Raw genomic sequence first — 69,060 nt, 5'->3', positions numbered from 1 at the left:
ACCTGCATAACTACAGTCCGTTTCTCTATCCGCAACCTGAGGACTCGCCTGATTTCCCGAGTTGGGAAACTGTGCTCGTGCCGACGTTTCGTAGCCCGTAGAGTCCGATCAAACCGACATTGTAGCACAGTGCAACAGGTTTCTACTCCATCTTCTCCTCATCAATCCAACAACCCAGCCATTTAATCTTTCCCTCTTCTTTTTCATAAATAATTCATAAAAATTATAATATTTAACCCCCCTTAAAAACACATCACTTAAAGTACAACCATATTACAGTTTTTTTTTAATTAAATATATAGAGCGAACAAACATTTGAAATCAAGTTTAAGTTCGACATAATTGAATTGTTGGTTAAAACTGTTGCGATTCCATTACATACGTGCGTAACTGACGGCTTGGCGAGGGATTATGACATGGTACCGTATATTTTACGATACATTTAACACGTTGACTGCCACGCTTGTTTTGGTGTGTCACCGATATGTAAATATTTAAACGCTGATTGAAGCAATTTAATAAACTGATAACAGAGAATCAGATGATACGGTATTTAGACGGTAACTCAGGGGCTATTTGACCCCACGAGTCTTCAAATACAACATAACAGTGAAGAACTAAATGACCCCTCATGGCTCACTTAAAAATTCTACTGAGGGGCTGAAACTACCCTCATGGCAGTCAACGTGTTAATACGGTCACCTCGTCTCTTTCATCAGCCGCCTCACTACATTGCGAGCTCAGCCTGATTAGAGTATCCTCGCTATCTAACTAGGGTGCAGAGTCTATCTACTGGAGCAAAGACGACCACCGCGAGCCGGCGACGACTGCGCTCTCTTTTGTTTCTGACGTCTTACGTTTACTTAGGTTATCCACCACCTTACATGTCTTATATCAAAAGATACTTTCACATATATCATTCAAATAATATTAAGTAGTATTTCTTTCTTTTTTTTTTTTTAATATATATTTTTCCCTCGACCAGTACTGTTATAAATAACTATTGAACAATATTTTACGTGTTTGTGTTACCTTTATAAACGATTACTGGACATTAGGATTATCCGTGTCAATCTTCTAATATCATATAATAGGGATTTTTTTGGGGGGTCTCAATAATTTCATTTTATTTTTGAAATTGAGTTTTAATCAGTTGTTTTTGTATATCTTCTAATTCTGAAATTTCTTACTTTAATTCTCCTCAAACATTATATTGTTCGTGTTTTGTTAAAAATAGCAATAACAACAATTTCTTAATAAAAAAACCCTATCTAAGAATAGAATTTTGTATCAATAAGTAAATTTTTCGTCTTATCTCAATTTTATATTTCATAATATATTTAATACAAAAAATATCAACAAGATTATCATGGACTTTTTTTGGCCTAATATCAAAAAATAAATATTTTATAACAAAGTGATCAAAATTCAAACAGTTTTCTTTGTCAATTTTTTTTTTTTTGATCATTCCGATATTTCGAATTTTTTTTTATTTTGTCGGTAAAATGAAAAAAGTCGTCAATATCATTATCGTTGACAAACCCTACTGTATTATAAGTACACTATTTCACACCTTTTTAACAATTTGGAATGGAAACTCAACTAATAAAAACTGACTGGGCAAAGCCGCTTCAGCCTTATAGGTAACTTCTCGTTGGGCGGTCGAACATTCTAGAATGTTGGACCGCCAAAATTATTTCAAATCATATTAACCATCATATCATATTAAAGCATATTTAATCAAAAAATTTTAAATGCTATCTTAAAATGTCAAGTTACATGTCATCGACATCATATTACAACGTATCTACGATTCTACACAACCTTATTTGGACGTCTATCCATTTTTGTTGAAGAGCCCCTTTCATCCTTCTTCCACCGCTCAATTCAGCAGTCATGATTTCTACTCTTTTTTTAAATTCCGTTAATGCAGTGTATACATTTGAATGCTCTTTCACTGCAAATAGGGTGGAACATTTATGCCAGTCTTCACTTAGATTATTGGTATTTTGTTCTACAACAAGACGATCATCGGCTGCTCTTTATCACATCACAGCTGTACACTGTAACGAGTATATTCTTCTGTCCTCTGGAGGACTGAAGAATATACACAAAAAATATTGGAACAACTTCTTGATTATCAACATTACTTCGTCACTCAAGAGTTCCTAAAACTAGAAAACTAGGATGAAAGTTGTTACAACGTTAAACCGTACTAAAAGCCGTACTTCTTGTTAGTTTTTATTTTACATCTGCAAGTTACGGTGAGTTGCAAAAACTACAATCTTCGTTTTCAGATCTGACAAACATCAGAAATTGTTTACCAGCAAAAGTATTTCGATTCTTTTCAATAAGAGTTCAAAATCATGGAGAAATCTTAGATTTGTGGGTAAATTTTGGCGACTCCCTCTTCTTATGTTTTTCGATAGATTATCTCGTGGGTAACTTTCAGTATATTACCAATTAAAGTAATAATCATAACAAAAATTAAATAAGAAGATTTACACTATAGTCATAATAAATAGTTAAACACACTTTACATAAATTTATTTATTTTCTAATTTATGTTTATTATACTTGAATTGTACATAGAATTTCTAAAGGAAGCATTACTTTAAGTAAATAGATTATTAAAAAGAACAAATAATTACCTAAGACAGTTGTTTATATCATATGAAAATCCATACAACTCAATAAAATTAATAATTATATAATTTTTTTTCAAATACTTATTTGGCAATACATGAAATTCATGTATTACTTACACTAAACTAATAAAAAAATTTATATATATATAAAACTTTTGTAGTTATGTTAACTCATAAAATATTTTATCTTTAAAAGTATAAATCATTTTTACAGTATCATTAACCATGAACAATATTTAAAATTAAATAATATATTTATAGTAAATACAGATATGTAAATCACATACAAAACTTAATGACAATATTTTCCATTATTAATTTTCCTTTCAGTGCTAAATAATTTTTATTATATTAATACTACACAATATTGATATTAAAATGACTTTCCACAACAAACATTAGTAATTAAAATGAAACCAAATTGAAATTTCCTTATAAAATTATATACCAAATAAGTAAATACAAGAGGTAAAATTCATAATAAAATATTATATTATGTATATTACAACATAACTCATTTACATCTAAAAAAAAAAAATCAAACATTTAAAATGTTTTTATTTGAAAATATTTTACAAACCCCCTTTTATTTTTAATAATCCTTCAATGTTGCCTTTCAGTAGCAGTAATTCTTTTTTAGTCTGTTCATCAAATGATATGTCCATACAAGCAGCACCAGTTCTTGGAAGAATGGATAATACCTAAATAAAAATTATGATTATAAATAATTCTTATTTAATAAAGTGTATAAAAAAACATACATTCCCATTGGCCAAGGGCACACTGACAGTTGCCATGTCATCTCTAGATACTGATGACACCATTAGAGGGCTTCCCGTCATGGAAAGAGCTACTTCACCTTGATTTGGACGACGCATCACTGATATTGGTTCGTTCATGTTTACTTTAGGAGTAACAGTTGCTGAAGTTGGTATTGGCGGCCGATTTACTGGCGTCTTATGGTAACATAAAAAATGATTTTAAAAATTAAAAAAAACATCAGAATCTATTAAATAATAAAAACAATGAAAACATGATAGAAGATTATATCACTTTAAAACAATAAAAGTAAATTTAAAAACAACAGAAAATTAAAAATTATACATGGATATTTGAAAAATTATTCATAAAATACATCTAAGAATTCTATTTTGTATCATTTGATAAAATTAAAAAATTATTTTATATTTAATTTATTAAAATATATTACTCAGCTCAAAAGTTGATGCCCAAAAATTCTAAACATTTACATTTTGCATTATAAAATTCTTTTTTTTTGCAAAATATAACTTAATATATTATGAATTACGAAAACACCAAAACTTATACTATAAAAATTAATTTTTACATTAAAATGTTGGTATTTAAAATAAATGTACATTCCTCAAAATTGTCGAGTATTTATAGATTTATTTAATAATAATTTTTTATGATCATATAAGAACATAAAAAAGTATTTCTAGGATATTTAGGAAAGTGTTCTGCACAAATATGCTAAATATAGAAACAGAAACTTTTAAAATCATTTAAATACAAATTTGTTATGTATTTAAGTAAGTAAATTTTATTTAAGTTAATACAGGTGACTTTTTATAAAATTTAAATAATTTTTTGAAATGATTTTTAAATATAAAACTCAATTCAAAAATAATTTTTAATTTTGCAACTGAAGTAACCAAGGGCACTTATATTTTACGTATTAAAAGTAGACCTTTGATATAAAACTCATAAAATACTACTATCTTGGAACAAAATATTTACAACATTTTTATTTTTAATATTTATACTAAATTAATTGGTTAATATTTTATTAAATATTTAAAGGATCATTTCTATTACTTTGTATCTTGATTCATTATTTTTTTCAGATAGAGGTGGCCTTTCTTCACCACGAGTTGTACGTGTTTTGGTTACTGTTCCATTTACTGCCGTTTGTTTTAATCTTGAGGCAGATGCTTAAAAATATTACATAAATAATTCAAAATTATTAATGTAAAATAAAATAAATTAATTATTATTTAAAACTATATACTAAAAAATTTAACTATAAGTATAGTAATTTATCAATTGAAACTCATTAATAAAATAGCTATCGAAAATTACCATTTTTAGTCTTAGAAGTTCCATTGGAAGCAGCAGATTTGGTAGTTGGTCTAGTAGAACGTTCAGATCCTTTTAAAATGTTTTTAGAAGATTCTACATTATTACATTCAGCAAGCTGTAAATTAATATTGTCATTGTGAAATTCTTAATATACAAATATACTTTATAGCAAGTCTTACATAATCATGTAGTTTTAATTCCAACTTGCCACTTAAATTCATTTGTAATAATAGAAATGAACTTTCTATTTGGTTTCTACAATTGTCATAGGCATTATAGAAACTATCTTCAATATTCTTTTCTGAAAAAAGTATTTTGAAATTAACACTAATTAATTAAACTTTTGTTTTTCCTGTATAAGGATCCAAAAGGATCACGAGCTTAACAATCCATGGACCCTAGTTAATTCGGGGGTGGCAACATGTACCACTGCTCTTAGCTGGTCATGACTTTGGTTAGTTGGTACTGGTAGGCCTAGGCATACCTGCTTGCTATCAGCGAATAGGCCCCCCTAATCCAGCCATACCAAATGAAAGAGTTGCTATCTTGTCACAGGGTATTTAGCCAAAAGGTAATGTGACCATTGGGATCCTCTATGGCACCTGACGCACAATAGAATATATAGTTTTATCACAGTATCGAGCTCTGCTGTGATAGACCTTAATTTTTCGACTACTCGTGGGAACTATATGGATAAAAACATAAAAGTACCACAAAATAACGAACTTGGATCCTACGGACAACCTGTCGGAACAAAAGTGTGAACTGGCGGATCTTTGCAGAAGAATTGTCGAATTTAAAAGCTGCAATGCAAACAACGGGACACTTGGTGAACCATTTACTAGCAAAGAGACAGTAACGTCAATAAATGCAGACCAGGAGTCACAAGATCAACAGGGAGCAGTAGCTGACAAAATCGAGGGTCTAAAACTTAGACCCTCGGACAATAGAATTCAATTCACTTTAATATACCTGCATCACAGTACAGTATAAAGTGGAAATCGCTACACGTAGAGAATAGAATATTAACCACCTGACTGAAAAAGGAGAATTTGTAATGTATACAGATGGATCCAAAATATCAGGAAAGGTAGGTACTGGCATTTGGAGTTTAAAGGCACGAATAAATGTCAGTATGTCATTGGGCTCAACACTCTCTGTTTTCCAAGCAGAGGTGATGGAGATAATGGTAGGGGCTCAAAACCTGCTGGTATACAACAATAGAAAGATAACTATCTTAAGTGACAGTCAAGCGGCTTTGAAACTTTAGAATCACTATTGAGGTTCAACAAAGTTACACAAGCGTGGGTACCAGAACACAATGGTGTCACTAGAAATGAAAATGCTGACTTTCTAGCCAGGAAAGGAGCAGACAACACCTATGTTGGACCAGAATCAGTGGTAGGACTCACTGAGCAATCGCTCAAAGCGCTAACCAAGAACTGGTGCAGAGAACAACACAGGAAAATCTGGAAGTACTTGGTAGTACCTAGACAATCTAAAATATTTAACAGGACCCCGTTCTACTGCTGGGTGATCTTAATAGCATGACTAGACACCAAATAAGCACTTTGACTGGTCTACTGACAGGACATGATCACTTGCTTAAACATCTTTACACAATGTGGGTAACGGAATCACCATTGTGCAGGAAGTGTGGAGTAGAAGGGAAGACTCATTTCACATTATGTGTGAATGTGCAGCCTTGTCCAAACTAAGATCAAATTACTTAAGTAAACCTTTTCCTAAAAAAGAAGATATTAAAAACCTAAGACCCAGAAAGATACTTAATTTCGCCAAAAAGACAGAACTCTTTGGTCATCCATAGGTGTGACTTGATGGTCTACCCTTGTACAATGATAGGTATAATGCAATAACACTTCGGTGATAACACTTGGGTGGGTAAACCGAATCAATACAATTCTGTATGAGGTGCACACAATGAACCAACAGGTCTGAGTGCATGGACATTATGTCCACCTCAATAATAACTAAAACTAAAAGTAAACTTTTGTTTTTCAAGACAATTAAACAATAAATAAATTTGTTTTAATAATAATACATTTCAATGTAAAATAATTATTTACTAACTTTCAAAATCAAACTCATCTAAAAGTTCTTTGACATTTTTTGGCTGATTCCCAACTGTCATGTTAACAGTCATATTTACATCAGATGATGTTCGTTTGACTGTTCTTCTCTTTGTACGTGGCATTTTTAACTAAAAATAAAAAATAAATGTTATACAATATGAATAAAAACTACCTTAAACAAGCAGAATAATCTTATTGAAATTGAAATATAAGAGGATATTTATTCAAAGTATCAAAAAAAAGATAAAGAATTTTTATATAAAGCTATCATATCTCAAATACAGTTTTATATGGGTAAACTAATATATTTAATAGAGATGTAGTTACTTAATTAAAGTATTTATTATTTTATTAAAGATCTGTCATAATATTTTAGTTACTTGATAGAAGTTCTGAAAGGATTCATTCAACTACAGTAAAGTTAATAATTAATACTACTAGTGTGTAATATATGAATATCAAATAAAATAAGTACTAATTAATTTATTAAAATATTAGATAAAATTATTTTATCTCAAATATTTTTGTAAAAAACGTTGGCGGGAAACTAGTTTTTTAATGTGAATTTCAAAATGAGAAAAAATAGCGAACAGCGCTATCTACAATATTAATGAATAATCTAAATAAATACAAAATGACAGTTGATGAAAAATGATAAAGAATTGTATTTACCAAGGTTAATTAATGAATTATTTACAATAAACAATTCAATGAAAAATTGGAATTAAAAGATTATAGCACTTAAAATTATAATAGATTAACTGCTTGGGCTCTGGATTTTAATACATTTTAAACTATGATTGTAATACGTAATGGAAAAATAATAGCTGCTTAGAATATAAAACATAAATACATAAAACACCTCGACTTGTGTAATAATATAATTTTAACGGTGAACTAATTTATTCATACACATAAACTTACGTTTTTTTTAAAATTACAAAACGTAACATAATAAATTTAAAAATATTAAGTATACTTACATTTTAATTATATATCCACTTGATCAGCAATATAACTTAAGAAAATAATTTAAAAATACAGAGTATTTTAAGTGTTACGCGTATGTAATTGCAAAAGTAAACAATACTTATCAGATATAGAATTAAAAATAATTGTCACATGCCGTCAGCTTTCACAGATTAAAAATTGTTACTGACGGTAAATAAATACAGACAGCATACCGTAACGTGACCACTCAATAACTGGCGAGTGTTGTAATCTTTGGAAGACGTTATCTACGCCGCTATCCTGTGGCCATACTGCATTGAGCATTACCACCTGAATGAGCGATAATTCCATATGAGATGATCTGCTACATTCTTAACATTTATATCATCTTTATTATAAAAAAATGATTTATAAAATTTTACACGAAGAAAATGTTGAAGTAATATAGTAATATACTCGAATAGCATATTTTTTACAAAGGTGGTATGACTTATGAAATTTTCAAAAATAATATTGTCTTGTTAAGTCTTAAACATTTAAATAATCAATGAAATAATAATGAATTTAAGTGACTAACAAAATTCATCATAGGCGAGTCTGCGAGTAGTACCAGAGTCATATCCGTAGGCCTTAGGTGTCAATTTTAATTATTATTTAGTCAGAATTCTCTCAAAACATGCAAATAAAATAAGATCTTATACATGCAACATATACATGAATCTAAAATCTCAATTAACAATTAATAAATTTTATAAATTATAAAATGAGATTTGAAGACTGAATATCTTTTGTGACTAGTTAAAATGATTCTTTTAAAATTTGCAAAGAATTTGTGCTCTTTCGAAGTTTTCATCCTAGGAAAAGTGACTTTAAAAATAATTTAGGAAGTAGTCTAACTTGAATTTACATTCCAAAAATTGGCTAGAGTATTTAATCATACTATTTTTACATTTCACGATCTTAAAATACTAATTATTAAATAGTTATAAGTAGAACAATAAATAAGTTCTTGTTATTTTTCATACAAAATTTTTTTTTTTGCCACAATTTCAAAATATATATTATTTGTTATTAAAAATTTAAGAATAAAATTAATTTTAATAGTTAAGGGATTCTAAATCCTTAACATTGTTAATTGTGTTATTGCATCAGGGATATGTTACTTGAACTAGATTTAAATAATTTAATTTAAAATTGTATACTCTAGTAATAAATACAATAATTAATAAACTATACATAAGAAAAAAAAGTAGTACTCAATCTACTCCAACTACTTTACATACTTAGTTTTACAAAAATTATTTTGTTTTATTTAAACTTTTATATGTAAATTAAAAAAATGTGTTGTTTATTCACTGTCTCATTAAAATGTAATGTTGAAAATGACTATGAAATTATAGCTTATGTAATAGTAGACATATACATTCCAATTAAAAATAAAAATTTGCTTATTTATTAAATATACATAGAAAGTATAAAACATAAGAATAGTTTGTTTAAACGTTTAATTAAGATCACTGTAATTTATTATAAAAATTCAATAGATTTAGCTTGTTCAGCAACCCTTATTACATATAACTTAATTTGTCAATAATTATTCTAGAATGAGAAATCATTAACTATAACAAATAATATAAATAATACCTGTGTTCCAAAACTACAGTTTTGACTCATTAAAGTAATTTCTAATGATTCAATAAGTTTATGGTTTATAAACAAAATTTGAAAATAAAAAACATCACATTTCTTTTTATACAAATTATAATAGACAAAAGAAATTTTTAAGACAAAATTATGTTAGTTCAGACTTGTTTAACTTTATTGCCCTCCTAAAACATTGCCTCTACCCCAGTTGTGACGCTGATAAGGTCCTCGATCTTCACCTTGTGGACGAGGTTGATTTACTGGTGCTGTTCTTGTGGGTGGTTGACCAAAAGTATGAATTGTTCTTTGATTTGGGAAAAACTTGTACCTGATAATAAAATTATTATGACTTTTTTCTTTTTATGTATTATATATATTTATATATTATAATAATAATACTAAGCTAGTAATACATTTTAATGATACACATCAACATTCAAGCAAATATATGAGAATAAAAGAAATATTAGAAGAAAATCCTTTTAATTTAAAAATAAATAAATTAAAAATAACATAACTCATAGGTTTTTATAGCTAACAGTTACTATCTACCTTCAATAATAAAAGAAAATATTACTACAAAGACTCTTTTAGGATTTTCATTGCATCAAAATTTTCAATGTTCATTTCTAATCTATATTATATAATCTTCCTTTATAAAACTTGCAACAAAGCATATTATAATAGTAAATAAAAACTTACAATATCTGAGGTGTTTGAATTAGTTGAGGTCCGCCCATTTCTTGTGGGTACTTAAACATGAGGAAAAAATATATGTGGCCAACAATAATGCCAACTAACTCTTGTAATCCACTAAAGAAAAATATATATTCAAAATACCATTTCGTTTTTAAGTAAATTAACTTACCCTCCAGATATAACAAAGTTAAATCCAAATAATACCCAAGGCAAATACATAGCTTTAAATCGAGTACCAAACCAAAAGCTTACTATAACATCTTTATTTAATTGACACCACACATAAAGCACACTTAAAACCATAGGATCCATTAATACCTATAATAAAATTATAATTTAAAAAGAAAATTAACTTTGTATACATAATAATAATAAATTACCATTATTTCAGCTAATAGACCTATAATAACACAACAAAGCCAGTTGAACAATAGCATAAAACAGTAATCAGCTGGTCTTCCTTCGAAGGAATCTGCAATATAAGATTAAGACATTTTTTTATATATCATTTATAAATACTGAAAATAGATTATCTTATGAATAATATTCACTTTTCATATATCTTATATTTTACCTGTTTCTAATCTCAATGAATAACTGTACAAAAAATAACAATTAACTAAGAAGTGGAATCCATTTCCAGGTGATAATGGATACATTAACAACGCTGTTATAGGCCTCCAAATCTAAAAATAATTTGATAAGGTTAAAAAATATATTTGAGTTAAAATAGAACCTCACATATGGTAAGGTCATATTTTAATATGTTTTTGACAAATATAAAAAATTTTCAGCTATGTAAAAATAAAAATATGTTTTTAATTCTGTTAAGAATTCAAATGTTTTTCTATATTTTGGACAAAACATCCAATATAATTGAACTTTAATAAACACAAATAACCTAAAACATCAATTTTTTTTTGCTTTATGAAAACGATGTGCTTTTCTAATGAGAGTAGGATTCTTAACCTTCAATACTATAAATTGAGTGGTTGAACCATCGCTACAGAAAAGGGTGGTGACTTTAGTTACATAATTGATATTTCACTCAACAAATATGTTTACAATCAACTACCTATGGCTGATTCTCAAACATGTAACATTATACTTTAAGTACTACCATATAACCAATTTGAACACACCATCCCTCTATTAACATCTAATTCTCTTTTATAAAGTTGATATGTCTGCAGATTAATCCAATAACATTGGATTAATCTGCAGACATTATCCCTGTTTCCATTAATTAAAAAAATTTTACAGTGAATTAATTAGTTGCTTACTTGAAATTTTTTTATAAATGGTTCGTATATAAGGACAAAATGATAAGGTGAAATTATTCCAAAACGCCCTGCCAATGTAAAAGCTGCAGTCAATGTAAGCCACCATTTTGTGAAAAATGGTAGAGATTTATACCAAGCTGAAATATCAGTCATCTGAAATAAAATGAATAACTATTATAAACTAATATAGATTTCAAATATGTCTTTTGTACAAAATTAGCATTATTTAAATATATTTAAATTTCAAACATAATAAAAGAAGTGTTTGCAAAACAAGAGTAGATTTACAATTGTTCAAGACATCATTATTATTTTATATAATATAAAACAAGGTTCAATGCTAATATTTGTCTGTAAATTTTTAAAAATACCCTTGTTTTTAAAACACTAGAAATAATTAATACGAGAAAATTACATAAGAAAATTTTAAGATAATAGTCATAAAATTCAAGTAGGATATTAATCAGTACAAGTTAATCTAAAAAAATAGCATGATAGATACTATATTTTCCTAACAAAAATAACACATTTATAAAACTTCAATAAAAAACAAACCAAACAAAAAAAAAACTATAATTATTTACCTTTTATTGACAATAAAATATATTAATTAAAAAATTTTATGAAGTTTTGTATAAAAACATATTTTAATAAAATTGTATCACATAAAATATTGATTTTTTTAATTCTCAAATTGTCAGTAAAACCAAAACAATAGCTTACCTTAAAATTAAATTTCAAAGAATAATAATTGCATATAACAATCTAATTCTTGGAATTTCAGGAAAAATACTAAATATTGAATTTTAATTTTTTCTGGTTTACTGGTTAATATTTCCTACAAGTTTATTATCATATTATAGATCATTGTCGTTGGCCTACGATAAAAATGTTGATAATATCCATGATACTAAAGAAGAACACGTCAGTGCTAATATTACTGTAAACCATCGAGTACAATACAATAGTATTCTTTATCTACGTCGATGCTGTAAACACTGTATTGACAAATATTATCGATGATAATGATAAGTAAAATTAACTGTAGTTTAAATGTTCCTTCGGCACTATTTAATGTTTTTTATAGTACAATAAGACATTTGGCACCCGAGTATTTTAATCGTATACTCGCCATCTCTTTAACTACCTCACCTTTATTTTATTTATATTATGGTATTTGGTAATCTTTAAACAAAGTTTGATATGACTTATGTGATCATTTTTTAAACAGAAGTCACCGATGATTTTACCAAATATGTGGAATGTTAATAGTGCCACTTGATACGGTCATGTTTCCACTGATAATGCATCGAAAGGATAGAACAAAAAATTCCAATAATAAGTACAATATCCCTATATTTTATTTGTTTATAAAAGCTCTACAAGAAATGGAAGCAATTACCTGTCGAGGTGCTAAAACTAAATACAGAATATAAATGAAGATAAAATAAAATGTTTAGGATGTACGATTTAAAAATAAATATACATTAATTTTGGGGGAGACATAAAACTTTAACGGTAATAAGGTTGTACTTAAAAATTGGTGTTAATCATATACTATAAAATAATATTTCTTTTAAAGGTATATTATCTAAATATCACTGTGACATNGGTTGTACTTAAAAATTGGTGTTAATCATATACTATAAAATAATATTTCTTTTAAAGGTATATTATCTAAATATCACTGTGACTAAATATCAATGTGAAGTGTATATATACATACTAACTAGTACTTGAACGTATTATCATTTAAATAATGTGATCCTTGATTCACGTCGACTGGTTTCAAATGAATTATTAAATTTCCTTAAAACTGCTATAAGTTTTCAAAAAATGAACAAATCAAAATATATATTTTTCATTATAAATACCTTATGTATTTCTCTTTCATTTGAAATAAATTTTTTGAAAATTGTCCTTTTATCTACGCCTACAAAAAGAGATTCTAAATATCAACTTTAAAAAAAACTTTACTTTTTCAACTTATATTTTGAAAATGTTACAGAAATACACGAGATTCAAATATATTTTAAAATAAAGCTACATTATGTACTATAAGTTCAAAAAAAATTTTATCTCCACGACTTATCTTCATGGTGAAAACGAACATTAAAGTAAAAGAAAAAAGAATGATTTTTGTATAAAAATTCTTCATTTTTCTAAAAAAAAATGTACTAGCATCTATTTTATCAGTAATATTACATAAGATAATTAAATCTGAATTTTGTTGTAAAAGTGTATGCAGGAGGTAACAATCTTATTACTCTACAGTTCTTCTATCATCCAAATATAACTATTTTTAAAAAGTAAGATATGTTAGGAATTGTAATTTTTTTAAATACATACTTATTATCTAGAAAGTATTGTTATATTAGCAAAATATTTTATTAATTTTACCAAGAAATTGAAATAATTATCATATAAATATTTCTTATCAACTTCCTTCAAATAGTTGAGTAGTTTATAAATTGCTGTATCAACAAAAATTAATTATAGTTGGTGCAATCTCATATTTTTTTCTTTCTTTATTTAATATTATATGAAATAAATTCTTTTATTAAATTGAAAATAATATACGATTGAGATAATCAAAATATATTATCTACTATATATTGTATAATTGTAGTATTGAATAATATTTTTATGGTAATTAGCATAAATATATATATTTGGAATGTTATGTGTATACATATACTTTAAATGTTAAAATGGATACAAAATAGTTATTTTAATACATAAAAATAATTAACTTATTGAATGCACAATAAAATGATGCTTCTGACTGTAAGAATATACTATTTTAATAATACATTATAAAAATAAATGTATACCTAAGAAAACTTTTAAAGTGATAAATTAATGAAAGTATCATCTATAAACAACAAAATAAAACTAATCAAATAAAAGAACAAAAACTATTTGAACATATTTTATGATAATAAAATAATGAAATTTAATAAAAGGTTATAGTTATAGTTAACCAATAACTTGTTTTTTTTTTTATCGTTTGTGCAGTATCAAAAGAATCAATCAAATATTTTTTATCTATTGCTTAGATGGTTGATGAATAGTTGGTTTTGGAGCATGATGTTGTCTAGGATCGTGACTTGGTAATGGTTTGTTATGAGTCTTTTGAACAGCTTGAGTAGGATAATCATTGTGATTATGTACTGGTACTACATTTTGTTTAGGAGGGCTGTAAATATAAATTATTGAAATAAGTTGGAAACTTCACATCATGAGAAGACTTTATTATTTTATTTACCTTGTAGAAACCTTAAGGACTGAATTGGCCACATCAGAAGCAGAACTCTTGGATTCTTTATCAGAATTACTTTTGTGTTGAACAATGCGCATACCACCAGCTTTCACTGAAAATTTAACATGTAACTTATTTGGTAAAATCAGTTATAAAACATATTTACCTGCTTGAGGATGTCCACCTTTAAGTTCAGTTTCGTTTTCCATTTTAATATAGTATGATATAACAGAAAATTAAAAAAAAGTTTACACGTGTACGCAGAACTTTACTGGACGGAATAGCTATGTAGTAGATTACGTTGCATCAATAGTTTTACGCAGCCGGTAACACTACGTACTCAGCAGAATAATATTAGTAAACATAATATTTATAATCTACTGCGAAGTGCGTCCGTACGTCACATGATAACATTAAAAACTATAGGTGCGCTCAACTTGTCCGCATCAAAATATAATATGATCTCCTGTATTGGTAAATTAATATTTATATAGATAAAGTTCGTCAGCCATTTTAGAATAGTGATAAATTTAAGTTACCATCATACCTATAACCCTTGTAAAATATATATTACTGCTGCTGCGACCTAGCGTGTCTGTGAATTTATTGTAGAACGTGTGTGCGAGCACGAAATCTACTACGCATCATAGAAATGCATACACCAATGAAGTATATTTTTTTATACTAAGAGATGTTAGACTAATATTTTCATTCGGCAGCAGCACCGATTTTAAAGAAGGAAATCATTATTTTGTGACGCTGAATATTACATTGTACTGTATTCGTCATATTAAAGAAGGTTAACGCCTAATAATATTTAAAAATCTTACAAATATTCACTAAATTACATTATTACCAGTCATCTCCCAAAGAAATACATGGATATACTTATTTCATTACGTAAACATAAAATCTAAAAAATATTGTGGAGACGTGTCTCTTTTTTCTATCACAGAGTAATCTAAAATTTTTATACCTGCGTAGGATGGTCTTTTAAACCCTTCCTGTACCTAGGGTTTTCATTAAATTTTTACGAAGCATACCAAAATAAAACTTATTGACTTTTATATTCTATTGAAATTTCATTACAATCAATATTTAAAATAAAATGTTATATTAGTTTGTAAGTACAGGGAAAATTTAGGAAAATGCCATTATTACGGTATTGTAATTTTAAGATATTTTTCTAAATTTCTAAAATTAAGTAAGTTTTTTTTTTCAATTTTTGGCCACAATACGTTCATCTAGATAAAAATCAGGTACTTTTAACGAATTAATCATAAAAATCGGTGTAATAAGAACTGAGAATTTTCATGATTAGATATAAAAAGAGGCAAAAAATCATGGTCACTACCTTCTCAGCTTTGTAACGAAGCTAAAATTATTAATTTATAAATATATTATTACTATACATAAAAGTCGATAGACGATATATTTATAATCAAATTATGAAAAAAATGTCTCTCAATTATAAAAATTAAATAGAAAATATATTTTAAATATTTATACTTAATACTACAAAGTTTCAATTTAATGCTATTATTTGTTATTAGTGTATAAAAAAAACCATAATTAATTTTTTCGATTATTGTTCCAAGAGGGGCAGGGTCAGATTAAAAGAATATTTTTCGTTTGACGTTTAAATATATTATAATATTATCTTATAACTGAATTTAATGTTATTCAATATTCAATCTTAATCATCATGTAATTTTTATGTTCAATGTTTTTCATATTGTTTTACGTTTTGATGTTATTGCATTTTTAAATTTAACGTTGAAAGAGTTCGAAACATAATTCACTACTATAAACAGCTTTTAATATAGTCAAATGAATATTTTTTTGTAAACAGATTTACTTTTGTTTTAAAGAATTGTTTTACGTTATAAGTTGTATTATGTTTATTGATATCACCAACTTTATTCTTTTTATTACATTTTTACAAAATTTTTAGTTTTAAATGTTATAATTATAATGTTATTCACAACATTTTATTGTCCTGCCATGAGGTTAGTGAATATATTTTGTAGTTGAAAGATTTTTCTAATGATAATAAGAAGTTGTGGGCCAAATGTTAAATACTAGTTGTTACGCATAATGATATAACAATTTGTAATTGTTTTTCTTTATGGAGAGACCCCCATGCTTTATCTTCTCCTTGAGAATGCCCTTAAAAAGTGCACCTTACTTTAATTATGGAAGTAGGATTCTCTGTAAAAGGTAATTTTTATAAATGATTTTACAAATATTACAAGTATAACCAACAACAGAAAGTTCTATTCAGTCTTTATAACATTGTGCGTGTTTCTTGAAAAATTATAAGAATTTGTATTATTTTAAGTTATAAAATGAAATACCAGACTCCTTTTTTCATACAAAAAATATTTTTTACAGCTTTATGAATATTATATTACTTTTTAAGTTAAATTTTTTCGGAAAATTATATTTAAATTTTATTCAAAATCTAAGCTGCGTGTGAAAAGAAAAATGACTAAATGTGGAACTTTAACGTCATAATAGATTACAATTCTTTTCGAAAAATAAAAATTATTTTCCATTTAAAAATTATAATAATTTAAGAAAAAACGAATTTGATTGTTAATAATGTTAGACCTTCCAATTCCAAATTAGGATTAGCCGTGGTTACTACCGTGACACGCTATCTTGTAGTAGATGTACTTTCATTTTCTCAGCAATTAATTTTATAATAGCTTACCTATCACTTTGAAATTCCCATCCTGTGATAATTTTTCGTTACATACACGTCAGTACTGTCAAGGTGAACTGGTAAAAATATGTGTTGTAATCGCTGCTGAAGCGCACCCTTTTCACTATCACGACATTTTTTGATATGTCATTTACCTTACTGATGTACACAAACTTCTTAATTTTTTTTTAAATTTTCGATTGAAATATTTTCTACGTGTAATATAGTCATTTAAAAAAAACTTAATTTTTTTTATAACTTACTATAGTATGACTGATAAAAATAAAAAAAGTAATTAAATTCAATTTATAAATTTTTTCGAATAAATAATATCGTGATTTACTTTTTTAATAATAAAAATTTTTTTTTTTATAGTTGAGTATTTGGTTAGTAATTGTCTGATAAATTCAATAAGTTGTTTTATTGTTAACTTTTTCATTGTACATTAACTGGTTACTGCTCAATGTTATGACTATTTTCTAAGGAGGAATTTTTGCTTGTTACTTATTTGTAGTTATTATTTATTATTGGCTCACTTCATCTTTAAATTTATGTACTAAAAATATTGAGCGATTATATTTGTTCCAGCTATGTCTTAAGTCAAACAATGTACTTAAAAATTATTACATATAGATTTGATAAACTTTAATAACATAATATTTTTTTTTTTATTAGTTGTCATAAATCAATTTTGTATTGAATCATTTAGATTTTCTGATTATAAAAAAAATATGGAAGATTGTCCTCATTTTACTATTCGTCATTTAACTGCTATAGAAAAAAGTATTGATTTTTTAGAACATGTATGTATCAAAAGCAAAATTTTTACTATAACTGTATCATTTATTATATTACTCAATATCATCTATTGAACTAAATATTTTAGAATGCTGGTATTTTAACTTGCTGCTCTTGTCATTCTAAAAAACCAGAAGTATGGTTTTGTATAAGTCCTAACTGTGAACAAGCATTCTGCTATGATGGAGGTTGTGATCATAGTTATTATCATTTTACGGTATTTAATTAACAGACTAATTTATTGTTTAAATGGAAATTTTGTTAAATTTTTTATTGGGATTCAGGAAAACAAAAGTCATTGCTTACACCTTAGTCTGCCATCCATGCGACTTTGCTGTTATGTATGTGACAAAGAATATAATATAGAGAAAAATCCAAGAACATTAAATGGTGTACGAAGAGGATCAAATTGTTCTATTGAATTTTGTCGTAATAACATAGTTGCTAACAATAGTGGTGAATCTTCTGAAGAAGATTCAGATGATGAGTATAGATTGACAAAAGATCACAAACCCACAGGTATTTTTATTCTATTTTGAATTTTTTGTTTTATTATTGTTATTTTCATCATTTCAGGATTAACTGGTCTTCAGAATATAGGTAATACCTGCTATATGAATGCAGCTCTTCAAGCACTGTCTAATACTCCTCCATTGACTGAGTATTTTCTTACCTGTTTTTCTGAAAATTCGTGTCAACAATCAGAAAATCCATTAAATCTTTCTAGAGCATATCATCGTCTTATACAAGAAATGTGGCATACTAAAAGACCAGGCTATGTGACACCAACTGCAATTTTATACACAATGCGAAATGTATGTATTTAATAATAACTAGTATCTATAATTTAATTTAAAAAATCTCATATTATTTTTCTTGTTTTTATTTATGTAAACTATTATTATAAAAAAAAAAATGTAATATTCTTATTACTTCTTTTTTAGGTATACCCAATGTTCAGAGGTTTCCATCAACATGACNTAATAATAACTAGTATCTATAATTTAATTTAAAAAATCTCATATTATTTTTCTTGTTTTTATTTATGTAAACTATTATTATAATAAAAAAAAATGTAATATTCTTATTACTTCTTTTTTAGGTATACCCAATGTTCAGAGGTTTCCATCAACATGATACTCAAGAATTTTTGAGATGTTTTATGGATCAATTACATGAAGAACTTAAAGAAAAAGAGTTGGAAGTAGTTCCATCCAGACGTCATTCATACAAAGGTAGACTGACTAATATTGTTATTATAATATTTGTTTTAATTTTATGAAAGTTTTTATGATCCATTTTTTTTCTTTAGCCTCTTCGAGAAAACAAAGTATTGAACAGAACCATTTGATGATACCAGAGAATGATCAAGATGATTGTTCTGATAATGATGAACTCAAATCATTGACAAATGCTGACAGTAGTTCTGAGGGTGTAGATGAATATGAGACATGTGATTCTGGTGTGAGTGAACGTAGTTCATTATCAGAAGAAATGCCTGAACGTTTAAATTTGACTAATCAATTACAACAACATTTACTTACCAAAATGAATAATGGAAACAAAACAAACCTAATTCAAAAAAATCGAAAAATTCAAATAAAATATAAAAGCATTATTTCTGAAATATTTGATGGAAAACTTTTGAGTTCTGTTCAATGTTTAACTTGCAATCGAGTAAGTTTTAGTTTAATCTATTTTGATTTCATTTGTTATCCCTAATATACTTAATATCAATATTTATACATATTTTACAAAAATATTTATTGTTATTTTTATTTATTAATTTTATTTTGTAATTCAGGTTTCTTCAAGAGTAGAGGCTTTCCAAGATTTATCACTACCAATTCCAACTCGAGATCATATCACAGTATTACATCAAAGTTCATCCACTAATATATGTGCTGTTCACAAATTAGCTGATGTTTATACTAACCAACAAGTTTTTCAGGTTAATATATGAATTATTTATCAGTAAACTTTAAATATTAATAAGAAAGTAGGTGGTTAATTGGTAAAAAAAATTGCTATATATCTTATTTGTGATATAAATATGATAATAAAATTTTATTATTACTTAAAAATGTATTTTTAAATGAAATTTTAGAACTGGATTTTTTGGTTTTGGGATGTAATGTATAGATGGTTTTGGGGTCCTACTGTTGGCCTTCATGACTGCCTTGCTGCATTTTTTAGTGCCGATGAACTTAAAGGAGATAATATGTACAGGTTAGCGTTGGAATTTTTTTTTTTTATATACAATTAGTTTAAAATGTTGTAAATTAATTTTTATTTTATTTTAGCTGTGAAAAATGTAAAAAACTGCGCAATGGTATAAAATTTTCTAAACTTCTTGAATTACCAGAAGTTTTGTGCATCCATTTGAAACGTTTTCGTCATGAATTAATGTTTTCTTCTAAAATAACTTCTTATGTAACATTTCCCATTGATGGATTAGATTTAAAACCTTATGTTCACAAAGGTAAGTTTCTGAATATTTCATTTTTAATATTTTCAGAACTAATAAATTCTCAACAAATTTTTAGATTGTACATCTCAAGTTACAACTTATAAATTAGTCTCAGTTATATGTCATCATGGAACAATAGGTAGTGGTGGGCATTATACATGTTACTCTTTAAACCCTATAAATGAACAGTGGTATGAATTTGATGACCAGTGTGTTACATTGGTATCTGCAGAAATTGTTCGTAATTCTGAAGCGTATGTTCTCTTTTACAAGTAAGTACAATAACTTATAACTGATAGAAATATTCTAAAAAAAAAATAATTTTTAGGAAAAATAGTCCAACAACTAACAGAATCAGAACACAAATGAGACAAGTACAAATGAATAAGCCAAGTTGCTCCCAAGAAGCTTGCTTTATTTCTACTAGATGGCTCTCAAAATTCAATTCATTTGCAGAACCAGGGCCAATTGATAATTATGATTTTATGTGTCATCATAATAAAATAAAGCCAAAATATGAGACACAAATTAATCATTATACTTCAATGATATCAGGCCAGATTTGGGATTATTTACAGAACAAGTAATAATCAGATTTAAAATTAATATAATATTCATTTTTTGTATTTGTACTAATTTTTTAGATTTGGTGGTGGTCCCAAGTGTACTAATAATCAACTACAAAGATGTGATATTTGTTATGGAGAATATATTGATATATTGTTAAGAAAAAGAGCAGAAATAGAAGCTAAACATTTTGCTCGACTGGGAGATGAATCTAATTCTCATGTATTATAACAATTTTAATTTAATTTATTAAATTAATGTTAATTTAAAAAAAAAATTTTAGGATTTATTTGTTGATAATGCTATTTCAATGTGTTGGATTAAGCGTTGGGAGGCTTTCTTAAATGGTAATGTTAATGAACCACCTGGTCCTATAGACAACTCTAAATTATTAAGCAATTCTAATAAAAAAGTTTCTGGTAAGAATTAAATCGCTAATAGTTTTTGTTAATAAAATTAGTTCATAAAATTCATTTATAATAAGGATATGATTATGTATCTGTCAGTGAAAGTCAGTGGGATTACTTATGGAGAATTTATGGAGGTGGCCCTATGATTGATGTTAATGATCTTCAGAATTTGTAAGTTTTATAAAATTTAAAAATGTTTTAAATTATTTAAATACAATAATTATTAAATTTTATACAGGGCTTCAAATATTGAATCTGATGATAATTTAATGAATGAAGATACAAATGAAATGTGTAATATTATTAATGAAAAACTAGAGGTCGATGTAGATGATGACAGTAAGTTTTTGAACAATTATTTACAATTTTCTAAATTATTATAATGTCCATTCGATAAAATGTCATTAATAAATGTATACTTTTTTAAAAATTATTCAGCAGTAAATGCAAATCTGAATTAAAAGTATTATTTATTTGTGCAATTGTCTATTTCAACCAGAATTGTGTTGTTTTGTATGTTAATTGCAGTTAATATGTTTATAATTAGGAGCAATGGAGACTGAAGATAAAAAAGAAATTATTCGTTTTGATTCTGGTGATCAACATATTAAAGTTATACCAAATAAAAATGAGCTAATAGAAGAAGAAATGAGTTCATAATTAAGTATTTATATATTTTGCTTTTTTTAAGAACACTTTTTTGTCAATTATTGGGTACCCAACTTTATATCTGGATGATATAGCCATTAAGCCAATTTTAAAGAGTCATAGCTATTAAATTTTTTATTTATTTTTGGGAAATGTTACCTAAAATAGCGCTATTCTTTTAAAACCTACCATTTTTATCTCTAAGGTGTTTATTTTGTTTGTTATATAGTTACACATTTTATTGTTGTTTAAAACTGGGTGGCATTTTCCCATTTGGGTTTACTAAAGTTTTATTATCAATGATTGTTTTTTCTTGTTACTTTATATTATTTATTATTTTACTTTGAGGGATTAACCCTTATTATTACTTTAGAATTCTACCAGTACAATTCTATAAAATAAAAGACATCATTTGTATAATTACACTGTTTTGATTTAATTAGTTCAAGAGTATTAAAAAGTGTGTAGCACATAGATATAAAGAAAAAATTCTAATAATAACAATATTGTGCTCAAGTTTCATTCTTACAATTAGGAATCAGTCTTAGGAAATAAAAAAATAGAAGTACTAGATGTTTACAAGATGGTTGTTAAGTCATAATACTAAAAGTCTTCTTAAGAAACTTATTAGTACTTTATATAAACAGCAAAAGGGAAAAAAGCAATGTTTTTAACAATTGGGAAATAGTAAAAATGAATACACATTGTGATTTAAAACAATAATGCCAACACTGTACAAATTTTTAAGAAAGTCGCCAAATATATATTTAATATTTGGCTGTCATCTACCATCTTCGCGAAAATCAAGTGACAAATCAACTTCAAGTGTCTCGTCATTGTAAATGTTTTTTTGTGGTTCAGGATTAATGATTGATGGCCCTCTTAGTTGTAGAACTGTAGGATATGATGAATTTGATGTAGCAACAACAATAAATTGTCCTCCAGGTAATATATCAAATGCAGTTATTGGATTAGTTGGTGTATATTCAGATATCAGTTCACCTTAAATTTAAATATCAAGCTTATATTATTGATTTAAAAATAGTTACAATTTCAATATTAATTAAGTTTCTATTATGTCAATATTTTGATCTGCATCGTGATAAAAATTCTAATTTGAACTATAGAAATAGTGAACATTGATTAATCTTGTACTTTAGTTGTTATATTCATTTTCAAACTTGTTGACCTTAAATTGGAAATTGATAGCAAACTATTATTTTATTAAAATTCATAGATTTAACTATAGTACGAAAGTAAACCAGCTATAACATAATTTTACTTATATCAAAACACTATTTCTGCATTACTTTATTAAATTAGAATATCTGATTATAGTAATAGGACTATTTAAAACACGAGAACACTATAAATATGTGTATATTAATTATCATTTTTTTAATTAAGTAAAACTTTGAACTTTCGCATATTTTCACAAAATTAAGAAATGTCAACCTTAACAAAGTAAAATGGTATTTGCATCCTCAAGGATATTTTATGATGTCCTCCTCTTTAATTTTTTTTGTGCGTTTCTAATTTTAAACGTGAAATTTTACAATATTTAATGATTATACCAGTATTAACACTCCATAGTTTTATTGTTCGATCTCTTGTATGTGTATCCAACGAAATAAATGAACCTCCGCTAGGGTCAAGTCTGAGACTAGTCACTGGTGCAATATGTGCTCCTAGAGTCCATCTACAATTGCCTGTCGTCAAGTCCCATATACATATGCGGCCGTTCTCATGGCCGCTTAGCACACAACCATCTTTGGATGATATATCTAGAGATACACAGTTAACGCCGGGCTTCCATTTTTTGAACAAAGTGCCCGATTGAAGATCATAGACAACTATAAAGTTTGGACCAGGTTCGTCGACCTCCTAAAAATTTGATTAAAACAAAATATAATTATTTGGTTATCAAGTATTAGAGGTTAAATTGTTAATTTTTTACTTGAGCTACACAACAAACGTAGTGTCCCTCGTGTGTAATTGCTGATAGGCGAGTGATAAATTCGTGGAAAGGTATCCTCAAATCGTACATCAATTGTCGAGATGTTAAATTCCACACAAGTAATGGGAATGGTTTTTGAGTCTCGTCGCCACATACCATTATCCTAAAATAATATCGTTACGCAATTAAAATTATCGAAATTAATAAATTTATTAATCAATACCTTCCATTTCCTGAGACCAATAATGAATTTAAAAATCTGTCTTCACCAGCTTTAAAGTAGGCTTCAATTGTTCCTGTTTCGATATCAATGAGATTCACATGCATTCTACTCCTAGCCAGAGCTACTAACTTAGTGGGACTGTGCAAATCAAAATAAGGCATGTTTTGATTCATTACCCCTACAAAATACAAATTGTTAATTATAAAATTAAATCTTAATTTCATTAGCGTAATTTGCATGGAATATTTGAAACATTTGTAGCCACTACAAATGAATAGAATTTTCACGTACAGAAGCTTCCCGTTAAGTCTGTTATCCAAATTTATTAACATAGTATAGGATTATAGACCTCAAAAAGAATATTTTTAAGTAACACCTATGCTAAATCTGAGTATTTACCTTTGAGTTTGCTTATTACTTTGCCAGTCTCTAAATTGATCACAGTCAGCTTGCGTTCACATAACACTATACACCTCTGATTGTCAATTAATTTTATTGCCGTTGGATGTGGTACACCCTTCAAGGATCTTACTTTTGTACATCTAAACAAAAATTATAATTATTTTCTTACGTTTTAATATCATTCAAAATATGTGATATATTATATAAATAATCAATGTCTTCATATACATTTTTATCACTGGTTAGAACTCATATAAAATAATATTTTAAGTTTTATAGATCAATAAAATTAAAACATTTAATTTTATGAGAATTTATGTTTGATAGTTCCCTACTTATAACATCATAGACAATATCTATTGAATATGTACAAACCTCAATGGCTAGTGACGTTCAATAATTTCGATATCATTAATTTGAAAATAACATTTTATGAAACATATTTTAACATAACTCAATAGTGTAATTTGTTTATAGTACTTACGTTTCAACATCCCAAACGCCTATTTCTTGCTGTTCTGTACTCACAGTTATTGCATAATTATGATTCTCATTAAGCCGTTTGACAACGTTAAACGTCATTTTGTTTGAATTATCTAATTTGGGTACAAGAGGCATCAGAGTCGGAAACGGAGGTGTATCCATTTTTACACTATAATATTTCTCCGTTGGTGAATACAAAGACATCTGTGAATATAATTGATATCCATTGTGCATCATGGATGGTGCTTTAGCTGTTAAAAATTGTTTAAGAAAACTAGTTTGAGGATCATCTGTATGACGTGATAACTCGTCCAATAACTAAAAAATAACCACAAATTAATGAAAATTACCTAGATAGAATGAATTTTATGTACTTGTAGAATTAATCCATTGTTTAACTTGTCTAATATCCAATCTAAATTATTTATATAGTCACTAATAGATCCGTCCATCAAATGAACGCACTCATCCAGTTTTCTCCGTTTTGAAAGATTTTTATTGCACCAAGTAGAAGGAGATTCCGACTGGTTCTAAATAATTAAAAATTAATTTAAAAGTTAACAAACAAATTGCTTAATTAATGGCTTACACTTTCAAAATATGCTAACAGTTTGGGTCTTGCTAATTTTATGTATGAGTTGTATCGACGAGCAGCTATTTCAGCAATTAAATTGTTACTCCATCGAACAGTAGTATATCGATCAGTTTTGAACCAAAAAAGGAAAATTGAAAGTAACTCGTTGAGTAATGACCAGAATAGTACCACCGATAATGATTTACCTTAAAATTAATTGAACAATAACTTTATAAATAACACCCTTAAAAATTAAAATTATGCCAATAAATTTTCAAAAATTACATTATACGAAATAGATTTATTCGAAAAGACTTATTATTCTTACAGTTATTGTCGTTGTTAAATTTATCTTCTAATAACTGGATAGCTTCAGTGTCAAGTAACCCATATTGAGTTGCACACAAAAAACCAATTGCAATAGATACCTTTGTAAAATATTTAATTAAGTTTCTATAAGTTTGTATGATACTCATGTAATGAATTGCCTTTATATTAAGGTAATAACAAAATATGATTTACCCTTTCTTTTCCTAGGGTTGATTCAACGCTATCGAAAGTAGCATATACCCAATCTTCATTTGGTTCTATTGAATTTTGAGATTTCAGACAAGATTTGAGTTTTAAAGGTGTTACATTTTTGAGATCACAATTTTTTATTTGATTATGATTTTTTAAATTATTATTTAACTGTATGCATGATATCATTGAGGCAATTTGTTGTTCTGTCAAATATGGAACCTAATCACAAACCCATTCAAAAAGATTAATAAAAATCATTCTTTTCGTAAAATTATTTTATTTACCTGTACGAATGACTCAGTTGAAACGTTCTGACGTAATTTATCTATATGCTTTGAAGACTCGTTAACAGATACAATTATTCTAGTATTCTTTGGCAACTGTGTTGGTATCCAGTCCGCGGAGTTATTGTTAAACTAAACAAAAGTGAATTAGATCCTAGTTTTGCTACATTTATTTTATCTGCATTACTTGATCAATCCCATCAATAACCAGTATTATTGGTCGTATTGCACTAATTGAATTTAATAGAGTTTTGATTTGTTTTGAATATGACTCAATGTCCTTAAGAAATAGTAAATGTATCAATAAATAAATAGGTTTAATAAACTAACATAATATTTTACAACACCTACATGGGTGAACCACGTCGATTTTCCAGTATCTAAATGATTTAATTGCATAACAATTGAATTTAGAATGTGCTCAAGCGTTGAACTGCCATAAGATATATTAGCAAATCTCATTAGGACTGCTGCATTTTGATTCCAGTGATGACAATACTGAACTAGAATTGATAGTAAGGTTGTTTTTCCACTTCCTGGTGGACCATATACAATAAGGGGTTGTAGTACTTCCGCGTCAGCAGTCACATATCTTAAACATACACGTGTGAAAATTAATTAAATTAAATATATAGTCTTTTGAACCATACTTTTTGAAAACTTCAATTAAGTCATCGGGATTAACAATATTTTTACTCATGAAAGAGCTGAATGAATTATGATTTCTTAACTCTTCTAACAAAGAAGGGTCCACGCCATATGAAGATTCAAATTTATCCTTAGAAAAAAAAATTAAATTAAATATTATGAGTAGTTGAATTATATTAAAAAATATATTATATTACGTGTTCTTTTTCGATGGAATCGATAATCGATAAAAGTGTACAACTAATTTTTTTAATAAATTCATCGTTTTTACTATCTTCACAGAGAATGATATTTGATTCCGGCAGTTCATTCTAAAAAATACAATTTATTTTCAATTCCATTTCACTAACATTGGACCTATTTTTCAAGTTATTTGAGACCAGCAAACAATAAAATAATAATACAAAATATGTAAATATTTAAAGACGCTATTTACCTTTAATTGTTTATTAAGTTGCTCCAGTCTTTTTTTCAATTCTAGGGCAGTATTTTTGCTTTTTTGGTTAAGATCATGATTTTTTATAACCCAAATTGACTTTTTAGCCAACTCTGATTTTAAAACGACTTCGTTGTAAAGTTCCTATAAAATAATAAAATAAATTTTACATAGGTACAAAAAATGTAAACATATTTTTAAACAAACATTTTCTATAACTCGTCCGAAGTATATTGAACGCAACTTCGAATCAAATGATTTTAACATAGCCATTTGAAGTTGGAATTTTTCATCACTATTTTTGCTTTGATCCTAAAACAAAAATATTAGAATTATTTTTATTTCTTCAAATTGTATGATGTATGATTAAATTTTCTGATATTTACTCTGTTATCATTTTCTAATGATGATTCGTTCTTTAATGTCATTGAATTTGTTTTTTCATCTAATGAATACCATTTTTCTAAAAGCCTTGAAGCATCTGATCTAGACTTGACAAGTTCGTAATCAGTTAATGCTACGGTCTGAGGTAAAACTGGTAAACCAAGAGTGTCGTCTATGTATATTACTGACACTACGAAACTTATTTCAGATCCTCGTCTAAGTTCTTTCATATGAATATTTTGACACGCCCTTTCAACTTCTTCATCTACGTTAAAATCGACCACGTGCAGTTCATATCCAAGTCCAGTACACTTGGATCGCAGACAAGGAAATATTTTTTCATGCAAAACGCTCCTCTCGTCATCAAATCCTATTAAATTGTACCAAATTGATTGTAAACAAGCAAAATGCAGTGATAAAACAAATACTACAACCAGTGTAGTATTTTAAACTACACTACATAAACTAGTTTTAAAGTTTTCTATGGTATACAAACTATTTTTTTTACCATTTTTACTTGGAAAGTTTATATAGACGACTATCTTGTTTGATTTATGGCTCAAATCCGGTTCAGGGATACCCAGAAGAAGTTTCTTTATGTCTGTAGTAACGCATTTTAATTCATCTGGCAGAGTATATGTACGTTGCTTTTCTTGCACTAAATAAAACAAATACCTGTAATGATTAAACTATGCTAAATTATGTACCTGTTAACACATACCTGTCATGGTATTTTCCACCGATATAGTGGGCTGCTGAACGGTCGTTTCAGATTTTGTGTTATTGCTGGATTCTTCCACATTAGGATTAGATTCAGCATTATTGTTAGTGATTACAGTCTGCAAAGGATCGTTGGACTTTCGTTTGTCAACTGATATTACATTAGTAGATTTGTCCGCTTTTTTCTGGTTTTTTTTATAATGAGCTTTTTGCAAGTACCTAAAATGAATAAACTAAGCGTTTATTTTTTGTACTTGTAACATAGCTCCTTAGGATATTTATAAGGTGAAAAAAATTATATGGTTTTCATTAACTGTACCATTAAATAAATTATGAAAATATTTCAATTTTTCTCATAGTGCTTATTTTAGAAAAACGCGTAAATAATTAATCTTGGAGAGTTTCCCGGAGATAAGGGACAAAAAAAATATTTTCAAACGAATTGAAGCCAAGTACATTATAAATAATTTCGTATAGTTTCGGATTTGGCAAGTGTGTTTGTTTAAGATCACGTTAGTTTGGATGATAAATTAATTTATGTCTCGTGTTATTTTTGTTTTGAATCGAAATAGAAGCATAAACTATTAAAAACAATCATCATTATAGAACATTTGTCAAATTAATTGAAGAATTGACTGATTAACGCGTGCTATGTATTTGATACGCATAAAAAGAAATGATCACTTGTGACTTATATTATTTATAATTAAAAACGTATTTATACGTTTCATGACATCAATACAAAACTACAGAGATGTCATAATTCGACATTGTAACAGAGCTTTGGCCCGTTAAATTTTTATTACAAAAATAATAATTTCTCGATAGTGTAATTTTGAACGTTTGATTTACATAGATTTTATATATACCAAGTACATATTGAATAAAATATATGGGCTGGACTTTGCAAGAAAACAAGGTTAGCCTTGTTTATAACGAAATCCTGCGCACGTCACTGAAGTCGTTNGAATAAAATATATGGGCTGGACTTTGCAAGAAAACAAGGTTAGCCTTGTTTATAACGAAATCCTGCGCACGTCACTGAAGTCGTTTAACTTTTCTGTTTGTTGTAAATACATTAAAAAGGGAAATTGTAACAAGACAAAGTATGTAACGACCAAATCATAATATTTTATTTACCTTATGGCNGACAAAGTATGTAACGACCAAATCATAATATTTTATTTACCTTAATAGTGAACTACAAACGATTTTAAGAGCTCGAAGTAACACACACAATAGTTTTGTATGTCCCATTCTCAAAGCAAAACAATTGCCAGAACTATTGTCGTGTGGGGATTTTTAAGTATCCTACTCTGTATCACAAATAGGATAGGCCACCGAAACAAACATTATTTTCGACGGTGACGATTCTATTATCAGTACTGGCAAGCGTGTTAGCAAATGCCGAATACAGTGGATTCGTGACAAAAATGTGTTATGTCGGACCCGTTGACATTCACTTTCTGTCACGTCCGGTTAAATAGAAGCGTCGCGTATTTTGGTTTTGGGCCATCGATGATCAACAAAACATATTATGCATCATCCGTCGTCTAAAGCGGACGGAGCGGTGGCAGTGGAAAGGACGGCGGTAGCAGCTGTCCAAACAACGTCGCCACCGCCGCCACCTCCCCCGCGCACATTTTGGAAACGTACCCAGGGTTAGCAGCCAGTAGATACTATTTATTAAAACGTACCTGGCGGGGATTACCTACGTGTTTCCCCCTTAATATGAACGTTCGTTTATTGTAAAACTTACTCGTCGGAACCGTTTCTGTCCTTTGGCTTGGAAGAGCAATAGTTGCCCATTTGGACTGCGCTACGGTGGTGAACCTCAGACCACCGCCCGTTTGGTTTCTGCAGGACGCCGCACCCTCGGAGTGCCGGTTACATGTCACGGGCGTACTCCAACAGAGATGGCCGCCGGTAAAAAAAGCGGCGGGTATTGAATAAAAAGGCGCTCGCGGGGGCCTGGACTATGTGCGTAAGCTCTGACCGCGGTGACGCTCGAAATAGACTAAATCCGCCCGCGGCGATCGGCGATGATAGCGCGCGCACCGGCGCACCCGAAGGTTCGTTCGCACGCACGTTGCCATAACGTAGGCGACCAACGACGCGGCGTATATTTGTCGTCAGCACGATAAACCGTAACGCTGAAAGTTCACAGTCTGTCAGCAACCTCGTGCGCTTCAGTAATATCACGTTTTTTGGGATTTTACGGGAGCAAGAGAGACGCTGCACTTTACATCTAGAGAAATCCACTCCCAATGTCGCTCATCACAACAGAAATGTAGGGGGCGTCCCGTCAGCGCTGCCCGGCGGGACGCATTGATTATTCTTCTGCAGGGTGTACAACGTTGCCACGTTTATCACGTCCCTATGGTCTAACTAGTTACACACACGCAGTCGTATTTTATCACAGAAACTTTGTCTCTCTGTTACGGTTAGCATTATCATTTTAAAAACTATAACAATAACCTGTTAAAGTGTTTTAAAACTCGACAATCTCCAATTTACATTAAAAATACAAACATTCACTAACGATTATTTTACACTATAAAAAGAAACTGGGAGTCATGGTTAATTTATAATGCTTAAACAAAAGTACAACACATAATGGACTGTCATAATTTAAGTATTCGTCAGTAAAAACACTGTTTTTCAAATTAATTTTATATCAATAAATTAATACTTGATATTTTGAACATTAAATATTTATTTATATTAATATCTCATTAATAATATAAGTACAATGTTGGTGATACACCATAATACGAAATGAATTCTCATTCAACATAATACGTAGAAAACACAATAAGATGATGGAACCCTCTATTATTACTCTAAAAGAAATTATCATTATACAGAGCAAAGATCAAGTTTTCTTTTTACAACAATTAATATCAATTATTATTATAATAAATAAAATATGGTATTTATATATTTAGTTTTAAACATGGAATACCAAATAGTAATTAAGTTAAAATACTTATTCATTATTTATTTAAATAAAATTATGAAAGCGCATAAAAATAGTGTAAGTCTTATTAATCAGTGGAAACTGTTGTTGATTAAGTGCTTTAGATAAAAGAATTAATTTCCTTAATTAAAATGTCACAACTATTAAAAAAAAGAAAACCCTAGCAATATTTACTATTTTTTCACAAATAAAAAAAATATGATATAATAATTATTTTACAAAAGTTTAATTTATAATTTCATACAAAAATGAATTTTTATTATCATAAACTTATTATTTGCAGTATAGAAGAAGCAGATAGGAGATCGAACTAGTGGTTATATGCAATGGCTTGTGCAATACCATTGATAGTTTTTGACTTGAGCATATCGTTCTCATATGTTTCCACAATTTCTTTACCACCTTCAGAAATTCTATAGCACATTAAAAATAGATAATTAGAAATAAAAGAATACATTTTTCAGTTATATTGCATATGAACTAATAAAATGATAAAATGTCAGTACATACTTTTTAGTAGTTATCTTTTTTCCATTAGCAAATCTAGTGGATATTGATGTTCTTTTAACAATACCATCATTACCACCGTTACTAGCAAAACCAGAGTTTGCCATGGAAAACATGTCATCAAAACCGGAACCAAATCCACCACCAAAACCACCAAATCCAAATGGATTCATCATTGTCGACATTTCATGATGCCCATTAAATCTTTGGCCTAAATTGATTTGTTAAGGTTATAATAATTAAAATAACATAAAATAAATAAAATACCTGGAAACAGTAAGTCTGTGATATCTGAGGTATTGAAAAATTCTCTAAAAACATCCTCAGGATCTCTAAATGTAAAATTGAAAAATCCGGGTCCAAAGTCTTGACCAAATGGATCATAATGACTAGTGTGTCGGGAGCCTCTTCGGCGACCACCATTTCCTGCTCCACCATTAATTAAACCATCTTTACCATATTGATTATAAACTTTACGTTTTTTGTCTGAAAAATAAATATAACTGTTTAACATAATTCAGAAAGTTCTATGACAACTGTTAGTATAAAATAAAAAATTAATATGATTATTAGTTTTATGGAAGCACCACTTTTCATTAATCAAACATGCTTTAGTATAAAAATATGTTTTGGGAGTTTTAGTTCAATGAAACTCTAGTTAAGGTTATTGAATGATAGTCAGTGCCGCAATTACTGTATTTCCAGTAATTAAGATATAGTATAGTGCATCTATTAGACATTGAAGCACCTACAAACTGCTGAACAAATTATGCTTGAAAAATATGAAATACTAAATAAGAGTCAGGATACCCAATATCTCTACTTGCGGCACTGATGATGTAGTTAATAATTAAACAACATTATTTTTAAATTAGGGGTTCTACCAAAATATCGATGAAATGGACTTTCAAAGAAGTTGTAGAAGAATGGTCTGGATGTAGCGGACGTTTTTCTTTTACGCTGGTCATCGTACAACTTTCTCTTTGCCTCTGTTAGACAAATAGACAATATATAGATACAGCCTATTTAAATTATTCATAAGTGTACACGTTTTAGTTTCTTCTTAAGTACATATGACTAAATATTCTTTTTAATATTATCATATGAAAAGTAATTAGCTGTATTTGTCATAGTTTTAAGTCATGATTTCTAAATATATTTTTTAGAATTACAATTCTAGAATTTGACAGGAAATAGTTTTTTTGTAATAGTAAAATTTTTAAAAACTAAATATTTTACCATCAGATAAGACTTCATAGGCTTCAGATATAGTTTTGAACATTCTATTAGCTTGTTCCTGATTATCTGGATTCTTGTCTGGATGCCATTTTAATGCCAATTTTCTATAACTACAATTAAAAATAAGAATGTATTAATTTAAATTATAACAAATCTTATAACAATAGACAAAATATAATATACATACGCTTTTTTAATATCATTTATAGTGGCGTTTTGGGTAACTCCCAAAACAGCATAGTAATCGCCAGACATACTAGAAAGTATTTTCTGGATTTATGTCGTTAACCGGACTCTAAAAAAAAATTTTAATTAATTAAAATTTAACATTTCTACTTTAACTATACAATTAGTGGAATAATTATAATCTTTTAAAGTTAGCAAATACATTTTTTACAAATTCTAAGTCTTTAAGACACTTTGATATTTATTATAAATAGACAATATTAAAAAACAACAAAATCGACCTTGGTGATAAGAATTTAATATCGCCTGACTATTTATAGAGACCTTTCCTTTTCCTGGTCGCTAAGCTATATTTATAGAATAAAAATTAAAAAAAAGTTGCCAACTGATTCAATAAAACGAAAATGTACCGACTAGAAACCGTATTACATAAACTTACCCTATTTAAATTATAATACATTAGTATAAACTTTAAAATAAAATAAATTAAACAAATTAAAAAAAAAAAAAAAAAAATGATTAAACAGTAATAATACCAAGATAGAATCTTCATTCTTAAAAAATATATATTTTTACCAACATGATAATTTATTTATAATATTATCAAAATATTTTCAATATATTATGATAAATTATAACGATACGAATGTTAAACGTTATTATAATTATGAAAAATTTTAGTTAGATATTCTTAATTAACAGGCCAAGTTATTCAGCTAAAATAGCTTTAAAGAATAATTTTAATCTATAATTCGTATTAAAGTATACTAAGCAAAAACTAAATATATAACGGACAATATAAGACAATATTTATTTTCATTCTAATAAGTTAATTTAATAAACAAAAAATTAATAGAAATTTAGAATATTTAAAAAATAAATATATAAATAAAAACTTTATTAGTCATGAAAATTATTATAAGATGACTAATGGAACTTGCGGATATGGTGATCACTTATGATAATATTTTGAATAGATAAAAATTCAAGGACTGGATTACTGAGATTTTGTTTTGATGAACATATTTAATAAAAAAAGTTCTTAAGTTTCAGGTAACGGTAAATTAATGAAGCGATATTTTAAGAAAATATTTAAAATTAATATTTGCTACGTTAGGAATTATCATATAGGAGAGTGTTGTTACTTGTAGTCGCAGTACCTTAGTCTCATTTAAATAAATTTAAACACTCTCCTAGTATATTTATATATATTTATTAAACAAAATTTTCTACCGGACATATGTGTAGTAAACAATAACATTACAAATCGAATATAAATGTAATTTTAACAGCAAACGTACCAAGTACATAGTCCATACGTTAAATTTAACTAAATTCGTCCCTCAGTTTAATTATTAATTTAAAAATAAGTAACGTAAGGTCAGATGAGACACAACAGATTTTAAATCATGTTTGATTGATATAAAATAATAATAGAAGTCAATATCAAAATATAAAATTTAAAAAAGGAGCACACACATTACTTCGACAATACGGTTACATTACAATATAATATAATTATATTTGGTAGAAATACATATAAAATTAAATTTTTAATTCTCTATTACATTAAGGATATATTTTTAAATCATACTCGTTGTTTTATTTTTATAAATAAAAATAAGTTTACTGAAGTTTTCATGAGGCTTAAAGTGACTCGTGCATAGATGTTTAAAACTACACTTTTATGTTTATAAATGGATTAATATAAAAACAAACAAAAAATTACCAAGTAGTGTACACATTCAATTTTTTCACGTCTTGTCAAAAAATATTGAAGTTTATTTATTATGTTGAGAATTCATACAATTTTAGAGAAATGTCAATTCATAAAAACTGAACACGAATGGTATACTTCAATTATGTGTATCAAATAACGGTACATCAATTGACTGTTATATAAAATAATGTGTATTGTAATACGCTTTGTGAAAAACCTTTTGTATTATTTCGTAAAAAAAACGTAATAACAAATTACGTCAAAAATATTACTTAAAAATAATATTAAATACGCAGTGAACAGGATTGAAATACGTTTTAGGTAAAGCTTAATATAAACACGATAAAATATTAAAAACAAAATAAATATAAGTAATTTTTTTTGAAATGGTAACTATTGCATATGTTTCTTAACATATAGACATTATGACGCTTGTTCATAATAATGAGGTAAAAGTAAGAACAAAACATGAACTAATACAATTATATGATTATAATAGGAAATCCAACAAGTTTACTCAGAAACTCATTTTATGTGAAAATAATGTAACGTCTTGTACAACTAAAAATGTGTATTGAAATAATATGTTTTCAGGTGTACAGATAAACAACACTATAGTAAAGTTTAGTCGATACCAAGCAAAACAACTAAATAATTAGTACTCGGAGTTATATTTCAAAATTAAAACAAGATAAAATTGATATTTACTTTGCCTTGATTTCCATTCACATTGATAAAAAAATTTGGTGCAATTAAATTCACAAGATATTAGCCAAGTTTTAAAAAGCAACAATATAAAATTTTCAAAATATCCTATTCTATAACTTGTGTTTGTTTTATTTTTTGGGTCAACTGGCACATTTTGTCACCTCCATTATTTTCTAACTACAATCACTCAACAGTACACACACGTGCCCGGCAGTGCCAGCTGTCGACTAACACAACAATAAAGACACAGAATTCTCAGTAGGATTGTTAAATGGAGTCGTTGTGTTTTGTGGACACGCACACGCGACAACGGGCGAGGTATTCGTGTAGACAACGAAAATTATGTGCAAGGCATTCTTTTCGGGAGATCCCGCGGTTTGACGGGAATTTTCCAGACGACAAGTATTACATTTACANTTCGTGTAGACAACGAAAATTATGTGCAAGGCATTCTTTTCGGGAGATCCCGCGGTTTGACGGGAATTTTCCAGACGACAAGTTTTACATTTACAACACACACACACACACATATAAACAGAAATCTAGTAGGTGTCGATGTTGGACAACGACCTTGCGGTCGCTTTCCCATGTAACACGGATGAATCACAGATTCTATTGCAGTACATCGTTACCCACCTAAACAGTACAGGTGACGGGTAAACTCGACCACGTCTCTACATAATTCAACATGAGCTAACGATGTTGAAATTGTGCAATATCCTCTTACGGTTCCGTTTTGTACAAAATGTTCAGAGACAATATTTTTTGCTGAACAGTATTTTGAAATGGCCAACCAGAATTACGAATAAAAAACACTTTCAAGAGTTTCCCTGCCGAGAAATTTTTCCATTCAATAAAAATATCGATTGCCTACTTTCATCTGTACGCCGAGGACACTAATTATTATAATTGAAGCCCCAATCGCTTTCACCATAATCACCTTGTACGGACATAACTTCAACCGCAAGAACGACGTCTGAACTAAAGACTAACAACAACATTATTACTTACACTACATTAATTACCGCACATCAACACACGTAAATGTTGCTACAACGACGACGGAGTAATAAATTTCACTGGTGTAACATCGTCCGGACAATTTTAGCGACCCTCTCGGGCGACGGCCGTATCGGTTTGTCACTAAACCCGTACACTCTCAGCTGTCCATATAAAATTCAAAAAATAAATAAGGGAGAGGGAAAATACACGAAAGAACAATAACCCACCGTCTAAGGACAACCACCTACATGGACGTAGCATACATATAGAAAAATTCACTCAACCGCGCTACGACAGCGGTTTGCACAACACCTTGAACGAGCCTCAAACGTAACCATACTTAGCATAACGATATTAATTATTGATAAATTATGGGATGTTAAACTCGGTCGGCAGCACAATATTCTCCCCATCAATGAATTTCCAAATAATTCAACTCATTGTCGTATCGCAACGACGAAACACGTGATTTCGGGGAAAAACATAATTGACTATGATCATATTGGATCCACCGCACAAACACGATAACGCATTGAATGCCAAAACGCTTTTGTCTATGACACTATGTCATATGACGAAGCAGTTAAAACGCCGCTAGCATCAGACGAGAACGAACATCAACTAGTTATTATAACACAATAATAGCGCGTCAAAAAGTCTGTCCAAAAAACGGGATATAAAAAGACACGACGGAAAACTATGATGTTTGATTTATAGAAGCGCTGAAGAAGTGCAGTAGTGGGTGCCCTATGAACATACAACAAAAAGCGAACGACAATGTCGACCCCCAAAATAAATGTAGAAACTAATAAATTATGATGGGCGGAAATAGGAAATTATGTTTTTTTTATATATAAACACTCATTATTGCTAAAGATTTAGAATTGCATGCATGCATGCGTATGATGATAACTGCAATTTAGTAGTTCGGGAAAAAACTAATAGTATTCTTTTTTTTTTTTTTTTTTATAGAAACTCATATCAGAAAACAATATTGTTGTGACAGCATAACTCGGAATATCAATTATAAAATAGAGCCAACGGCATTCTAATGAGTACTATAATATTGTTAAAAATAATATTTCAATTTTATGATATTTTCGTTTAAATGTGTATTTTATGATCCCTTCGTTACAAAGTATTAATTTCGACAGTCAATTTTTAATATTGTAAACATTATTCCTACTTGAATATGGAAGCATAACCTTCAACTTGCTACTTATGGGCAACATCTGTAAAGCATTTAAATTAAGTATGTTTTCAATTGTTAAAAACACTACCTGACGATAAATTTATTATTTCCTTGTAGGTAGTCTTCGTGATTCGACCATCTAGAACTGTGCGAAAATAGTAACAGTAACCTTAGTCCTAAAGAATACGTTTTGTAGCTTTTGTCATACAATGCGAATATTCTTTATAAGGCTCTAAATTATTTATTTTGTGCAAATAGTATAGGCAAATAATATATTTAAACCTTGAAAAGAGACAAAACTTTTTTGTTTAAGTAAATAATATTAACAAGTTTTATTATAATAACACTAAAAAACCAATTGAGTTTAAAATAGATTTATATTTGAAATATTTTAAAACGAATTTGGAATTAAACATTGTTATTCAATGTTCAAGTTTTCTACCAGCATATAAATATATATTTTTAAAATCATGTGTTAAAAAAATTAAATATGATTAAAAAAACATGTAATTGAACATAAGAGCTGACTAGAATATTCAATATAATACGAGATTTCTACAAAGCGAATTAAGAAAAAAGACGACATTTATCTCATATATTCAATAAATAGTATAGAAGAGTGGTGGAATGGCAAAACTACTAATGCATTTGCCAAGAGCCCTATGCTTATAAGTCTCACAAGAGAAAAAATAATAAAAAGGCCCCACAAAAACATATTTGCATTAAGCCTCATCATTGATAATATAACATAAGTGTTACACATACAATAAAACTATTTTTTTTTAAAAGGCCATATACATCTTAGTTTACTTAACTTTTCAATTTTAAAATTTCATAATATGTTTATATGAAAAAAATTACTTAAGTTAAAGAACTTGAACTTAAGCAATAAAATCTTAATTTTTTTGCAAAAAATTTAAGAGTGTATAATAATAAAAGCACACATAAATATTCATAAAATATTATTAGATAAAAATTGAAAATTTTTTTAATAATGAATTGCAGAAAATAGATAAACTATTAATAAATATACTTTATTATTGACAAATAATATAATAATGATGTAACATAATTTATAAAATGAGAAACAGTTATAAAGTAAGCCTTCTTAAATCAACTCTGATTTGGGTATTAAAAATTTGTGTCAATTAAATTTTTAACGTATTTGAAGGAAAATGCCAAATTTGTTTTATTATTACCCATACAATTGAAGATTTATTCAGATAAAATGTATAATTAATAATATCATAAGAGTAATATTTTTGATTTTCACAACTTATTATACTGTAAAAATAATAAAGTAATAATAAAATAATTAATTTGATTTATAAATAAAATAAAAATTTGAAAAAAAGTTATTTATAATATATCTCTTATATTATTAATTAAAATATAACTAAACTATGAAGAAATTTTACAATTCAATACATACTTATTGAAAAATATAATTGAATAATTAAAGTTCTTTATATAAGTAATGCTAAAAAATCATGAAAATAAATATAGCTAATCCATTAACATTAATATGATTTATGACTTACAGATATCGTAATGAGAAGACCTACACAAACCCTTAATATCGACCAAACATTTATATGCGCACCACTTTCATGCACGAATAGACATTATTAATGTAGACAGAAGTGTATTAAACTAAAACTACCGAAATTGAAAACTAAATAATAACTTACCTTTAGAATATTCTAGGACTTTTAAATTCTTAATTACAATAGAATTAAAACTTCGCTACAATAGAATTTTACCAAACAACTAATATTTATAAAAAATCATTTATTATTAAATTCGATTGTTTAGTTCACTTCATATTGCCCAGAGATAATGAACACCTTTCAGATAGCATGCACAATAAAACATATGGTTCATAGTTCTTAGTTTATGACGTATGGTTAATACCACGTGGTCTTATTCCAAGGAGGTTGAATATTTTTTTGTTAAATATATATTTAAAAGTAATTAAAAACTACATTTAATTTCGACTTAATTATGATATAAATTATTATTTGTCACATAATTACAAACTAGGACTCAATAAAGAATATCCCTTAATTAAATTGTATTGTTCTAGTTTTAATACATACCTATAGATATTTAATTTCTGTACATTGTCAAAACCTACGTTATAACTACGTTGATCAGGCACTCTCTTGCATTTCACCTTTCCGATTTATAGTCTCTCTATATTTTAGATAAATTTAGCAATATCTTTATAATATGAAACTTATAATATGAGCTTTAATTTTTTGGTTGGTTTATTCATATATGTAAAAATTTTCTATGTTTTTAACGAACAGAATCCATTATAAGTAAGGTCCTGATTTATAAATTTTGTTAAGTTATTCTGAATACACCATCATCAGCTAGTATAAATATGTGTAAATAGACTTGAAAACTCAGTACTATAATATAACTAGGAATATAGGGTTGGATAAGAGTATAAGAGGAGATTTATCACCCTTGAAAATTATTTCTATACAATTGTATATATGCAAATTTGCATAACATGAGTTTTTTTAAAATGTCTCAAACAAAATTTATAAGTTCATATAAATACGGACTCTAATCATAAGTATCAATAAACCAAAAATCAAATTACCTTTCATTTTGTTTTAATTTAAGTTTAAAAAAAGTTATAAATTTGAAGATTACAAAGAATTTTTTTTTTTTAATTTTGTTGTTTGCCCTCAAAATAGTTAATACGAAAATATAATTTTATTTTTAAAATTCTTAAATTAATAAAACTAACTTAGCTATTTTCATGACTAAATAACAATATTGATACAAGAAATATGTTAAAATTATATTATGTATTATTTTTAAAATACAAGTCGCAGTACAAGTGTTAAGAATGTGTACTATATAAAAAAAAAATTTATTGCACAAACAACTACAAATATTTGTATAAATTATACATTTCAATTGTGTTAATGTTTTTAACATGATTTTGCTTATTTTAATTTATAAAAATAGAAAGTAAATTTATGAATATTACTTATCACAAGTAAATTAAAAGATTTCAAATTTTATTAAAAATGAGAAATTAATTAATGATTTACATTCTTTTATGAAATATTTTATCATAGTTTAAATTTAATGACATAAAAAATACTTAGCTTTGATAAAAAGTACATTAATAGTTTGAATAAAATAGTAGTTTATATTATTTCTAATAATTAAACTCTAAATTATTAAACTTCTGTTAATTGAGAAAAGGCATTCACTTGCCTTTGTAATAATATTTGTTCTCTTTTTAATTTTTCAATTAATTTTTTATAGTCATTCTCCATTTTTTCAATCTAAAATGATTTATGATCAAATTTAAATTACACTATATAAAAATTTAAATATTATTATTTGGCTTACTACCTAAGCTTTTCAGTTTTTTTTTTAATGGTTCATTTGAAGGCTTTGATGTGAATAACACACTATGTAGCTATGTAACATTTTTTTTTTAATTCTATAAATATAATTAGATGGCAGGTTATTCTGCAAAAAAATAATAATAAATATAAAAAAGTGTTGTGTATCAATTTTTTGGATTACATTTATTTTTACAAAATAATGTGCTATTTAATTTATTTATAGAATCAAAAAAAAAATTATTTTTTGATTATATTGGATAAAAAAATTATGTAACATCAACTGCTAACTTTTTTTTAGTACTAAATACAATAGTACTAGATACCTTTTTACTTGGTAATATTGTCAACTGGTTAGTTGAAATTTTTAACTCTGTTAACTATTTTTAGTTATACCAACTAATGATAAAAAAATATAATAAGTTTATGAAGAAAATGTTGATTTATATTAATAAAGCTTGCATTGAAGTAAAAAGGTTTTAAGCAAAAGGAATTTATTTGTTTCATTATCACCCTAAAGCCTGCTATGTACAATTTTTATTTTAAATGATACATAATATAATTAGTTACAACATGAAGCTCATGTTTAAAACAAATTTAGCTTCATATTTGATTATACTATTTCTATTTTCAAACCGATTTATAAAGAAAATATTCGGTTCAATTTTTAATTTGATTTTTAAACCGTACTGAACACTCAAATTTGGTTTGAAAATCAAACAATTCAAACATCACTATTACTTGTCTTTTTAAATATAAATATTTTAATACTTTTTTCTTGTAGAAATCTTGAGTTTCTTTTATTTTATTCTCTTCTTGGTTAATTTCATTATTTCTTTCAGAAAGTTTAATATAAAAATATTCTGATACATCATTTAGCTTATTTTCTAGTTCATTCTCTAAAATTTAAAATTATTTCAATAAGTTAATATTTAATCTATAGGATATATATGTTTTACCTTCATGCTCTAATCCTGAATTTAAAGTATAATCATTTAATATTTTTTTGCGCTAAAATAACAAAATGCAAATAATATTAATGAAAATCACTTTTAATTTATGGGTCAATATATAGTTCAAAATTTATTTATTTAAACTTTTCTTTCAAATTCTTACATAAAATATTTGCAAATACTTACCTTGTTTAATTTATCAAAGTGAATCTTAAGAAAAATGTATTGTTCTGGAAACAAAAAGTATTAATAAATTATCTTGAACATTAATATGTTTAAATTATTATAGTATACTTATTTATTCCATACATACTTATGTATTCACTCATTTTAGTCAAAATTTCAGGATTTGGCATATTGAGTGCTTCAAACATATCTAGTATTTTTTTATTTAATTTGCTTACTTCTTCAGATAATTTGTTAAATTTTTTTTTCATATTGAAATCACTATAACTTAAAATGTTTGAACTCTTTGTTAGGTCGTCTTTAAACTGTTTCCATAAAACATACACAATAAAAAAAAATTAACTAAAAGTGATCTAATATGGTTCTACATTTAATAGATTTTAACCCTTTAAAATAGATATTAAAAAGTATATTTTATTGATTACCTCTTTAAATTGAATAAATCGCTTTTCAATTTCTACAGCTAATTCAAATATTTGATCATTTACAACTGCCATAATTTAACGTATTTAGAAACAAAATTAATGCGAAATATTTTAATGCACATAATATTTATAGCTTCAATATTTAAGACTACTAAAAATTAATTTAAATTAAAATCAATTTCCAATTAGAGTAATATGTACTTCTATTCTTTATAAATTGTCATGAAGAACATTTATTACATGGAGTACAAAAAGGTAATACTTCTTTGCGGTTTGATATAGCAAACTCAATTCGACGTTTAGTCGTTCAACAATTCTTGAGTGATTCACCACACATACAATGTAGCCAACAGTCATTTGTTATCTCAAGACAGCTGACTTGTCGACACTGTATTCCACCACTAATGTAGTTGAACCCAACCAATACTTACAAAACTAACATTGATATGGTTTGATTAATTCCAAGAACCAAGAACTTATTTTTCTTTATTAATATTTCATTTTTTTTCATTCGGAATTTGTCTCTTTCACATTACAATTATACTTAACGAATGTGGTTAATATTAATAGGTCTCTTTGACCATGTCTTCTGAAAATCTAGAAATCGTACATGAAGGATGGCTTACTAAGTCACCTCCTTCTAAAAGAGTATTAAAAGCAGTCAGTGTCAAATTGGTAAGACCATTATAGAACAATAAAATTTTTACTTTTGTTGTTTAATACTGAAATGATAATCTTAGTACTTTGTAATATTATTTTATTGTAAAAAAATGTTGATACAATACAATTAAGTAACAAATTATTAATTTTAACTTTGATTTTAAATTTACATGATGATATGTTTTTAATTTTAAAATATAAATATTGTTCATGTAGGTTTATTATTAATAATTATGACTTTAATTTGGTATTTTTTTATGTATCATAATATTGACTATTTTTCAAATACTTTTATCCAATTATTTAGAAATGGCGAAGAAGATGGTTCGTACTTCGTCATTCTGGTGAATTACCTGGTCAATATTTTCTTGCATATTACACAGATAAAAGTCGCAGAAAAATGAAAGGTAGAATTGACTTGGATCAGTGTGAACAAGTAAGCTTTAAATTTTATAATATAATATACATTATCATTAATATTACTTTGACTTTCCAAGTTTTAATAACTATTTTAATTTTGTTGAATTTTATTACTTGGTTTTATTATCAATGTTTACAATTATTTAAAAAAATGTTTAAATTTATTTTATAAGAATGAATCATTACATTAACCATTTTTTATTGTTATATATAATTGTTAAAAGTTATTTTTAATTATTCTAAATCAGAAGTCAAAATGATCAGTTGTAATATTAATATTTTTCATTGGCTTAGTGATTAATGAAGAAACCTTATTTTACCTATTTTTTTGTTACCAAATTTTTAATTCTTCATTTAATCAACATAATATCAATTTAATGATAAAAATAACTTAAAGATAAAATATCTTTAATATGATAGTTACATTTATCTAAATAAAATTTTATTAAAAATGAATAAACTCAAAATGTTTAATAAGTGTCTATTATTTTATAAAAATCTATAAATAAAATATTTTATTTTATTTTTGTTTTAATAAATTTAATTTTAATATTTTTCTTTAGGTGGATGCTGGGCTAAGGTTTGAAGACCGTAAATCAAAATATCATTACATGTTTGATATAAAAACACCAAAAAGAACTTATTATTTAGCAGCAGAATCAGAAGATGACATGAACAAATGGGTAGATTTTGTCTGTCATGTTTGTGGACTTAAACCATTTACTGTTGATGAGAACTCTGGTAAACAGATATATATTTTTAACTAATCTGTATATCATTTATGTTTGTCATTAAAATTTTTTTTTTTTTTTATTAGAATTTGAGAGTTCTGTGAATAATATTATATGTAGGCCATTCCCTATAAATACAGAGGAACAAGAGGAAGAGCATTCTTCCCCAGATTCACCTATCAGTATATCATCAAGTCATTATATACCTATAAGTGAATGTATATCTGGTAAACCATTACTTCCAATTCATCCTAATGGAGCAATTGAAGAATCTTATGATCTGCCTCGTCGGTTACGACCTACTCCACGACTTTCAGAATCACCACCTCCAAGTCCAGGTTCGGAATCAGTTTTTACTGATGACGATTCAATTAGTGGTTGTAATATTAGTCGTCCTTCAGTTAATTGGCAAACATTTCCCCGTTTATCTCAAAACTCACCAGACCTACCCATTGCAGCTAATAGAAGATTTACTAAAATAGGAATGGATGGACAACTAGCCGCTCCCCCAAGGCCTCCAAAACCATCTCATCTATTGGAAACTTCAATAAAATCTGAAAAATCATTTGAATCTACTGTTGGTGATGAGACTTATGACTTCCCTAGATCTCATCAAATGAGTCCACCACAGGCACAACCTAGAGCACATCGTAGACATTGTTATTCTAATGCAGCCCCAGGTCAAGTTACTGGTAATATTTTTACATATGACTTTGTTGAAGAAAATGGACAAAAAAATGAAGATGGAAAAAATGCTGAATCTGATTCTCCATGTTCAACCAATTCTCCTTCAGCTATTGCCAATATAAGCTCAGCTTCTTTAGAACAAACACCTCCTGCTATAAATAGACAGCTGAAACCTGGAAGAAAATTTTCTGACACATCTGCTGAACTTTCTCCACTTACTCCTTTAGCTAATCCACCTATTGTTAACCGAAGGTTGAAACCTACTCAAATAAGGAAAACAACAGATATGTTTTATGGTAAGTAAACTCACTATATTTCCAGTAAAAGTTTCTTTTTATAATTTATTTTAATGTTAGTACTAAGCAATTATTTTTATATATAAGATACAGCTAGTACTCTTAAATTGTGTGCACCTCCTGCTGGAAGTTTAAATCGTCGTAAATCACGGATGGGGCCCAATGCTGTTCCTACAAATTTTGAACCACTTAGTAGAATTCATAGGCGTCATTCAGCATCTGATGATAGATTAGCTTCAGATAAGGTAACTAAATTTTTATTATAAATAACAATAACTATTGAATTGTACTTTTTATATGGATGATATTTGATTTTAGGTATCATCATATCAGATGAATAAGATTTCTTCAAATTCGCGTTATTTGGCTGAAGCAAGTCGCTTTAATGACATCCAATATTTAGATCTTGAATTTGAATCTAGTGATAAATCATATTCAACTAATAACAGATCAACATCCAAAACACCTACCAAAAAGAAAAATAATAATGTTGGAGGTCATTTTACTCTTGTTTCTATGCATGACTATTCTATGATTGATGGAGCTTATCCATACAAGACTGTTGATTTCCTGAAGACAGCTGCTTTATCTATGAGTAGAAAAAGAGCAGAACAAGAAAGACGACTTGGTCAAAATATGGTTAATTAAGGTTTTAAACAAAACAAGAAAAATTAGGTGCTCAATAGATAATGTAATAATATATTAAATTTAATATACTAATGAGTAACTCAGAGTATATTAAACACAAATTTAATACACTATGATGCCATTTACTTGAACATATCATATAGGTCAATTATATAGTTTTATCACTGAAATATTACCATAAAAAAATTATTTATTCAGTTAAAAATGTGGCTATGTTCAACAACATTGTGAGAGTTTCATTCCCAGGACTTCATAGATTATTTTTTATATTAAAAAAAAAAAATTATATTATCATTAGGCTTTTAATATTAATATAATAATATTAATTAAAATTGTTATTAAGTTAAATGTAATATCTAACTATTTTAATATTTTTTAAATAATAATTTATTTTTTGCATCTAAAAAAATTGTTAATTTAATATTTTTTATTTAATTTTTAAATTTTTATAATTTCTTAATTTTTTTTTTAGTAATTATATAAATAGCTCAATGATTAATAAAAGTTAATATTTTGCTTATTTTTTATCAATTTCCATTTTTATATATCTTGAAATAGTTGACTAAATTTTTATTTTAGAAAATTAATGAGAATTTTTAAGCAGTTTTGTGATAAAAAAAATATATGATATAAACATATCTTAAATATACATTGTTCGTAGAGTAATGAAATATTAATTAATAATCTCTATATATTTTAAAAGTTTTGTCAATTGTGTAAAAATTATTCAATAATAACAATTTAATTATTATTTCTTTGTTAAATCATATTTATATTTTAAAGTTAAATTTGATTTACATTTGTTAGTGCTGACAATCTGATTTATTATGACTAGATTGTACAAAATTTATTTGTTGAAAAAATAATTTGTTAATGATTTATAATAAGACTTTCTATTAAAATGTTTAAATCTTTTGTTTTTAAATTAATTGTTAAATTTGTAATTATGCATTTTTAGGCGCTGGTTTATAAGGAAACTTTATCAGCATTTTTATGTTTACATGAAACATAATTACAAAAATATATTACACTATGTGTAATATATTTTTTAATAATTTAAATATTTGTTAAGATTTAATTTTAATCATTTTTGTAAAATAATTTAGTAATTTTGTGGATATTTTATTATAACTAATGATTTTGCTTTCTTACTCATATTCTATCCATTGAGTTATTATTTTTATAAATATATGATGTAGAAAAGACACAATCTCATTAAGAGTATTTTCATATATTTTTATCATTTAAATTATCTATGTTATTATAGTAAATTTATACTTTTAATTAATGTTTTTATTATTATTTACAAATTATTCAAATGTTTAACTTTATATAAACAAAGATAAGGAAAATTGTAAATTATGTTTTGAAATAATTTAAAAATTATTTAATCATATTATGTATATAAACTTTTATTTCAAAAGAAATTATTCTGATCTACTTTATTGTTTATATTATATTTTTATAAATGTTTATGTATTATAATTATAATTTTTAATAAAAGTACCAAAATCATTTAATTTAAAATTTATGTCCATTGTAGTAATGGATTGCATAGAATTTTCCATGATAGGGGTTTTACATATAAAAAACACTCTTCAATCAATGTAGCTATGTATCTTAAAAATATATATATTATTTAATATGAATGCAATTTTAACCCGTATATTTGATATGCCCTAGTCCTGGCTAAACATTTGGCTGCAAATATTCTTATTAAAATTCAATCATTGTTGATATGCTATAACTTTCTTTTTTTAATAATGAAGAAGTTGAAATTAAGTTTCAACATTTCAAGAAAAAATATAAATTTAATGAGTTTTGCCATATGTGGAACTTTCCATGGGATGATCTTGATGAGAAATGAACTAGGGTACCTAAAATCAGAACTTCATGTATAAAGCGTTAAAATGGGTATTATCATTTTATTTAAAAATATGTGAAAATTTGTTTTTATAGGGTTGAATATCTGTTGGCGAAGTATCACATATTCTAATATGATATGTCTATATCTATATATATCGATGGCTCAATGCATCTTGTTTATTTCCAGGAGAGTAGTTTGAAATTTTTATTTTCTATTATCCGTACGTATTATCATTTAAATTTATATACAACAAATTTTAATTTAGATTTAATAAAATAACACAATTTCGTCAAAAACTTCTTGTACTAACCCGTCAATATATTGATTGTATAATCATCATTATTTATAAAGTTCAAAAATATTATTTCATTATATTTGTTGTAATATAATATATACTTCAAATGTCAAACAATATTGTAAATGGTATATTGTCAATAATAAGTTATTATATTTATAGTAACAGAAAAATTAAACATGATCGCTCTAAAATACTTAATAAGTAGACATTATCTGTTTCTTCAAGCATTCTACCTTTAAGAGTTAATTTTAACATTTGCAGAAAAGTGATGTTTATCATTTTGCACACAAAGAAGTTACAGTGTTACGAAATAATATTGATATATATTACTGTTATATTGTTTTAAAATGTATTTATAAAGTTTTTTTTTTATTTCAAAGTTATAATGTAACAAGCTTTTGTATTAAAAACATTTATGGACTTGCTGAAATTTGAACATAAGGTTTATGTTTACGGGCTCAAGTCTTGAGCCCATAATTTTAGAATTCAAACAAAACTGCCAAAAAACCATTATAATTATTTTATATTAATTCGCAATATTTTCATTTCTTATCTTCCCCAAAAAAACATTTTTTTCGGCAACTCTGGATGTGCGTACAATATAGTAATATGCTTAATTCAATTTTATAACTACAATAGGATTAAATTATAATTGGTCTATTTGATATATGTCACGTTCGCATGAACTATTGTTATTATTGAGTTGTAATTATTTATTTTGATAAAATTAATATAATATGCAAATGTATAGTGCTTTTATTGTTAAACAAACATATTTCGATTTGTGTAGGTAAATTATAACTAATAGTTTGTACTTTGAAATTAGTGATCATTTTGATTGTACATAAAATAAAATGAATCTACGCAGAAGCCTCACTTAAATTAAATGACAATAGCCATTTATCTATAATTTGTTTATAAATGTCCGTGATGAATTTACGTCAACCTGAAAAATTAGCAGTAAAAAGTTTATAGTAAAATGATTAGGTTGAGATAGTATTCATATAAAAGAAAATAATTCTTTAAAATAATTTCAGTATTACAATTTCACTTGCTGTTCACATCACACGATCATAACATTAGCAACTTAAACACAAATTAAAACAAATACGCTAACATATAAATTGTATCAATATGAACAGAAATATATTAAAAAGGGTAAGACAAATTTTTTATGATTCTTAAAAACTAATCTCATGTTTGTGTACAATTTTTGCAATCTACAATTAAAATTTGTATTAACTAAAGAAACCCTAGAAAAAATTTTATTTATTTTAGTACACGATTCCATTTATCATACTCTAAATCTAAAACTGATTTCAGTTATTATTAAATGTTTAACTTTTAATATTACTCGATTACTTCAAAAAATAAAACTAAAAACTAGATATTAACCAATTTAATGTATAAATGTAACAGCAAGGGTTCAATTTAGAGGCACTATGTTACACATAGTGCTTCTATAAACATTCAACATTGTGGTTTTTAATTGCAACCCTACATCGTGTAAATATAAATTAAATTAGGTTAAAATGATTCATTAATGAGTATTATTTATCTATATTCAGTGGCGTAGATACGATTATTTTCTGAGGGGGGGGGGTTATTTCATATTAAATTATTGACTAATTAATATTTAAAGATGTATTTTTTTATTTAAAATTAATTGATAATATTATTAACAAAATGTAAAAAAATAATTTTAAATAGTACCTCTACTTTATTTATAAATAATTATTTTTTTTGGTTCTGGGAGGGTTTAAACCCTTCCTGTATCTACGCCACTGTCTATATTAGTATTTACTATTTATTAGTCTACAATTGATTTTTATTATATTAGATGATTGTTTTAAATAAAAATTGTCAAAAATATATACATCTCGATCGTGGTAATAGATTTATCGTGAGCAGAAAATTATTTGAAAATGAACATCGACTAAAACACAACAAAAATTTGGTAAGGACTATGAAAAATAGAATTAATTAGTATTATTACACGTTATTAACACGCAATTGTTCGTACTAGTAGTAAACCCATTTTAAAAGGGGTTATACAAGAGTGGTTGCCTAAAAGTGCTTTAAATATGGAAAGGGTCGACAGATTATTTATATAATTTGATTTCTAAATGTCGAGCCTAACTAAGTGAGAATAAAACGCAGGAAAGCAATTTTAGTTATTGGACTTTATTTTTGACCATTAAGATCTTTAGGATACCTATAAGTATCAAAACACAACTAAAATTCAAAAATATATTATTCAAATTTAAATATGTTTAGAGTAAATTTAGTTAAAATGTTATATTTAACTAATTTGAGTTATCAAGTGATTGGTATTTCACTTAAAAATAGGAACCAAATAGTAAATGGGCTTCAAAATTAAGAGCTTATCATGAATTGATGGATGTAAATAAAGATGGAGTTGTTTCTTCGGAAGATCTTTTAGAACTTACAGAAAGATTTTCTACTATTAATAATATGACAAGAGAACAAAGCTTGATGTTTAGTAAAGTTATAAAAGTAATTCTAATTTTAAATAATTTTCTAATTAAACAAAAAACTAAAATTATAATTGAAAAAAAATTCTTGTACATTTTTAGAACTTATGGTATAAACATTGGGGTTGCATTGATCCATTTAGTTATGTTACTGTAGAAAAGTACTTGAATTATATTCAATATGTTAAGCAAAATAAGGAGTTAAAACACGATGTCATTCAATTGTTGCCCTATTTATTTAAAGTATACTTAAATTTTAATTAAAAAATCACCAGCTAAACAAAATTGGCTTATTTATTTTTAATTAAAAATGTTATACTAGACTGTTGATAAAGATCAAAGTGGCGATATTTCAAAAGATGAGTACGATCAGTTTTTGAAATGTATTGGAACTTCTGCTGAAGTATAAACAATAATAAAATTTTAGCTAAATATTTAAGATTATCATTATTAATTCAATTTTTTTACTTTCAGAATCAATTAATTGAGTCACTTGGAATTGTTAATGACACTGATGGTACAATAAAACTGGACGATCTAATTATTATTATTGAAAAGAATTTCTTTAAGAGTGATAATGTGGAAGAATTTTGAAATTTGAAATGTATTATTATACATGAATGTGTTAAAACACAGCTTAGTTATTATACAGCTTAGTAAACTAATATTTAAAAATATTTTGCTATACATTATAATTTAAATATAATTCAATAATCCATAAAATATTGTTTGCTGTTCGTCATATTTAAAAATTATATACAAGATGATTCACACTGTTACAGTAAATTTAATAACTTTTGAACTGTTGAATATTTTGTGTTATTATTTTTTTAAATTATCTTAATATTTTAGGAATAAGAAAAAATATTTTTTTTAATTTATTGAAAATAATAAATATATTTTTTTTTAATTATGTAAAAAATTATCAAGATAATCATGTTTAGAGTAGATTTTTTGTTAGTTTTTGGTTTGTAGTTACATTTCTACAACATTTTAAAGTTTGAAAAATTTTTAAATTTTTATTAGCCTCGATGCAAAAGCTGAGAAGGTATTAATTTTACTATGATGTGTTTTTTGGTAGTATCAGATTTTAATTAAAAAAATAACACGTTTTAAAAAAATATTAACAGGGTTTTTAAAGTTGTTAGAGAAAAAATAATTATCATTAGTCTGACATATATATTGTAGTTTAAATAAAATATTTTGATAAAGTAGATAATTTTTCAACTAAGTTATCAATTTAGCCACTTGATTGAAGATATATTAAAACACAATGAATGAGTCATTGAAACCATTGATCATACTAATTTATGTCAGTTTATTTGGTATTATAAAAAAAAAAAGTAGTTGATAAGCAGATTTTCGATGTTTTTCAGGTTTGGGATAGTGTTTGGCGATAACAAGACATGCACTAAAAAACTTGTCTTCATTTAATTGCGCCAATATTAAAATCAAATTTTAGACTAAGAAATAAATTTTTATTCATAAAACAATAATTAAATTAGTGTGGTTCTATGGAATACAAATATGAGGTCCAGCTAACACAGCAATATACGTCCTATTCAAGCCTTCGTGGTACTTAGCAAATACTGTCTTTCATAAGGACTCAAAAAAAGCTACTGTTAATGTACACATTTTTTCGCACTTGACTATAACTATGTTTTATCATTAATTTCTTCAAAACATTACTCGTAGATAATAAAAAAATGAGTCTTAAAATTTACTTTAGACCAAAATGACATAATTAAATATATATATATATATCAATTCTGAGGTTCATTGGCGTAATCATCGGAAAAGGAAAATGAGTGTTATATACCTCTATGACAAAAATAATTATATGGCAAAAATACAATTTTTTTCGTTTGGGGTGGGAGGGGAATTAAAAAATGTTCTTATGTATACCCTCCAAATAAAAAAACCCTAATACGTCACTATGGAGGTTTTGTTACATGACGGTTTCATGTTATCAATGTCCTTTTTACTTATGTGTTGATCACTGTTATTTATTGTTTTTGTTTATTAAAAGATTGCAGTATTGTAAATTAAAAGATAAGTCGAGTTAAATTAAACAGATAATAAAAAAAGGCACGGCGTTAGTTGTATTCAAAATGGGCAACTGCAGCTACGGCGGCGCGCTACAGTTTCTAGTGGCCTCCAAAAAGTGTGCAAGGCCCGCGCTAGTGGGCGCCCCTGGATCAATATCGTTCGGCGGACCACACGCCGTACACGCGCACCGTTTCAACACAAATTTTTATCGGAAACGCCGATGTATTTATAAAAAATATATATCTTAGCAATTAATCAGTTTTGGATCGTAGTCCGATATGTTATTCAACGCGTTTCTGCAATTAAACATTTAGTTTAATAGCAGTACTCGGGTATGTTTAAACTTACGGACTAGGACGACGTTTCACTTTCGAAACTTAATATTTTGTTACACATTTGACATTAAGTAATCGATTATATACGATCATGGAGAATATACCTGGTCTGCAACGGCGTATAATAATTAGGCCGCAAAAAATATCGGCAGTGTCGATCAACGTTCGCTAAAAACATTTATCAAAAGCGCACATCATAAAAACAACAGTTTGCCGGAAATCAGCCAAATCCGGAATTAGTGTTCTATTCAATATACCCGTACAAGGTAAATACACACATGCAAAAATAAAAACGTATTCAAATATAAACGGTACTTACAAAAACGCGTCTAAAAATAGAAAAAGAATACATGTCTGTACGATAGACTTTTAAGGGACGGTTACTAATGTATATTATCACACGATAATCAAGTATAATTTCTCAAAATTAATGTCGTATCATTGAGAGTGTTACTATAGGTTTAATAATAATCATAGTTAATTTTATAATTTACTGGCCTCCATGATATTGTTAATGTATGACACGATGAGAAAAAAAACTATCTTGTAAATACAAAAATTCCAATGTGTAATATTTAGTTTTAGAATCAATACGTTAATTAATTTAACTTAAACGTATTAACTTTCATTAAGTGCTTATTGAATTATATATGGATATTAAAATTTGCTCTGGTACTTTATTTAAATAAATAGGTCAAATTAAATTTTAAAATTAAAATTGTTTGATGTTACGAAAACTTTATATGTTCATACATTTTATTTTATTTTTAAGAAGATAATGTAACAAAAATGTTTTTATATCATTTTTTATTGAATTTATATAGGTAAAATGTAAACTTGAAAAATTGAAGAAGAAAAAGTATTTAAAAAGTAACCGACCATTACCTATAAAAGTATTTGAGCATATTTAAAATGTATAGTATCTTGAGAGTAATCTTAGTTTATGCAGAGTATTTAGATTTAATTTCTGATTTATATTTTAATGTGCATTTATCTATAAAGGTGCTGTCGAATAAAAACAAATAGCATGCCAAGTACTCAATAAAATATAGCAATAAACAAGATTTATTTTTATAAATTTCCTTTAAATTATATTTGTTGAAATTAATGTATTTATTTTCCATTAAATAAGAATTCTTTTTACTCGCCCAATTAAAACAAAACAGGAATTTAAAAAAACAAAAAATTTTATCTTAGTTTTACATTTAATAATATACAGAGATTTTAACCTATTTTCTTGGTCTAAAATTTATATTTGAAATTTAAATAGATTTTGATCAAGTAAAACATAATATATTATTATTATTTTTAATTCATACCTGTTCCACGTGTTTATAATTAACTTATATTGCTCAAATTTTTAGTCTTACTCTCAGAAGGATAAGCCATAGTCTTCTATTTATGGTTTTATTAGACTCGATTATTTCAATATTAACTTACTTGTTACCCGTATGTAATAAGTTTTTACATGTAATTAGATAATATATTATAAATAGTTTTACTAATTTATACATTGTGTGTGAAAACTCTGAACCTCACTGCCGTAATAACGGGGGGATATGGATGTCATATTGCCCATGATAAAAATAATTAAATAGTGATGATATAACAATTTTTTTTCGTTTGGAGGTGGAATTCAAAAATATTCTTATGTAACCCCTCCTAAACGAAATTCTAATTACGTCACTACTAAACCTATTATGATGTATAAATTCAATAATATTAATAGTTACAGTGAACTATAACATTGAGCACCACGCTCGTAAAATATACAAAAAATATATCTATACAGAACCAGAATTGAAGAGTAAAACACTAACTGTATCTCTCATCATAATTGGGTTTAAAATTACAACAAACATACATACATATTATTATGGTTTATTCTGTATTACTTTTTTAGGGGAGTTATAAATTGCAACATAATACTACAAATAAATATTAAGATAACTAATTGGTTCTGTTTGCAAAATAATGTGTTGGTATTATAATTTAGAACACTTCAGTAAAAAGCATTGAAAGATAAAGTGACGTAAATGTTTATCATTAAAAATTATGCGTGACACATACTTTTTACGATAACATATAGTTAATATTATTCTGAGTATTTGAAATGTTACATTTAGTTGTCGCTATATGTCTTTGGAATAATTATTGTTGAAGAAATAATTGTATGAATATCAGATATTAAAACTTTTCATCAACGACATTTCAAAGAATAATATTTTTATTAAGATTTTTTTGAAGATATTTTAACAATAAATACTTCTTTTCATTACAATGTATTGTAATAAATTTAGTAAAGCTTGTACTCCCTTTGTATAAATGTATTAATAAGCGTATAATGGTTACATGTGCTATAGTATTTCTATGATCCATACAAAAGGTCAGCATTTAAATATGAAACGAATCTTTAGACAAACACGAAGTAACGTTTTGGATTCAAGTTGAATTAAACTTACAATTGATAATTTATTCGTTGAATACAATAGCGTATATGATAAAATATTCTGATTATATTATAAAATTATTACAATTTTATAAGAAATTACATTCCTTTTTTTGCTAAAAAAGTTTTTACTATTAACTATTATAAGTTAAATATGTAACGTAAAAATTGTGTTGTAACAATTTTTGTAATTTTTTGTAATTCTGACTATCTTTATAAATTACTTAGTTAAAATATATATATTTAAGAATAAATATTTTCTGGTTAGTTTGTGTCTTCTTTTTAATAGTTAGGCTTAAAAATTAAAATCACTCAAATAAATACAAAATGTCCAGTGAACCAAATTTAAACGCCCCAATTTTTAAAACTGATAATCATTTTTCTTGGAAAAGAAAGTATTATTTCAACTTGTTGACCTAAGGTCACTAGTTTATTATTTCTTATATCCTATTTTACTAAGCTGAATGCTATACGCTTTTCAGTAATTATTTCTTTAAAGGTTTTATTAACCTTCATTAAAATAGAGTTGAATAAACCAGTGAATAAAGACTATTTACTTTTATTATAGCGCAAAAGATATTTTTTTTATAATAAAATAATTGGTAAAATGCTACACAATAAACTCATTTTGACGCATAAAAATATGTTTTTTTTTATTGTAACTCTCCACTCAGGAAAAATTCTTAGATAGGCTGTTGACCTAAAAAATAAGGGCTAGTACAGGGAGTATTATTTTTTTTAATTGAATCAATAATTAACCAAATTTATTAGATAAACAGATTTTAAATGCTATAATATTTTTGATTTTAGATGGCTCATTATAAACATAAAGTATTCGAAGAGGAAACATCAAGTATGGGATCAGTACATTTAACTGAAGGAGTCACGGCGTCTTCCACTCATATACGTTTTTATACAGTAATGACATTATACTCAATAATAGAAAATTTAGTTTTAAATAAAAGCTGTCTTATTTTTTTTATAAAGGGAAAGCCTAGAAGTATTTGGTCTAGATGGAAAAGTAGATCGTTAATGGAAAAAATTCTTCTTGCAATATGCACTTTTTACACTTTATTATTACTTTTAATATTTTTTTTTGAAGTGGGTTCAAAACAAAATTGTAATACAAATATACATCCTATAAATACTTACGAAGAATCTGTTTCTGTTAGTTCTGGTCAAGGTAAAAACTTTTCCCGCATTATATTAACCAAAATTATCTTAAATATTTGTGTTCTCAAGAATATTGTTTGAGCGAGACATGCGTTACTACAGCAGCAGCTATTGTCAAAGGAATGGACACTAAGTCCGATCCCTGTCAAGATTTTTACAAGTATGCCTGTGGCTCATGGATCAAAGCAAATCCAGTACCAGATGGTCGGTCAATGTGGGGCATGTTTAATGAATTAGAAATGAATAATCAGCTGATTGTTAAAAATGCACTTGGTAAATCCTATTTTAATAAGTGATTATTTTCCGCATTTAGTTTATGGTCATATGAAGATATAATATTGTGTTTCACCATAGTCAAAAAATCCATCAAAAAGCCATTCACATATCAATAGGATAAATTTACTTAAAAAATGTATTATTGAAATGTTCATAAATTAGGTTTTTAATTTAATTTATAGAAGCAATACCAGCAAACTCCAATAGTAAAGCAGAACTTAAAGCTAAGATGTACTTCACGGCTTGCATGGATACTAACAACACAATTGAAGCATTAGGTGCGAAACCATTATTAAATTTACTCGATGAAATTGGTGGATGGAATATTTCTGGATCATGGAATGTATCAAATTGGAAACTACAAAAAACTTTAGAAACCGTTCATAATCGATATAATATGGCTGGATTGTTTTATTGGATAGTGGGAGAAGATGATAGAAATTCAAGTAGACATATCATACAGGTTGGTAGATTGATTTATTTTGATTAATATAATAATTTAAAAATAACTTTGATAATAGATTGACGAAGGAGGATTGACTTTACCGGCGAGAGACTTTTACCTAAACAAGACAGCAAATCAGAAACTATTAGATACCTACTTAGATTACATGACAACGGTGGGCACTTGCATTCAAGTCATTTACATATAATAAAGATTAATAAAATCAATAACTTTATAAAATTTGGTCAAACAAAAATAATTTCATTTTACTTGAGATTTCAGATAGGAACATTATTGGGTGGAGAGCCTAATGCAACCAGAACGCAAATGAAGAAAGTTATAGAATTTGAAATGCGGTTGGCTGAGTTTACTGAGCCTGACGAAGAAAAGAGGGATGAAGAAAAGTCTTACCATGTTATTTCCATAAATGATCTTCAAAATTTGGCTCCATTTGTATTATTTTTAAATTAAAAAAGCTAATAATCTTTTAATAAAAGTATTTTTTATTAGATTCAATGGAATCGTTATTTTAATTCAGCATTCCGTTTGGTTAACCGAAAAATTACTAGTAAAGAAAACGTCGTGGTATACTCACCAACATTTATGGCAAATGTGTCAAAACTTATTGACGAGTACAGTAAAAGTCCTGAGAATAAAACGTAATACAAATTATTTTCAAAATTAAAATAATTTATACAGAGTTATTCATTAGCTCTTTACTTAATTTATATTAAATACTTATAGAGTAATTAATAATTACTTGATCTGGCAAACCGTAAGAACAGTTACACCATACTTATCCAAAGTATTTCGAGATGCATACAAAGGTTTGCGAAAAGCACTATTAGGTTCAGAAGGAGGCGAAGAACCTTGGAGATACTGTATAAGTGATACAAACAATGTCTTAGGTTTTGCATTAGGTGCTTTATATGTACGTGATGTTTTTCATGGACATTCAAAAAAATTGGCGAGTAAAAATTATTCAACGTCTACTTTCTTTTTTAATAAGAATAATAATTAACAACTCAAAAAAAAATCGTAATAGGCAGAAGAAATGATAAATGAAATTAGAACATCATTCAAGGAAAATTTTAAAAATTTAAAATGGATGGACAAAGAAACATTGATAGAGGCCGAAAAAAAAGCGGATGCAATAACTGATATGATTGGTAATATATTAGTCATTAGTCTTAAAATTTAATTTTATGTATGCTATTGAATTTTAAAACTCTAACTTACTTTTATTTATGAAGGTTTTCCAGATTATATAATGGATTCGGATCAATTAGACGAAAAGTATAAAAATTTAACTGTTCGTTCTGACGAATATTTTATGAATAACATACGAGCTACACAATTCAACTTAGAACAATACTTGTACAAACTGGATCAACCAGTCAATCGAACAAGGTATTTGAAGGATACCTTTTATAAATTTCGATACAAATGATTATAATTCATTATATTTTTTAGATGGAGCATGACTCCTCCAACCGTAAATGCATATTACACGCCGACTAAAAATCAAATAGTATTTCCTGCTGGTATTTTACAAGCACCCTTTTTCGACCAAATGCAGCAGCCCTCTATTAATTTTGGAGCTATGGGAGTTGTCATGGGACATGAGTTAACTCACGCGTTTGATGATCAAGGTATTTTTTTTATCGAACTTTTTATTTTAACTAACTGTTAATTATAATAACTAAAAACGAATTAATTTTAATTGCGAGACACGGTAACGTGCATCATAAACCCGGGACACTGTTTAGGGAGGTAAATCTGCGTTAATTGTTCATCATGTTTCAATCCCTGAGTAGGATTGAAGTAGAAATTTCTGTCATATAGATAATAAAATTATTTTATGTATATATACAATCAACAATAATATAATCAAATATTACAATAATAATTTATTCCCTTCCAACTTATTTTTCACTTATTTTAGGACGAGAGTTTGATCGTTTTGGTAATCTCCATCAGTGGTGGAATAATAATACGGTTGACAAATTTAAACAAGCAACAGATTGCATGATCAAACAATATTCTAATTATAAAATCAATGGAATCAACATCAATGGCAAACGAACATTAGGTTGGTAGCGTTTGTGATGATATTTGTTTATATTTTACAAGGTTAATGGTATACTTAAATACTAAGTTAATGTAAACTGTTTTAGGTGAAAATATTGCAGATAATGGCGGATTAAAGGCAGCGTATCGCGCGTATGAAAAACGTCTGGAAGAAGGAAGAGCTCATTCATATAGGTTACCAGCAGTCCATCTTACTACTCAGCAACTATTTTTTGTCAGTTTTGCACAGGTAAATCATTATAATAAGGTTTTATAAATTATTTTGTTTATTTTTTATAATATTTTGTTTTTTTTTTATAATAATTTTTTATTTTTTATAAATAAGTTAATGAAATAAAGTGAAATATTTAAATGTTTATACTTCATAGGTTTGGTGCTCGTCGAGTACAGATGAATCCATGAAATTGCAAATTGAAAAAGATTTACATTCCCCGTCCCAGTATAGAGTAAATGGACCTTTAAGTAATCTTGAAGAATTTTCAAAAGTATTCAACTGTGAAATAGGTACTCCCATGAATCCAGAAGAAAAATGTATAATTTGGTAAAAACTCCGGAACACTCAATTATGTTGTAAACATGTTAAAAAATCGACACAACATGTAAAATAAACGTTTGTTTCAACTATATAATTACTAAAAATTCAAATTTTATACAGGCAATCAACTTAATTTAATTTATTATTTTTTAGTACTATACTTAACTTAATTTGAAAAACTAAACTGACTTATTTATATAATTGTTTATACAAGAGTTGTAAATTAAAAATGATTTTTGTGCCAAATATTTTACTAATATACATTTTTTTAAAAGGATATGTAATGTTTAGCTATAAAACTTTTTTGTTAGCTAAGATAAATATTTAAAATCATTTTTAATAAATGTAAAGTAAAACTTGGTGCTAAAAATAACAATTCATGTACTGAAAAGTTTTGTTTTTTAATTTCTACTGCTAATGTAAAACTTCCTAACCGAATAAATTGAATAATCAAAAGTTGTTAAGTCCTATATATTATAATAAAACTGTAATCTTAACTATTAAAATATGTGTTTCTCTCCGACTTTTGATTTTTTTAACTAAATTTACGCTTGTTTATACATTGATGTTCTTTTTATACTAGTCTAATTTTTTATTTTATTTTGTTATTGTTTTAATTATTTTTTATGGATGATGTATTATTTTTTTCAAATAAATATGATATTTATTACCTCAACTTATCATTTTTTTATTTAATAGGATATATTTGCTTCGTGGCAACTATGTTGTTTAATCATATAAATATTTTTAATATTTATTTAAAATTAAATTAAACAATATTTTTAAAATTTAGTAAATCAACTGAAAAATTATACATAAAATGAATTACTTGCAGACATTAAAAAGTTCAAACAACAATACAAATGAAAAAGAAGTATTACCTAATATTTTAACACAACATTTCTTTTTATACATTATGTATTTGAGGGAAGCTTATGACAAATTCAATCAACCTTTGAATAAAACACTAGTTCAGGTAAAATATATGTATTATAAGAGATATTATATATTATTATTTTTTTATGAACAACACGTTTTTAGTCATTTTTATTATCCTGTAAACATAAAACCTTTATATAGATTTTTGAAGATGAAAATAAGTATTATATAAATAATAATAAAACAAATTAAAAACAAGAAGGAATATATACATATTTTTTATTACACAAAAGTAATGTATAATGTCTGTAATAATGTATTATGTAAGATAACACATATTGCTGTTAAATGATTAGATCGACTTGGATAAGAATAAATTATCTAGAAATTAGTGTTATTGCCTATTTTATATGATTGAGATTATACATGAATAAAAGTGTTCTAATAAGTTACGATTTAAAAATATTTTGCTTATCAGGCTTGGATAAACCGTTTGTTAGGAACACCTCATCCGGATATCCAAACTGCTATGTTGCGAAATATGTACTTGTCTCAATTTATAATGAATTTAATTGATGGGAAATTGGAAGACCCTTTTACGAAAAATCCCCCCAGTGGACCTTTAAGTGAACTGAATATAATTTATAACATTAAAAAGGAGTCTACGGAGTCTAAAGAGATTTACAAGAATTTGGGATCAAACATCACAAATAGAGAATTACCTCTTAAAACTTTAAATCAATTGTCTTCAGATAGACGCACATACGTATCAATTAGGCACTTGGAAAATGGGACTGTATTATTTGGTTATATTGCGATAACTATTGGTGATGTTAATGATGAACCTTTGTGGGTTGATGACAAAGGAAATCCTGTGTAGGTCGCTTCCAAAAAAATTATGATTGTTTCTAATTAGTCAATGAAGTATTTTTTTTTAATATCTTTTTACATTTAATATAAAAAGAGATAAACAATTTTGTCGTGTTAAATTTTAGCATACAAATATTGTTTATACAGAGTGATTTATTTATCACGGTCATTTAATTAATAAAAATAATAATGAGCATTTTTTTTGGTTTTTTTTTAGGTACATGTTTTTCTCAATTTATCAATCATCATAATTTATCTTTTATGTTCATTCCTTATACCTAATAAGAGTGCCAACTTTATTTTTTTCAATTGGCACATTTTCACATATTTAGTAACTAAGAAAACGGGTTTTTATTGTTCAATTTGTTTGTAATAATTGACCTGTTTACTCACTTACTGAACAACCTGTATAACTATTAGTTATATATTATACATTGATCTAATTAAGAAAATGATTGGTTTATAATTATTTTTGGACTAGTATTTAAAAAATGATTGACAATTTGAATTAATGGTTGGCGAAAAGGTGTAAGTGCTGCTATAATTATAACTAGACATTTCTCGGTCTCACTTCTTATCTTAACTTATGAAATTTTAGTCAGAAAGTTATTATAGACTTTTCTTAAATAGATCAATGTATAATAATTAAAATAGTAATAGTATTTGTATTTGTAACCATTTGAAAAAAATATAGTTGACACCTTTATAAGGTAGAGGGAACATAAAAATACTTCATAATTGATTAATCAAAAAAAACATGTACCATAAGAAACTAAAAAAAAAATTCTTATTAGTATTTTTATATTTCGATTAATTGACTCTTGATAAATGAATCAACCTGTATAACAAGATATTTTCTAAACTTTTTCAGCCAATATTTGTCACCAAATGCTCAAGATTTACCGGTAGTATCTCTAAAACACGATAAACTAAACGATGTAAAAACAATAGATTCTAGTCTGAAAGATTTGGCAAACGACGTATGGGAAGTGCTAAGCCAAAGACGCAAACCTGAGATTAGAAAACGAGCTAAAGACTTTTATGTAATGATTTATAATAATATAGAGCAAGAGATGCTACGAGAAGAAAATACAAACTCCATTGAATGTCGAGATCCTTATGTAGAGAAATTAATACAGTTTCTTTTGGATGATATGTCGATGAATTGTGTTCGAGATCCTGAAGAGTTTCGTAGATTCAATATGTTGTCTATATTAAAAAAACGCATTAAGAGAGTTATTCAAGAAGTAGTTTTAACTAAAAGAAATTAAAAAGTATTTAAAATCATAATAATTATTTAAAAAAATTTCTGTGCAGATTGAAGAGAGACAAGTAATTTTAGAAAAAGTACAAACGCAAAATTCTACTCTAGCGATGCAATTAATACTTCAACCAGCGACCTTGTGTCAGGACTTTATGACATTAATGGCGGTTCAAGACGCTATTAAAGGACAGCCAACTGTTAAAATAACAGATCTTTTATTTGTACAATATCCACCATGCGTTGTCAACACGTAAGTATAGGCGTTTTATTTTTATCGTTAATATTTATAAATCAAATTTATTTTATAAATATATTGATTAAATTCGTTTTAGAGTTTTGAAACTAATTACTCAGGAAAAACTACATATAATGCAATTAATAAAATCACGTTTGGATAATATTTTAAGAGAAATGTACAAAGAATTAAGGGAATCGATTCTTCGCGGATTAAAGAGTTACAAAAATTCTAGAGTAGAATGGAAACGCACTTGGGGTGTCGTAAAAGAGTATGAGGATATTTCAGAATGTATAGTATCTTTATTAACGACCGTCGGTAACGTAGAAGCTCGTGAAAATTTCATCGTAACTGTTGAAAACGAAATGATTATGACATTACAAAGATTAAAGGTAATGTTACATTTTTGATAGTATTGAACTATTTTTAGTATACTTAGGAACGTAATTAAAGAGGAAAGAGGGAAGCCAAACCTGAAAAATAATAAATTATATGACAACATAATTAGAATATATTAAATAAATTATTAAGAAGGATTAATAATTATTTTCAAATTTTCAGACTGCTAATATGAAAACAGAACAACTGGAACAAGATATAAGACAGCTCCATAAAAATGTGCATGATTTAAATGAAAAGTTGGAAATGGAAAAGAAAATGATCGCAGAACAAAATGATTTATTTGTAGTTGAAATAGCCAATGAAAAAAAAGCTATTGACAAAAGAAAAGCGACTATCGAAAAATTGAAATTTATGGCTATTGACGATATTGTAAAAGATAAAAATTAATCTAACACTTATGAAGTTGTAAACAACAATCATTTTAACTAATTGGTGTAAAATTAAATGTGTAGTTAAGATCTTAAAACAATAGTTTTTTCAGAATTTTTTTTTATTTTTGTGCATAAATAACTTAAAAAAACCCAGCACAGTGGGGTCGCGGCATAGTGGGGATGTTGCATAGTTGGGTCCAGTATAGATTTAATCTGACAGTGATTAAAATCACTATCATAAGAAACGCTTCGATGCAAATCAGTAGATAGTGTTTAATTCTAAGAAATTGGTGGATAATTACAAAAGCTACATTATCTGCTAGTTTCTTATTAATACCCTGATTAAGATAAAGTATGTCGAATGAAAAAGGGATTATTAAAAAATATTATTTCTCATAAAAAAATTGTGTTGATTCGTACACTTTTCAATGAGTTATAGCATTATAAAGTTAAAAATGTAACCAACCCAACCCAACATCAACTCCTATTTCCTTAATTATATCCAGATTAGTAATTATTTTAATTATATATTATATAATTTTTATAATTAATTATTTTCAAATTATTATTGATTTTTAATATGTTAAAAGTAATCATTTTGAACCTACTTCTTTTTGTTCTTTAAAGTGAAAGTTTTAATAAAAAAAAAATGAATTTATTACCATAACTTTTAACTCAACTTGCAAGTTTGAAATAAATATTATTAAATAGAAAAAAATGAAATTGGTAGATTATTTCAAAAACAACAATAACACTTATTCCCTTAATTTTACCCCGATTTATAACTATAATATATGAATACATAATAATTACAGTAATTAAATTGAGTATGAAAGTGGTATTCAATAATATAATATTGTAATTTTTACGGAGATATTATAAAAATAAAAAGGAGTTGTATATTCATATACTTTTAATGCGTATACAAATTTAAAGGAATTTATGCAATACTTTTTAATAAAAAAATTTTGTTACTTATGAATAAATACACTAAACAAAAGGAACTTTCATCAGAAAAAAAATATACTTTTCTAAATAAACTTTTCGTGATGTTTTCAAATGTGCAATTAAACTTTTTCTATTACTTCTAAGTTTTAATATTATTACTTATTATTAAAAAATAAGTATTTACATATAAAAAAAAATAATTAAGAACAAAAAAAATTGTATTAAATTAATACTGATTTTGATTTTTAATATGTTAAAGGTAATCATTTTGAACCTATTTTTTATTGTCTTTTAAAGTGAAAGTTTTAATGAAAAATACCTTCTCAGCTTCGCATCGAAGCTAAAAAATGAATTTGTTACCATAACTTATAGTTCAACTTGCAAGTTTGAAATTGACATTATTAAATTGAAAAAAATGAAATTTTTAAGATTAATATGCAATCTGGAAATTTTATAATTACTAATTACAGTACATTTGTCAGAAAAATTCGATTTTTTTACATTTTTATCGTAATAGATAACTGAAATAGAAAGAATAGTAATCATATCCTAATAACTTTTGGTGTTTAAAAAAATTCTGCAATTGAAATATTCAGAACTTAATTAATTTTAATAATTTACTTTAATTAAATGAACCAATCAAACCAAAGTAGTTAAAAAGATTTACTCAATTGAGCATATTATCAAAAATATAATTATAATTGTAAAACTCCATCGTTAACTTCAGGTGAAACTAAAAATCATTTTTTTTTTAAATTTATGATTTATATAGCAACATATTACTAAAAAATTTGGCATATTATAGACTGGTAGTAGCACACAGAAATAGAGTTAAAAAATTAATAAATTATAAAGTAAAATTATTTACTTTTGTAGTTGAATACTTTTATCATATCAAATTTAATTCGACAATAAATAATTTAAGAATATTAAAAATTAATGATTTTAATTGTTTGTATGGACAAATCTAGTTAAGCTACTTTTTATTTGAATAAGGAATATTTTTTTGATTTTTAAGAGTAATAACTTAAACTAATCATTAACTTAAATATCATAAACTTAAATGAATCATTTGACGTATCGTTGAAAAAAGTAGGTCTAGTGAGGGTTGGCAAAATAAATCGTAGCCAGAAAAAGAACCACATAGTAAAATAATATTAACATGAATATCAATTTCTTCTCACGAGGGGAGACTATAGTGATAAGATCCTTTATATTTATTGAAATTATTGAATCTAAATGAGATAAATATCAAATGATTTGAAAATTCTATTCTAACTCAAAAAAAAAATGCAAAATTTTAGAAGCCACAAACGGATTTGAACCTCGTACCCTAGGCGTTAAAGATCAAGGTGTTACCCATTCGGCAACTATTCGTTGATTTTTGTTGCATGATAAAATTGGCTATTTAAGCTAACTCAAATTTAAAAATTACTTTTTCGACTTTAAAAAAGTAAAAAATGTTAATAAGTATAATATCATATGTCTTATGAACTTTATTCTATGTCAATGAAATTATATAATATTCATGAAAGTCAGTTTATTCCCCTAATAAAATATTTTAAAATAAAATAAAATACAAAACCTAGAATTTTAATAAAAAATAGCATATTTTTAAATACGGTAGCCTTTTGCGCATAGAAGATAGGTCGTCGGGACAAATTTTTTTTTTTCATTTAGTAGTACATAAAATAAGCTTTAATTTGATATATGTTTAAAGGACGCAGTATTTCCGGAACATTTTCAAAAGTTCAGTTGAAAAAGTTCTATTTTTTATACAATGTTTCAAAGTTTGAACCCCCCCTATATAAGGGGAAATTGTCTAATTTTAATAAAAAGTATTGTCAAATGGAAGATGTACTTATAATGTATTTAGAAAAAAAAAATTGTGCTGATACATGCATTTTTCGAAAAGTTATAGCAGTTTTAATTTGAAAATTAAAAATTGAAAATCGAAAATTTTAACACAAAAATAGTGTTTTTTTAACTACGGCAACCGTTTACATGCAGAAGATAAAGTGTCGGGACAAATTTTTTTTTTTCATTTTATAGTACATAAAATAAGCTTTAATTTGATATATGTTTAAAGGACGCAGTATTTCCGGAACATTTTCAAAAATTAAGTTGAAAAAGTTAGTTTTTGTAAAAAAGTTGCTATTTTAAATCCCCCCTGTGAGCAGAATAAGTGTTAGATTTTCAAAAAAAAATGATATCAAATGAAAGAAAATTACCTAAGGTTTCAATATAAAGAAATATTATTTTGATTAGTTAATATTTGAAAAAGTTATGGCAGTTTTAAGTACAAAAAACATCGTTATAAAAGGTGATTTTTATCGCAAATATTACATTTTTTTTATAATTTCGACAGCCATTTGCACATAGAAGATAAGGTGTCGGGACAAATTTTTTTTTTTCATTTTATAGTACATAAAAAAAGCTTTAATTTGATATATGTTTAAAGGACGCAGTATTTCCGGAACATTTTCAAAAGTTCAGTTGAAAAAGTTCTATTTTTTATACAATGTTTCAAAGTTTGAACCCCCCCTATATAAGGGGAAATTGTCTAATTTTAATAAAAAGTATGTCAAATGGAAGATGTACTTATAATGTATTTAGAAAAAAAAAAATTGTGCTGATACATGCATTTTTCGAAAAGTTATAGCATTTTTAAGTTGAAAATTAAAAATCGAAAATCGAAAATTTTAACACAAAAATAGTGTTTTTTTAACTACGGCAACCGTTTACATGCAGAAGATAAAGTGTCGGGACAAATTTTTTTTTTTCATTTTATAGTACATAAAATAAGCTTTAATTTGATATATGTTTAAAGGACGCAGTATTTCCGGAACATTTTCAAAAATTAAGTTGAAAAAGTTAGTTTTTGTAAAAAAGTTGCAATTTTAAATCCCCCCCCATGAGCAGGTTAAGTGTTAAATTTTCAAAAAAATTATATCAAATGAAAGGAAAATATCTAAGGTTTTAGTTTAAAAAAAAATTATGTTGATTTGTTGATTTTTGAAAAAGTTATGGAAGTTTTAAGAAAAAAAAGTGAAAAAAATGACAAAATTTGTCGATTTTTAAATTTGTAATTTTTTTGGATATTTCCCCCATTTGCGGGGAACGAGGGAAAATTTTTAAATTTTTAAGGGTAATGTCTTCAACTAGATACAATTTGTGATCTTTTGACGTATTGTTAAAAGAAATCGGTCCAGTGAGAGCTGAGAAAAAGTAGTGACAGACACAAA

At 26.6% G+C, this 69,060-nt stretch overlaps 11 protein-coding genes across 25 annotated transcripts; 5 read left to right on the top strand and 6 right to left on the bottom strand.

The window, feature by feature from the left end:
• Positions 1–3,088: 3,088 nt before the first annotated feature.
• On the bottom strand, positions 3,089–8,090 carry LOC126894289 (borealin). Of its 3 annotated transcripts, none has more exons than XM_050665199.1 (7): positions 7,828–8,090; positions 6,843–6,972; positions 4,931–5,052; positions 4,752–4,866; positions 4,488–4,603; positions 3,410–3,604; positions 3,089–3,349 (listed from the first exon to the last, which is right to left on the bottom strand). In XM_050665199.1, exons 2-7 carry the CDS (start codon positions 6,964–6,966, stop codon positions 3,221–3,223), a joined length of 801 nt encoding a protein of 266 aa, XP_050521156.1. In that variant the 5' UTR covers positions 6,967–6,972; positions 7,828–8,090; the 3' UTR covers positions 3,089–3,220. The 3 variants fall into 3 exon arrangements, with proteins under 3 accessions (XP_050521156.1, XP_050521157.1, XP_050521159.1); XM_050665200.1 differs by lacking the exon at positions 7,828–8,090 and adding an exon at positions 7,225–7,367; XM_050665202.1 differs by lacking the exon at positions 7,828–8,090 and adding an exon at positions 7,172–7,312.
• A 1,135-nt stretch (positions 8,091–9,225) lies between these two features.
• LOC126894312 (derlin-1) lies at positions 9,226–12,308 on the bottom strand. Its single transcript, XM_050665230.1, has 7 exons — positions 12,145–12,308; positions 11,422–11,574; positions 10,713–10,824; positions 10,519–10,610; positions 10,308–10,456; positions 10,142–10,252; positions 9,226–9,767 (listed from the first exon to the last, which is right to left on the bottom strand). Exons 2-7 carry the CDS (start codon positions 11,572–11,574, stop codon positions 9,614–9,616), a joined length of 771 nt encoding a protein of 256 aa, XP_050521187.1. The 5' UTR covers positions 12,145–12,308; the 3' UTR covers positions 9,226–9,613.
• Positions 12,309–14,073: 1,765 nt separating this feature from the next.
• Positions 14,074–15,062, bottom strand: LOC126896352 (death-associated protein 1). Its single transcript, XM_050669051.1, has 3 exons — positions 14,850–15,062; positions 14,690–14,795; positions 14,074–14,620 (listed from the first exon to the last, which is right to left on the bottom strand). The coding sequence occupies exons 1-3, from the start codon at positions 14,890–14,892 to the stop codon at positions 14,470–14,472; spliced, it is 300 nt and encodes a 99-aa protein (XP_050525008.1). The 5' UTR covers positions 14,893–15,062; the 3' UTR covers positions 14,074–14,469.
• A 1,610-nt stretch (positions 15,063–16,672) lies between these two features.
• LOC126896350 (ubiquitin carboxyl-terminal hydrolase 20) lies at positions 16,673–22,703 on the top strand. Of its 3 annotated transcripts, none has more exons than XM_050669042.1 (17): positions 16,673–16,692; positions 18,100–18,193; positions 18,277–18,405; positions 18,473–18,707; positions 18,765–19,003; positions 19,291–19,423; positions 19,501–19,865; positions 19,993–20,139; positions 20,296–20,417; positions 20,492–20,670; positions 20,735–20,930; positions 20,987–21,241; positions 21,303–21,447; positions 21,509–21,644; positions 21,710–21,806; positions 21,874–21,974; positions 22,183–22,703. In XM_050669042.1, exons 1-17 carry the CDS (start codon positions 16,688–16,690, stop codon positions 22,293–22,295), a joined length of 2,691 nt encoding a protein of 896 aa, XP_050524999.1. In that variant the 5' UTR covers positions 16,673–16,687; the 3' UTR covers positions 22,296–22,703. The 3 variants fall into 3 exon arrangements, with proteins under 3 accessions (XP_050524999.1, XP_050524998.1, XP_050525000.1); XM_050669041.1 differs by lacking the exon at positions 16,673–16,692 and adding an exon at positions 16,833–16,903; XM_050669043.1 differs by lacking the exon at positions 16,673–16,692 and adding an exon at positions 17,808–17,999 and having other exon boundaries at positions 18,066–18,193.
• A 76-nt stretch (positions 22,704–22,779) lies between these two features.
• On the bottom strand, positions 22,780–31,176 carry LOC126896349 (uncharacterized). 2 transcript variants are annotated; one of them, XM_050669039.1, is made up of 21 exons: positions 30,106–30,405; positions 28,918–29,135; positions 28,705–28,854; positions 28,199–28,566; positions 28,020–28,124; positions 27,813–27,956; positions 27,574–27,687; positions 27,379–27,506; positions 27,080–27,320; positions 26,916–27,008; positions 26,729–26,860; positions 26,445–26,663; positions 26,251–26,350; positions 25,938–26,128; positions 25,723–25,878; positions 25,350–25,666; positions 24,863–25,005; positions 24,464–24,641; positions 24,241–24,403; positions 23,858–24,167; positions 22,780–23,285 (listed from the first exon to the last, which is right to left on the bottom strand). In XM_050669039.1, the coding sequence occupies exons 1-21, from the start codon at positions 30,171–30,173 to the stop codon at positions 23,065–23,067; spliced, it is 3,759 nt and encodes a 1,252-aa protein (XP_050524996.1). In that variant the 5' UTR covers positions 30,174–30,405; the 3' UTR covers positions 22,780–23,064. The 2 variants fall into 2 exon arrangements, with proteins under 2 accessions (XP_050524996.1, XP_050524997.1); XM_050669040.1 differs by lacking the exon at positions 30,106–30,405 and adding an exon at positions 30,676–31,176 and having other exon boundaries at positions 22,781–23,285.
• Positions 31,177–31,612: 436 nt separating this feature from the next.
• Positions 31,613–40,308, bottom strand: LOC126896351 (dnaJ homolog subfamily B member 6). 6 transcript variants are annotated; one of them, XM_050669044.1, is made up of 7 exons: positions 40,142–40,308; positions 33,830–33,937; positions 33,643–33,752; positions 33,288–33,392; positions 32,671–32,889; positions 32,407–32,614; positions 31,613–32,309 (listed from the first exon to the last, which is right to left on the bottom strand). In XM_050669044.1, exons 2-7 carry the CDS (start codon positions 33,895–33,897, stop codon positions 32,207–32,209), a joined length of 813 nt encoding a protein of 270 aa, XP_050525001.1. In that variant the 5' UTR covers positions 33,898–33,937; positions 40,142–40,308; the 3' UTR covers positions 31,613–32,206. The 6 variants fall into 6 exon arrangements, with proteins under 6 accessions (XP_050525001.1, XP_050525002.1, XP_050525003.1 ...); XM_050669045.1 differs by lacking the exon at positions 40,142–40,308 and adding an exon at positions 38,539–38,672; XM_050669046.1 differs by lacking the exon at positions 40,142–40,308 and adding an exon at positions 37,268–37,796.
• A 1,206-nt stretch (positions 40,309–41,514) lies between these two features.
• Positions 41,515–43,728, bottom strand: LOC126897473 (uncharacterized). Of its 2 annotated transcripts, none has more exons than XM_050671148.1 (6): positions 43,392–43,728; positions 43,094–43,271; positions 42,967–43,010; positions 42,787–42,838; positions 42,599–42,726; positions 41,515–41,764 (listed from the first exon to the last, which is right to left on the bottom strand). In XM_050671148.1, exons 1-6 carry the CDS (start codon positions 43,461–43,463, stop codon positions 41,657–41,659), a joined length of 582 nt encoding a protein of 193 aa, XP_050527105.1. In that variant the 5' UTR covers positions 43,464–43,728; the 3' UTR covers positions 41,515–41,656. The 2 variants fall into 2 exon arrangements, with proteins under 2 accessions (XP_050527105.1, XP_050527189.1); XM_050671232.1 differs by lacking the exon at positions 41,515–41,764 and adding an exon at positions 41,841–41,954.
• Positions 43,729–43,923: 195 nt separating this feature from the next.
• On the top strand, positions 43,924–47,798 carry LOC126897195 (protein daughter of sevenless). Of its 2 annotated transcripts, none has more exons than XM_050670729.1 (6): positions 43,924–44,066; positions 44,359–44,487; positions 45,035–45,212; positions 45,289–46,185; positions 46,279–46,430; positions 46,504–47,798. In XM_050670729.1, the coding sequence occupies exons 1-6, from the start codon at positions 43,974–43,976 to the stop codon at positions 46,831–46,833; spliced, it is 1,779 nt and encodes a 592-aa protein (XP_050526686.1). In that variant the 5' UTR covers positions 43,924–43,973; the 3' UTR covers positions 46,834–47,798. The 2 variants fall into 2 exon arrangements, with proteins under 2 accessions (XP_050526686.1, XP_050526596.1); XM_050670639.1 differs by having other exon boundaries at positions 46,273–46,430.
• A 2,144-nt stretch (positions 47,799–49,942) lies between these two features.
• On the top strand, positions 49,943–52,286 carry LOC126897378 (sarcoplasmic calcium-binding protein). Of its 2 annotated transcripts, none has more exons than XM_050671026.1 (7): positions 49,943–49,958; positions 50,036–50,156; positions 50,839–50,955; positions 51,348–51,515; positions 51,596–51,736; positions 51,816–51,896; positions 51,968–52,286. In XM_050671026.1, exons 2-7 carry the CDS (start codon positions 50,133–50,135, stop codon positions 52,085–52,087), a joined length of 651 nt encoding a protein of 216 aa, XP_050526983.1. In that variant the 5' UTR covers positions 49,943–49,958; positions 50,036–50,132; the 3' UTR covers positions 52,088–52,286. The 2 variants fall into 2 exon arrangements, with proteins under 2 accessions (XP_050526983.1, XP_050526911.1); XM_050670954.1 differs by having other exon boundaries at positions 49,957–49,972.
• A 1,396-nt stretch (positions 52,287–53,682) lies between these two features.
• LOC126897058 (endothelin-converting enzyme homolog) lies at positions 53,683–61,522 on the top strand. Of its 2 annotated transcripts, none has more exons than XM_050670531.1 (15): positions 53,683–54,143; positions 57,137–57,244; positions 57,314–57,509; positions 57,569–57,772; positions 57,958–58,238; positions 58,297–58,395; positions 58,503–58,673; positions 58,731–58,879; positions 58,965–59,187; positions 59,266–59,389; positions 59,474–59,630; positions 59,694–59,872; positions 60,166–60,312; positions 60,398–60,540; positions 60,680–61,522. In XM_050670531.1, exons 2-15 carry the CDS (start codon positions 57,137–57,139, stop codon positions 60,854–60,856), a joined length of 2,358 nt encoding a protein of 785 aa, XP_050526488.1. In that variant the 5' UTR covers positions 53,683–54,143; the 3' UTR covers positions 60,857–61,522. The 2 variants fall into 2 exon arrangements, with proteins under 2 accessions (XP_050526488.1, XP_050526438.1); XM_050670481.1 differs by having other exon boundaries at positions 58,965–59,191; positions 59,270–59,389.
• Positions 61,523–61,590: 68 nt separating this feature from the next.
• On the top strand, positions 61,591–65,368 carry LOC126897298 (uncharacterized). The gene is made up of 6 exons (XM_050670848.1): positions 61,591–61,822; positions 62,204–62,601; positions 63,467–63,842; positions 63,913–64,109; positions 64,192–64,486; positions 64,656–65,368. Exons 1-6 carry the CDS (start codon positions 61,667–61,669, stop codon positions 64,881–64,883), a joined length of 1,650 nt encoding a protein of 549 aa, XP_050526805.1. The 5' UTR covers positions 61,591–61,666; the 3' UTR covers positions 64,884–65,368.
• The last annotated feature ends 3,692 nt before the right edge of the window (positions 65,369–69,060 follow it).

The sequence above is a fragment of the Daktulosphaira vitifoliae genome, unplaced genomic scaffold (genome assembly GCF_025091365.1).
Source record: "Daktulosphaira vitifoliae isolate Bord-2020 unplaced genomic scaffold, ASM2509136v1 Scaffold_1, whole genome shotgun sequence".
NCBI classification, from domain to species: domain Eukaryota; kingdom Metazoa; phylum Arthropoda; class Insecta; order Hemiptera; family Phylloxeridae; genus Daktulosphaira; species Daktulosphaira vitifoliae.
The sequence above is the reverse complement of the archived record's forward strand: the minus strand, read 5'-3'. Positions and strand labels throughout refer to the sequence as shown.

Coding starts and splice junctions, on each gene's coding strand:
- LOC126897195 (XM_050670639.1), top strand. CDS start 43,974: ATGTCTTCTGAAAATCTAGAAATCGTACATGAAGGATGGCTTACTAAG. Junction 44,488..45,034: donor ACTTGGATCAGTGTGAACAA/GTAAGCTTTAAA, acceptor ATTTTTCTTTAG/GTGGATGCTGGGCTAAGGTT. Junction 46,431..46,503: donor ATAGATTAGCTTCAGATAAG/GTAACTAAATTT, acceptor ATTTGATTTTAG/GTATCATCATATCAGATGAA.
- LOC126894312 (XM_050665230.1), bottom strand. CDS start 11,574: ATGACTGATATTTCAGCTTGGTATAAATCTCTACCATTTTTCACAAAA. Junction 10,611..10,712: donor TTCATTGAGATTAGAAACAG/GTAAAATATAAG, acceptor CTTATATTGCAG/ATTCCTTCGAAGGAAGACCA. Junction 10,457..10,518: donor GTCTATTAGCTGAAATAATG/GTAATTTATTAT, acceptor ATTTTATTATAG/GTATTAATGGATCCTATGGT.
- LOC126897058 (XM_050670531.1), top strand. CDS start 57,137: ATGGCTCATTATAAACATAAAGTATTCGAAGAGGAAACATCAAGTATG. Junction 57,773..57,957: donor GATTGTTAAAAATGCACTTG/GTAAATCCTATT, acceptor TTTAATTTATAG/AAGCAATACCAGCAAACTCC. Junction 58,674..58,730: donor TTCAAAATTTGGCTCCATTT/GTATTATTTTTA, acceptor ATTTTTTATTAG/ATTCAATGGAATCGTTATTT.
- LOC126894289 (XM_050665199.1), bottom strand. CDS start 6,966: ATGCCACGTACAAAGAGAAGAACAGTCAAACGAACATCATCTGATGTA. Junction 4,867..4,930: donor AATTAAAACTACATGATTAT/GTAAGACTTGCT, acceptor ATTAATTTACAG/CTTGCTGAATGTAATAATGT. Junction 3,350..3,409: donor TGCCCTTGGCCAATGGGAAT/GTATGTTTTTTT, acceptor ATTTTTATTTAG/GTATTATCCATTCTTCCAAG.
- LOC126896352 (XM_050669051.1), bottom strand. CDS start 14,892: ATGGAAAACGAAACTGAACTTAAAGGTGGACATCCTCAAGCAG. Junction 14,796..14,849: donor AGGTGGACATCCTCAAGCAG/GTAAATATGTTT, acceptor TTAAATTTTCAG/TGAAAGCTGGTGGTATGCGC. Junction 14,621..14,689: donor GTCCTTAAGGTTTCTACAAG/GTAAATAAAATA, acceptor TTATATTTACAG/CCCTCCTAAACAAAATGTAG.
- LOC126896350 (XM_050669041.1), top strand. CDS start 16,848: ATGCCCTTAAAAAGTGCACCTTACTTTAATTATGGAAGTAGGATTCTC. Junction 18,194..18,276: donor GTATTGATTTTTTAGAACAT/GTATGTATCAAA, acceptor TAAATATTTTAG/AATGCTGGTATTTTAACTTG. Junction 21,448..21,508: donor GAGATGAATCTAATTCTCAT/GTATTATAACAA, acceptor AAAAAATTTTAG/GATTTATTTGTTGATAATGC.
- LOC126896351 (XM_050669044.1), bottom strand. CDS start 33,897: ATGTCTGGCGATTACTATGCTGTTTTGGGAGTTACCCAAAACGCCACT. Junction 33,753..33,829: donor ATAAATGATATTAAAAAAGC/GTATGTATATTA, acceptor TTTTAATTGTAG/TTATAGAAAATTGGCATTAA. Junction 32,615..32,670: donor CACAGACTTACTGTTTCCAG/GTATTTTATTTA, acceptor AAATCAATTTAG/GCCAAAGATTTAATGGGCAT.
- LOC126896349 (XM_050669039.1), bottom strand. CDS start 30,173: ATGGGACATACAAAACTATTGTGTGTGTTACTTCGAGCTCTTAAAATC. Junction 26,861..26,915: donor TTATTGATGGGATTGATCAA/GTAATGCAGATA, acceptor ACTTTTGTTTAG/TTTAACAATAACTCCGCGGA. Junction 24,404..24,463: donor TTGGTCTCAGGAAATGGAAG/GTATTGATTAAT, acceptor ATATTATTTTAG/GATAATGGTATGTGGCGACG.
- LOC126897473 (XM_050671148.1), bottom strand. CDS start 43,463: ATGGCAGTTGTAAATGATCAAATATTTGAATTAGCTGTAGAAATTGAA. Junction 43,011..43,093: donor TAAAATGAGTGAATACATAA/GTATGTATGGAA, acceptor TTTTGTTTCCAG/AACAATACATTTTTCTTAAG. Junction 42,727..42,786: donor TTCAGGATTAGAGCATGAAG/GTAAAACATATA, acceptor TTTAAATTTTAG/AGAATGAACTAGAAAATAAG.
- LOC126897298 (XM_050670848.1), top strand. CDS start 61,667: ATGAATTACTTGCAGACATTAAAAAGTTCAAACAACAATACAAATGAA. Junction 61,823..62,203: donor TGAATAAAACACTAGTTCAG/GTAAAATATATG, acceptor TTTGCTTATCAG/GCTTGGATAAACCGTTTGTT. Junction 62,602..63,466: donor GATGACAAAGGAAATCCTGT/GTAGGTCGCTTC, acceptor AAACTTTTTCAG/CCAATATTTGTCACCAAATG.
- LOC126897378 (XM_050671026.1), top strand. CDS start 50,133: ATGAACAGAAATATATTAAAAAGG. Junction 51,516..51,595: donor TGTTTAGTAAAGTTATAAAA/GTAATTCTAATT, acceptor GTACATTTTTAG/AACTTATGGTATAAACATTG. Junction 51,897..51,967: donor GTATTGGAACTTCTGCTGAA/GTATAAACAATA, acceptor TTTTACTTTCAG/AATCAATTAATTGAGTCACT.